The sequence below is a fragment of the Gossypium hirsutum genome, chromosome A13 (genome assembly GCF_007990345.1).
Source record: "Gossypium hirsutum isolate 1008001.06 chromosome A13, Gossypium_hirsutum_v2.1, whole genome shotgun sequence".
NCBI lineage: Eukaryota > Viridiplantae > Streptophyta > Magnoliopsida > Malvales > Malvaceae > Gossypium > Gossypium hirsutum.
In genome coordinates, this window is record NC_053436.1 from 97,332,031 (window position 1) to 97,404,119 (window position 72,089).

General features: G+C 32.9%; 3 protein-coding genes and 1 long non-coding RNA gene across 7 annotated transcripts; 3 read left to right on the forward strand and 1 right to left on the reverse strand.

Annotated features, from left to right (window-relative positions):
• Positions 1–12,327: 12,327 nt before the first annotated feature.
• Positions 12,328–13,111, forward strand: LOC107894753 (uncharacterized). The gene is made up of 2 exons (XR_001683247.1): positions 12,328–12,484; positions 12,757–13,111. It is a non-coding gene; the product is annotated as an uncharacterized lncRNA (long non-coding RNA).
• Positions 13,112–20,850: 7,739 nt separating this feature from the next.
• Positions 20,851–25,091, forward strand: LOC107895246 (probable E3 ubiquitin-protein ligase ZFP1). Of its 4 annotated transcripts, none has more exons than XM_016820529.2 (7): positions 20,851–21,199; positions 21,357–21,408; positions 22,645–23,482; positions 23,659–24,023; positions 24,182–24,280; positions 24,373–24,540; positions 24,694–25,091. In XM_016820529.2, exons 3-7 carry the CDS (start codon positions 22,675–22,677, stop codon positions 24,838–24,840), a joined length of 1,587 nt encoding a protein of 528 aa, XP_016676018.1. In that variant the 5' UTR covers positions 20,851–21,199; positions 21,357–21,408; positions 22,645–22,674; the 3' UTR covers positions 24,841–25,091. The 4 variants fall into 4 exon arrangements, with proteins under 4 accessions (XP_016676018.1, XP_040941302.1, XP_040941303.1 ...); XM_041085368.1 differs by having other exon boundaries at positions 21,025–21,199; positions 22,642–23,482; XM_041085369.1 differs by lacking the exon at positions 21,357–21,408 and having other exon boundaries at positions 21,025–21,199; positions 22,642–23,482.
• A 27,921-nt stretch (positions 25,092–53,012) lies between these two features.
• LOC107895245 (ras-related protein RABA1f) lies at positions 53,013–56,064 on the reverse strand. Its single transcript, XM_016820526.2, is given in 2 exon segments — positions 53,013–53,747; positions 55,706–56,064. Coding segments are annotated over 2 exon segments (654 nt in total). The 5' UTR covers positions 55,927–56,064; the 3' UTR covers positions 53,013–53,314.
• A 4,466-nt stretch (positions 56,065–60,530) lies between these two features.
• Positions 60,531–63,271, forward strand: LOC107895244 (basic leucine zipper 34). The gene is made up of 4 exons (XM_016820524.2): positions 60,531–61,558; positions 61,647–61,737; positions 61,843–61,969; positions 62,744–63,271. The coding sequence occupies exons 1-4, from the start codon at positions 61,011–61,013 to the stop codon at positions 62,935–62,937; spliced, it is 960 nt and encodes a 319-aa protein (XP_016676013.2). The 5' UTR covers positions 60,531–61,010; the 3' UTR covers positions 62,938–63,271.
• Positions 63,272–72,089: the final 8,818 nt, after the last annotated feature.

Sequence of the window (72,089 nt, forward strand, 5' to 3'; positions counted from 1 at the left end):
CAACCCATTTAAGAGAGCATTTAGTCCTCTTGGCCGAACATAGACAAGGCTATTTAGCTCTCCACTAAGTCACTTAATGTCCAGCTGAATAATCACCATCTAGAAGCTGCCCTTTTGTGTTTTCCATGCAAAGAAGCTTCTAGAAACGTTCAAGAAGCTTCAAGGAAATTTCCAGCCCTTTTTAAGCTATAATGTGCCGTCCATTCAGCTCCTTCAAAGACCATTCAGCTAGCCACTTGTTTTAGCTATAAATACTTTTTCAAATTGATTGTAAAAGAACTTTTGATAATTTTTTTAATGAAACTTTGTTTCTGTGAGGTTTACTTCCTCTGAACTTTCGTACGAGTCTCGAGTGACTTATCTAGCTTGTTAGTGGCGGCGTCAACCGAACTTGTTTTTAGAACTTATCACCATCACTTGGTGTGGCGTTCTACTATCCAACTATCTATCACCTTTTCACCTTAAAAGATATAGGAACCGGGATGACACTCATCATAGTGTTGAATCGCTCCTGAAGTTTAAGTTCATTTTTCCATTTCCATCTTCTTTCTTTGTTTATCCTATTATCTTAAAACCAAGCCATCCACATATAATCTATCTTTGTTTCTATCTAGCCGAACCTACCATCATATACCTAGCGCACTTTGAACCAATTTCATTAACATCCAGCCTCTTAAGCCGTTTCAAACAAATTGACAATTTTGTGAACGACCCTTCTCGTCGACTATCGAGCAACTTATGTGAACTCGACTCAATCACCCGAGCCGGATCACATCAAAACATAACATAACATTAGAAATTATTTTACAGTATGAAATACAACCAATCCACTATCATCACGATACAAAAGTGGAGATGAAGACTTTAGAGGAGAAATGCAAATACAACTAAAATCATTAAAAATAGATTATTCAAGGAAGTCAAGGTCTGAAATTGCTTCCTAGCTTTGGAAGAGTGTTGACACAATGATTGCCCTCATTAAAGACATGAATGAGAGTCTTACAACGTATAGATGATAGGAGCATCTTGCAACCATTAACCAAAATAGATAAAAAAAATAAAGGTTATAAGTGTTAGATAACAAACTGATCATAGTGGTTTCATCCAATTCCACTTCAAGTTTCTCAAATATATAAATAAAAAACTAAAAGAAGTTCATCACAAAGATCCCACAATTCCGCTTCAATACTAGTAGCACAAGGGATATTAGAACAAGATCTTGTGATCCAATTCCTATTGTGGTCTCTTATGAGGACCCTACTCCTATTATGTTGGTATTTCCCCTCGAAGAACCATTCAAATTCAACCTCATCCCTCTACCTTTATGCCTACCAAGTGACTGCTACAAATGATTGTAGAGGCTTTCTTATTATCAGAGGGAGTATTGCAAACACTTGCCCTCTTTCTCAATGGCTTTACTAATCACAGTATCTTTAGATTAGTGCTTGAAAAAATGGAGTTATGCTAAAGACATAATCCCAAAACATGTGTGTAAGACCATGCGTCATAAGAGTTTTGGGCTATTTATCCAAGCTTTCGACTTTAGGTTCCCGAACAACCAAAACTTCTAATCCCTTGCCAAAGTTAGAAATATTAGGAAATGTGCCCATATTGTAGTAAACATGTAATTGTTTTCTATTTATTTGAACGATGAATAAATAAATAAAGTTAATTTCACATTTCACTATTATTTCTTTTGTATTTCTGTCTTTCATATTTTGCATGCATAACAAAATTGTAACAAACAAATATTAACTCATTGATTGTCTAAGTTTAAACTGATGATATGTGGCATTATAAGAACGTTTACATTGTGAGAAAAATAACTTACTTAAGTAGATAATCTAAATGAGTCCGTAATCCCGTAAAATAATCAAAGTGAGCATTTGATTCAAATACTGAGAAGGATTATTATGTTGTCTAGAATTCTAATTAATGAAATGACTAGTCTTGGCTATTGGAGTAGTTGACTCCATGGGTAGAGACATATATGTATTCATTGGTAGAATGATACATTGGACTAGACCTAAAATGAATTAATTTTGAATCTGTTTGTAAATTAATTCACTTGTGACGTTCATGGTGTGATTTACCTAAATCCTGAGTTAGCCACTGACTATGCATATCTAACTCATGTACTTTGATATAAGTAAAGGCTTATGCTCTAAGGATGACCGAGCCGATAGCTGGTATGTTGGGTACATGATTTGTGTATGGCATGGCTTTACTAGCAACAGTGAAATTTATAGCTCAATTAAAGACTTAATGATATCCTCTCATTGGCATTGTGTGGAGTTGATAAATATTGAATGTGGCCATGGGTTGCTCGTTCTCGAACGAGCAATTTATTACAGTCATTTGTTGAAAGTGATCATATTAATCATTAAGAAGACACAAAGGTGACACTGAGATAAAATGGGATTGTATTGAGTGAATGGATTTAACTTAAAGGAATCAATGATATCATATAAGGGTAACACACGCATGACGAGGTTATTGGACAAAGCAGTTGGATGAATTGCTTTCGTAAATAGTATTCGATAATGAGTTTTCAATTATGGTACTTCTTGTGGACTGACTCAATGATTAAGTAATTATAATCTATCAAAATGATGCTTCTGGACATAATTGCAATTACTAGAGCCTAATTTGTATATGTCCGATTGGTTCCTCTGCTAACTCAACAAAAGCTCAATCGGATTGCATTTGATTTAAAAGAAATATCTACGACTTTGGAGATAATTTAATTGAGTCGATTTGTTCGATGTGGAATTAAATTAGGTAGTCATAAGAATTGTTCAACTACAGAATTTGATTAAAGGATTTTCTTGAAAAATTAATTTGGAAAATCTAAGTGATTTTTGGAAAAATTAATTTTGATCAAGTAAAACTAAATTGATCAAATTAATTAAATTTAATATGATATTTTTGAAAATTAATTTTTAAGTCAAACAATTGACCCAATGGGTAATTAAACTTGAAAATTGGACTTGAGATCGTAAATTGGGCCGAAGAGCCCAAAACCGAGACTAAGACCAAAAAACTGGTCAAACTGTGCCTGTTAGGTGAAATTGGACCAATAGTCCGACCGATGGCTAGATCGGATTTGTCAAGCAGTCACTGGCCCAAACCGAACCGGCATAAACTGAACCAACTAGGGGTCGGTGGGCAATGGTTGACGGCGATGGGTTTTCAGTGGTTGAGTAGTGAAAGAATTACATTCCTACTAGGACTCTACCAGAGAATTTGATTTCAGATTAACTACTCAAAAAATAATATTATTTTAATAGATTTAATATTAAATTAAATTTAATACTTAACTTAATAGTATTTTATTAATTTAATATTAAAGTGATTATTTTAATATTAAATTAAATTTAATGTTTATCTTGTAGACAAATATTCCATTAATTTAATAATATTTAATATTAAATTTAATCTAATTTTTATATTGATAAATATTATATTAATTTAATATTATAGTGATTAAAATTAATCATAGTTGAATTCTATAAACTCTCCCTATAAAGAGAGCATTGGGTCATTATTTAGACACACTTAAATTTAAGAGAAATTGTAGAGAGAAAATTATCTGAAGAAATTATTTTAGAAAACTTCTAGAGATATTTTTTATTTACAATCTGGCCAAAAAGTTTAGAGAAATTACAAAATTACCCCTTTGGAAATTTTTGTTAAAAATTTTCTGATTCAAATTGAGCTCACACTCGGTAGACGTGAGCTTGAGGATAGAGGAGAAGACTACTCGGTCGGAGCGTTTATCCTAAACTAATAAAAAATGTACAATTTTGATTAAGTGTTTATTATTTTAGATATCACAACCAAGTTCTAGTTTTGGAAAAAAAATTTAAAACTCTATTTTTTCTTAAATTTGTTTTCCGCTGTGTTTTCCAAACCAAATTTTCCAACAAGAGGGTTTGTTTACCAATAGTTGGTTCCGCTAATGCTTAGAGCTGTGAAAATTGTATAGAATGTGTTCAAAGTTTTCTTGGTTGTTTTTAAAAAATGAGCATTGGTTGTAGATGGACAAGCCCATTAAGGTGAGAAGACTACTGGTGGGAAAAGCATTGTGTGTGCATTTCTAGAGTAAGAATTTGATTTTTGGTAAGAATTTCAACTTCCAAATGGAATCCCACTATTCCTTATCAGCAGCTTCCGTATCTTCGCTAAATTTGACAGTAAGTTAAAACATAACAATCAAAGTAATGTAACACCCTACATTTGACCTGAAAGACGACCCGATAATGAATTCCACATCTATCATTGATGTGACTTAAAATGAACACATAACATTCTTAAACAATAAATTTTGAGTTTAAAACATATTAACAAATGCAATCAGAAGTTTACAAACCATTATGGGCTAAAAATGAACTTAAATAGGCCTACATATGATAATTTAAGGTCAAACATGATCAAATATATGGTCAAGTTCGATCTTGGGTTGGAATATCAAAATCTAGTGCTATGTCCCGAGACATCCTTCCCCTGTTTAAAAAATTTAGTTTTAAAACTTTATGCTTTGGACAACAGAACCATATCTCAAGACCCTAGCTTTGAAGTTTTATCTATCTAGACAATTCTACTATGTCAAGACATGTTTGTCCGGTTTCGAGTCATCAAAGCCATATTTGTCTCAAGACATACACCTGGGAATACCTAAACATGAAATTTTGTTCTTCCTATCTTGAGATATGTGTTTGATCTCGAGATATGAACCCAGAAAATGCAAAAAAACAACACTTTATGTCATGTAATCATGTAATCATGTTTTAAGTGTCCCTAAACATGTCCAATATGTAATCAAAGTTGTAGGCAAAACTAGCATACTAAAACAAGTTCAGATCATGAAATTTCATAATCAATAACTCATCCAATCAAAATATTATGAGGTAAGTAAAATAAAAAGCATGCAACATATTTTCATACCATAAGGACCATCAATATAAAGACAACATAAAATAGATCAAAGTTCTATATATGTCAACATGAATGACCAAAACAACTTCAAGTCTTCGACAAAACACTTAACAACTAAAACGCAAGCCTAAGTACATTCCAAACACTTCTAGAAACATAAAGGGACTTTACAAACAACAAATGAGCAATTGAAATCCTTCAAGTTGATGCTACCTAACTCTCGATCCAAACTTGGATCACTTGAAACCTACACACGAAAGAAAAAATTCCCACACTGAGCTTTCCCAAAAGCTTAATGATACTTTACAAGCTTATATTAATACCTCGTATATCCATTAAATCAAAAGCACACTAGGCAACAACATCACAAGTTAGAATTTAACAATAAATATAACAATAACATAACTGGCATACAACATTTCCATAAAAGAACATTATTGAGTCATTGATTAATCAAATGCACATATCCATAAATTTGTCATAGTGTCAATTACTTTATAATGTATACATGATTCCCAAATTTCATTATAATGTCTCAATCTATCACTAGACAACACAGTCAAGTTATTGACCATATTAATCAAGCAGTAGAATGGATACATGAATAACCCTAAACACACCAGTGTTGCACAAACATGTCATAAAGGTAATAATACTTAGTGCGTGTAATAACACGACTTCCAACCAAACACCCAAAAATTTTGCAAAGCACAATGTCACATCTATTGAATCTAATGCCCTAGGTGCTGTATTTTCGTCTATATACACTTGTATTTTTTGAACAAATTGGTTTAATAATATTTATTAATTACATGAATACATTTTTTTATATTATCTTCAATTTTTTTTGCACGCAAAGCAAAATAGAAACAAATATTGACTCATTGATTATCTAATGTTTAAATTAATACTAAGCGGTATCACGTGGTCAGGTTGTAATACAAAAAGACAACTTATATTAGTAGATGAACCTAAACATGCCCTTACTCTAATAAAAAAAATGAGTAAACTGATTGAAAGACTAATATGTGGTCTATAAAGTCCAATTGGGGAAATGCTTTGTCTTAAGCATTGTGCGAATGACTCCTAAAAGGTAAAGAAATAAATGTGGTTGAGTAGACTAACAGTACATTATACAAGACCTAAGAAGAATAAATCCTAAATCCGTTTGTGGATTTATTCACTTGTGACTTTCATATAGTGGCATACCTTAATCCTAAGTGGATGATGGACTATGTATGCATGACTTGTATACTTTGATATAAGTAAAAGCATGAGTTCAAATAGATAAGGAACTGAAAGCTGGTGTATTGGTTATACGACTTTTTCAATATGTAACATCATTCATAATAGTGAAATTCATAACCCAACTAATGGATAAATGATATCCTTTCATCGACATTACATGATAGATGAAAAGTAAATGTGGCCACGAATCGTTTGTCTTTGTGATAAACAACTTGATTACTATTTGATATTAATTGGCTTTTCATGAAGGAAGATATAATGATTACCATGATATAAAATAGGATAATATTGGGAGAGCAAATTTATTCCAAAGAGATTAAGGATATCCTATAAGAGTAATACACTTATAACAAGGTCATTGAATGTAACACACTTAACCTGGTCCGGTTGTCGAACTAGAGCTATGAAATGTTAACACATTTATTGAAATAGTCACACACAATTTATATCAATTAATTCAACTAAACATCAATTTATTTCAAAATCCTAAACACGATATTAATTATATACAAATTCGAGACACAATCGAAATTACAAAGACTTTTAAATTTTCCTGAGCATGAAAAAGGACGAAATCACAAACTTTTCAAAATATGAATATAAGTATCGATACCCAGGCTAGGTATCAATACCATTTTTAGCTTCGATATTTCAAAAATCAAGTTAAAATCATAATGTATCGATATTTTCATCAATATACCGATACTTCGACATAGGTACCAATACCATCAGTTGGTATCGATACCAAATTGATATTTTGTCATTTTTAAAATCCTATTCATTTGGTAATGTATTGATACTTCAACCCCTATTATCGATATATTTTTCTAGAAAACCAAAAATAGTGCATTTTAAGTACTTTTTCGTACTCAAGACAAAACCTAATACAATTGGTGCCTTAGGCACACCATCAAACTTGTATAAGGAACAACTCCATGTATTCAAACATTCATTAAATCATTACATTTTAACAACTCACTAGGCATCATTTGGTTGCTAGAATATAACAATTCTAACTACAAATTTATAACCATTTAAGCATAGCTTATCTTTCACACTCATCATTCAATCCGACCAAATCACATTCAAGATTGGCATTCATATATTTCCATCTTTACTTGACAAATTGTCAATATGCACTCATATGATCACAACATATACCATCAAAATGCAAGCATTACTTATAGCCCAAAGTCACCAACATTCAAATAATGATATATAGATATTAAAGCCTATGTAAATGCCACATAATCGAGTTCCAGATCGATTAAAAGAATACCGAAATGAACGCTGGATAGTGTAAGTTTTGCGATGAACCGATCTTCACGCTCCGCAAAAGACCACTACAAGACAGGAAAAACATAACAGAATAAGCATTATGAATGCTTAGTAAGTTCATAAGAAACTAACTTAACTTACCTTATCGTTATAACAAATTAAGTATTGGAAACGTAAAAACATGACATGACATATCCTTGGCATCCTTAAATATATTCGTATATAATACCACAAGAAAACCAGTAAGTTAGTATTTGACATAACAAGATCATAGTATTCAAATCCGTATATGTATAACCAATCTAATTAACATCATAACATTCAACTTTATTCGATGTGTAAATGTAACAACCCGATATTTAGCTAAATCAGAATAGTGGTTTTGGGACCACAAATCCGAGGTCAGAAAATTATTTTAATATTATTTTTGATGTTTACAGCATGTGATTATATATGTGTGAAAATTTCATGTGATAACTTTATCATTTAAGTAGTAATTTGAGAAAATGACCTAATCGCATAAAAAGTAAAAGTACCATGCTATAAGTTAAAAGTGCCAAATTGCTATGGTTTATTAAGTGTGAAGCCATTATGATGCTATTAAACCATTTGAATAATGGATGGACAAATATATCCATAGTTAGTGGAATTTTAATGTTTATTCATTAAGGGTAAATGTGTCATTTTGTAAATAAGCTAATATTAATAAAAACTAATTGAATTTATGTCCATCTTTAATCCATTTTGACTGAATTTGAAGAAAAAGAAGAAGCTTGAATGTGTTTATGGTTTCAACAAGTAATTGGATTGATTAATGTATGATTCAAGCTCAGTTTTTGATTATTTCTACATTTTTGTGATCGTTGCTTCGTGTTCTAGCTAGCCCATGCTTTAATTTTTGAAAGTGTTGATGATTTTGAAAGTTGCCATTGATGAATGTTTGAGTTATTGAAGTTTGATGATGGAAAATGAGTATTTTTTGATAGATTACCATGTTTTGTAAAATGATTTTTAGTGAAATTGTCATTTAAGGGCTAAATTGTGAAAAGTGTAAATTGAGGGGTTGAAATGTGAAAGTTTAGGGGCTAAAGTACAAAAATGCTCAAATTTATATTTTTGGATGAAATTGAATGAATATTTGATTAAATGAGTTAATTTTGAATACATATAGATCAAGAAAAGAGGAACTCGGACTTAGATCGAGGTAAGAACAAATTACTCAATTAATCGGCTAGTTTCATTGTTTCTACGACTGAGGTAAGTTTGTAGGTGTTAATTTCATTATAAATGGATGTTATATTCTTTGATAATGCATAAAATGTGTTTATGAGATTGCGGTTAATGTTTGCATTCTGAATACGACTATATGGAAGTGTTCGACGATGAAATCGACATGCGAAACTTCCCGGTTAAACCTTAGGTACAATTATGATGCTAATGTAATGTCATTAAGTTAATACATTGGCTTCTGGCCATGATATCGGCACTTCGGGTGCAAATAATACCTTGATTTGGCTACGGGCCATGGTATAAGTACTTATCGATTGTGATTTGTGAGTATCCGATTTCTATCCCTAATGGTTCAACGGATAAATAAATGTCGTGGTTGAAAAAGAGGTTAATACGAGGTGATACGGGTATGTATGGAACCTATTCAAGTACTTCATTGAGAAAGTTTAATGAAATGGTATTTAATCATGTTTGAGACATGAAAAAGGTTTGTGTTAATGTAATGTTGCTTTGGTAATGTGCAAATACTTGAATTATATTATTTGATGAATTGAATTGCTTGCTTAACAACGAACTTACTAAACTATGAAGCTTACTGTGTGCTATTTGTTTATGTTTTATAGATAGTCAAAGCTAGCTTGGACTCGAGGATCGTTAGGAGCATCGTCACGCTATCGATCATTTTGTTGGTACTTTGAAAGATTTGTATATATGGTATATGACATGTATGGGCTAGTGTCATTTTGGTATGTTTTGAACTATGATATTAGCCATGTGATTTGGTTTGTTAATGATGTAAATGTTGGCTTGTTTTGGTATGTTTGCCATAGTTGTGGATATAGTTAAATGGATGTTGATTTGGTTAGTTATCAATGTTTGAGGAATGGTAAATTTTGATGGTTTTGGTATATTTGTATATGGAAATTAGTAGTTGAATTGGTTGATGATATACAGCTTGATATGTGATTGATTTGGCATGTTTTTGGTTGCCTAAAAATGTATTGAAATGGTGCTATTTTGGTTGATTTGTATGATTATGGAAAGGGTGGCAATTTGGCTTTACAAATGGCCTATTTTTGTCCACACGAGAAGAGACACGGGCGTGTGTCTATTGGCATAAGGTCATGTTACACAACCGTGTGTCCCCTAGGGTAGCCCTACGAATTAAGTCAGTATACCCTATAGGTTTGACATGGCCTAGACACACGTGTATGTCTATTGGCCATGTGTGTCACACGGACTCACACACGGGCATGTGATTGACCGTGTAACATAAGTCAGTATACCTCCTACATGGCATATGGCCTAGCACACGGGCATGTGTGGCTATTTCGAAGGGTACACGGGCTAGACATGGGCTTGTGGTAGGCCGTGTGACCCAAGTCAGTAACCTTCCTAGTTTTCCCACGGCCATGACACACAGGTGTGTCTTCGACCGTGTGGTTCAAGTCAGTATGTATGCCCTGTTTTCACATGGCCTGCACCATGGGCGTGTCTGGTGGTCGTGTAAGGCACACGGCCTATTCACACGGGCGTGTGACCCTTAAATGTTGAAAAATTTTCTAAGATTCCCAAAGTTTACAAATGTTATCGGTTTAGTCCCGAACCACTTCTAAGCATGTTTAAAGTCTCGTAGAGCCTTATAAGGGACATTGTGCATGATTTGTATGGATTTTGATTATGAATGTATAAATGTACGTGAATAAGGTGTCGAAACCATTTTTTTAATCGGGTTTTGGAAAATGGGAATCGACTTTAAGAAAACAAAAACGGGAGTCGCCACCAATCTTTTTAGGTGTGATTGGATCACCTTATAAAATGTTTTGTTTTAAAACATTAATTTTGGTCTACGAAAGTCGAGAAAACGGATTCGAGAGTCAGTTACGTACGAGGAAGGGTTAGCACCCTTGTAACGCCCAAAAATTGGTACCTAATTGATTATCACGTGTCTTTAATGTCGGAAATTTAAAAGTTTTAAGATGCAAACCTCTTTTAATTAGAATATTTTAATTTTGAATATTAGGGTTCACTTGTATCAAATGAATCAAAATATTACGCCCAATAAGTTAGGAAGCAATATTTTCAAGACATTCGAAACTAAGCTAACCCTTTTTGAAAATCCTTATCTCAAAATGACAAAACGCCATATCCAGTAAGTTAGGTCACAACGTTTTGAAATTCCAAGACAGTTGCTCGTATTTTTAAAACCTTAAAACTTAGAAGGGTGCTTGACTATTTGAACTCAACGAGAAAAGTTGCAACCCACTAAGTTAGGGCACTACCTTTTTTGAAGTGCCCAAATACCAAGCATTGCCTTTTTATTTTTGAAGACTTTTGAATCTCGTTTTTAATTAATGCATAAGGAATCATATATATACATTATAACATATAGCATATTACAATAATAGGTAGCTAAAACATGCATTTAAATAATATGATAGCAATAATCTAAAGATCCTATGCTAGATACATACATACATATAGCAAATCTTAGTTACGTAACAACATACATATTAAGATATACATAGCATATATTGAAGAGAAATAAGCAAAATATACGAACACTCAAAGTAATAATTAATTTAAAAACAATGCATGATATATAATTAGACATATAAATATATACAAAACAAATGTGATAATATATATATAAAAAATAATGATAACATATATATCAAACAAACAACACTTAATAATATTATGTAGCTAGCTTTTAATATATAAATAATATAAAATATAACAATATATAAAATAATGTAATGAAAAATGAATTTTAAATATTTAATAGTATATAAAAAAATGTTTAATAGTAATTTATACAATTTTTAAAACTATACATGATGATATATATATTAAGAGATAAATGTACGATAAAATATAAAATAATGTAATATAATGTATAAAATTTTATAGGAAACATATAATAATATAATAACATAAAAAAAATTATTATTTATCTATTATCAAAAAAAAATATTTAATTAATAAAATATTAATAATACATCTACTATATAAAACAATATGATATCATATGACATAATAAAATTTAATTACATATAATTTAAAAATAAATGATAATAAATATAATATGATGGATAATATAAAAATAATATATATCATTTTATATAACTAATATTTATGAAAATAAACTAATATATAAAGTAGTTAAAATAAATTAAAAATATGTAAAAGGATTAAAATTTAAAAGAATGAAAAATTTGGGCTAATTAAAAGAATATAAAAAGAATTTGAGCCAATTAGGAAAATGCATAAAAACCGAGGGACTCACTGGGCAATTGGCCCTAATCCCAAAACGCCGTCGTTCCTCAGAGTATAGTTCAAAAGCCATTAGGACTAAATTGAAATAACTATAAAATATTAAGGCCGAATTATAAATAAAATAAAATGAAATTACGGAATTTAATAAATTGGAGGGATCAATTGAGAAATTTACCCACTTATCAAAAACACGCGGATCCTCTCCGGGTCATCGGATCAACGCGCGGATCCTAAGCCTTGAAACCACACCGTTTTATGTTTATTGAATTAAACCAAAACGGCACCGTTTCATCAAGGCTATATAAGCCAGATTTTAGCTTTAAAATCATTTTGCACTCTGTTTCAAAAAAAAAAAAGAAAAGAATCCTCTGAACGAGGACTTGGGGTGAGTTGTCGGAGGGCTATCGTGCTTCCGTCCGGAGTTTGCACGCACTCACGTGCCCCCGTCTTGGCCTCCACGTACGGTGGTTGGAAACTGAAAAGTTTCCTTTTTCCGACACGAATCGAAATGGTACGCTTCCCTTTTCCTTTTCATTATTCGGATATATATACATGTACATATATATAAAGCATTCACCTTTATGTATTTCGATCGACTGTTGGTTTCTTTAGTATAAGAACGATTTTGTTTTTATTGAATCTTTCTGTTCTTCCCAAAAAAACCCCTTTCAGATTAAAAGAAAGGGGTTTTTATAACCCTCAATTACATCTTAGGGAAAGAATCTGTTGATTTCTTTCCATGTTTATTTCCTTTACTGTTGTGGTTCTTCTTCTCTTTTGCAGGTACCATTGAGGATTTCATGGCGAGGAAACGTTGATCCATGCACCGATCATGGCGCGTCATGGAGCCTGGAATCACGGCACCGATGGTGGTGACGATTGGCGTGCCTGTGATACAAGCTCTGGAACCTTCCGTTTGCGGCGCCTAGGGTTCCAGAAACCCTAGGTTTTCCTTCTCCTGTTTACCAAATTGGGCCATTTGGGCCATACCTGGTTGGGTGTAAACAGGCTAGTATTTGGTTGGGCTAAAATGTAATTTTGGGCTTGTGTGTAACGGGTTTGAGGTTTTAAGTATTTGGGCCACTAACATTTGGGTTTTTGTAAACTGGACTGAAATAAATAAACTTTTATTTATTTATTTATTTTTATTTGTTTATCTCACGGGCCCGGGTAGATTTGGGCTACTACATAAGGTATATTGTTTGGTAATTCCTCGTAACCCTATTTCAGCAACGGATACGGGTTAGGGATGTTACAGTAAACATCTCAATGGAATCCACATTCACATCATGCTCATTTTTGTAACGTAATAATTAAATTCATGCTCAATCTTTCCAATCATTTCATTTTCGTGTAATTAATGTTTTCATCCGGAGAATTATAACAATTTAACTTAAGGAACACAAAACTACTTTGCTTCCACAAGCTGTAGAGCTGATTATTTAAACAAGCTTTATTTGATGCTACTCACTCAAGTTGTCGAAAATCTATAACTTATGTTGGATCTTAGTCATCGCTAAATAATGATTCAATGCTTTTCACTCAAGCTGTCGAGAATCTGCAACTTATGTTGGATCTCAACCACGATTAAATAATGATTCGATATTGTTCACTCAAGCTGTCAAGAATCTGCAAGATTACTCAATATTCTTTTCTCCCTAAAATTCTCACTCTACTACAAGAACCCACCAAATCTTTACAAACATCTAATTCTTAAAGATCCTATGACAATCAAAACTCATAATCACTTAGAATTTAACTAGAATGAATCAAGAAATCAATATAATTCCAACTTATTCTCTACCTAAAATCCAATAAAAATTGTGAAAAATGGAAAATCTAAGTTTTAAGGATTGAAATATCAAGAAAAGAGCTAGAAATCAACTTTACCTTGTTAAATCATTGAAATTTTATAAAAAAAAAAAATCAAAAGGAAATATTTGATAGAGTTGAGAGAATTTAATTGATATATTTTCAATTTTTTCATGAAAATGAATGAGAGATAATCTTTCTTTCCAACTAAAATTTGCTAATGTCTGGTCTATTTGCTCTCAAACCCTTAGGCCAATCATCTAATAAGGGCCTTACATTTTCTTAATTCTATTTTCTAATTTTTAGACATTACAATTTTGATTCTTTTACAAAATAGTCTATATTTTAAATTCATCTATCTAATTCTAAATGATTAATAAATAATTAATAATTATCACCCACTAATTATGGATTATAAAACTAAATCAATAGTCGTTTCCAAAAATCTCTTGGTTTAACTTCTCGAAAAATTTGAAATTACTGGTTCTAGCACAAAATCAAAATTTCCAACACTAGAAAAATTTAGGCCTTTACAAGTAAAGTTCTTATTTTCGAATGTGATACATGCATGGATGAGTGAAATTTATTAAATTCCATTCACCGAAGCTACCAATTTTCAAATTTGGAAAATCAATCAACTTGCGATGACTTTTTGGATGGGATCCAGACATATCTGGGTTGATATGTATGCATAACGTTCAAGGGTCTATCTCTTAGTTTCAAAATGCACTTTAAATCACTTAATTTCGAGTTCAAAAGCTCAAATTATGACAATTATAGTGAAAACTGAGCGAACAGAATTTCTAGACAGGATTATTATGGAAATTACGAGTTTTGGGCTTTTAATTCGAGTTTAAATTATATTAGTTCCGATTTTTAGGCTTAATTTTTGTTACATATGAGCCTAGTATTGTATTATTGAGTTTTATTATATTATTATTTATGTATTCCAAATTTTGGATTTTTTTAAGTATTTTAAGTTATTTAGGAGTTTTATGTTTCTCAGTCGATAAGAAAGTTTAGTTTAAAACTACTTCTTGTAGAGTTTCACTATACTTGAGAGTTCTATTTGAATATACTTGGCTAGCTTATATACATGTTTATTAATTGTTCATTACAGACACTATTATTTTCATTAATAAAGTTTTCTACTCTAGGAGTTAGTTTTTTTGTGGAAGATTTCTTTCTTGTGATTTTTAGAAATAGTTTTCTTCTTGATTTTTAGAAGTAATTTTCTTCTTGATTTTATTCAAGGAGTCGTGATAATTCATTATTCAGCCTTCAATTTGCCAAGGAATTATTTCTTGGAGGGTTGATTATGACCATTAATTTAGTTTGTTGGAGTTTATAATCAAAGGGTTCAATTAAACACTTATACATCTATTCATCATATCCATCGGTTTACTCGTTTTATCCTCCACTTTGTTTTTTTTAAATTTTTGTTTCTTTATTCTTTATTCTCAAATTTCTTTTTTTAGTGTTTTCGTTTTCTTTATTTCTTTTTTTTTCTTTATAGGTCAGATCTGAATTCTTTTTTTCTTGAGTCAAACAACTTGAATTCGACCCTCTTCCGCCTCCCTCTTTATCATTTGATATCAGATTTGTATGTTTTTGAGTTGTTTCCTTGTAATAAATATAATGTTTTCATCAATTTTGCTTAAATAGCCTTTAAAAATTATTTTTACCTTGAAATATTTTTGGAAAAATATTAATTTCAGTGGGTAAATGAATTCAAATCGATTTGAAATTTTGTATACTATTTATTGACACTTTATTACTTTGAAAAAACTATTTCCCAAAAAAATTGAAAAAAAAAAACAAAGAAAAGTCAAAAAAGATAAAAAAAATTGTGGGTTGAATTTTGTGTCCAAAATTTTATCTTTTATTTATCAAATAAAGAGCTCTATTTTTTTTTGATTTTAGCACATCAGAAACACCTTAAATGAAATTTTTTAGTTGTTTTCTATTGTTTCAGCTTTTCGATCGAATAGTTTATTTTCTTTGATTCTAGCATTAGTTTTTTTTAGTTTTTACTATTCCATTATGCATTTTAACACATTTTCACTTCCTGTGTTAATTGGTACGAAAAGAGTTGTCTCTCTTTTCTCCGCGCAACTTACTTTCTTTGGAGTTGAGTTTTTCTTTGGCTTTTTAAAGCCTTAGATCAGCTTTGTTAAAGAGGGGTCTCACATTTTTTTTTTGAAGATTATTGAGTTTGATGTAAGAAAACCGGGTTTGAAAATGCAACAGAAAATAAGTTAAGGGGAAACCCGAGTTTTAAATTTTTTTTCTAAAATTAGAACTTGGTTGTAGGGGTGTGCAAAATTCGGGTAAAATTGAAAAAATTCGATTAACCGACCGAATTCGATTAATCGGTCGGTTAACCGAATTAATTCGGTCGGGAGTTGGTTAATAATTATTTGAGTTTTTGGTTAACGGTTAATTCAGTTCGAACCAGTCGGTTAACTAAATTTTGTCGGTTTAACCGAAAAATTAATAAATAAAATTATAATATATAAATAACCTACTATTCACTCAAACCCAATTCAACATAAACCCAAATACCCAATCTAATATATATTAACCCAAGTACCCAACCCAACCCAATTACCCAACTCAATCATAAACATTACAAATAATTTAATAAATAAAAAAAATCTAAAACTAAAACTAAAAATAAAAAACTTATAATTTTATACAAATAATTCGGTTAATTTGGGTAATTCGGTTAAGTCGGTTAATTCAGTTAATTTTATACTTATTTTAACCAAAAATTAAAAAACATATAATTTTCGGTTAATTCAGTTAACTGACCGAATTAAATGGAAAAATTTCGGTTCGGTTAATTTTTTTGAAAAAAATTCGGTTTGGTTAAGGTTAAAATTTTTGAAGGGTCGGTTAATTCAGTTAATGTTAGTTCGGGTCGGTTAACCGATTGAATACCCCTACTTGGTTGTGATATCTAAAGTAGTAAACAATTAATTAAAACTGTACCTTTTTGATTTGTCTAGGATGAACGTTTCGACCGAGTTGCCTTCTCTGCTATCCTCAAGCTCACGTCTGTCGAGTTTGGGCTTCCATCGAATCATAAAATTTTCTACAAAATTACTAGTGGGATAATTTTGCAATTTCTCTAAACTTCTGGATCAAGTTTTAAATATGAAAAATATCTCTGGAAATTTTCTAAAATAAATTCTTCAGAGAATTTTCTCTCTACAACTTTCTCTTAAATTCAAGTGTGTGAAAAATAATTATCCAAAACTCTCTTTATATAGGGAGAGTTTAGAGAATTCAACTATGATTAAACTTAATCACTTTAATATAATACTTATCAAATAAATATTAGATCAATTTTAATATTAAACCTATTAAGTTAATAGAATATTTATCTATATGATAAATATTAAACTAAATTTCATACTAAGGGAATCATTTTAATATTAAATTAAGTATTAAATTAAATTTAATATTAAATCTATTAAAATAATATTATTTTTGAAATATTTAATTTGAAATCAAATTACTTGGTAGAGTCCCTATAGGAGTTTGATTCTTCTACTGCTCAATCGCCAAAGGACCACTCGCCAGCCACCGGAATGCCCCCGTCATCGCTGCCGACACCGTCGTGTCTGATGGTGCCATCGTAGGTGCGACACCCTCACGATACCTCGAGCTGGTTTAGATGTTGCTGGTTTGATCCGGGCTAATAATGGCCCGATCGGTTCGGTCCAGCCATTGTTGGACAGTCGGCCCAGTTTCACATATCCGGCCCAGTTTGACCAATTTTTTAGTTTTGGTCTCGATTTTGGGTTCTCAGGCCCAATTTTCGATATCAGGCCCAGTTTTCAAGTTCAATTACCCATTGAGCCAATTGTCTAACTTGAAAATTAGTTTCCAAAAATATCATATTTATTTTAATTAATTTGATTAATTTAATTTTACTTGATCAAAATTAATTTTTCCGAAAATTATCGAGATTTTCTAAAATTAATTTTTCAAGAAAATTATTTAATCAAATTCTCTAGTTGAACGATTCTCACGACCACCTAATTTAAATTAACATCTAATAAATCGGCTCAATTAAATTATTTCTAAATTCATAAAATTTCCATCTGATTCAAATGCAGTTTGATCGAGCTTTTGTTAAGCTAGCAGAGGAACCAATCAGACACATACAATTAGGCTCGAGTAATTGCAATTATGGCTAGAAGCATCATTCTGATATTTCGCAATTTACTTAATCATAGAGTCAGTCCACAGAAAGTACCATGATTGAAAATTCCTTATTGCATACACTTTACGAAAGCATTTCATCCAACTGCTTTGTCCAATGACCTCACCATATGTGTGTTACTCTCATATGATATCTTTAATTCCTTTAAGTTAAATCCACTCACTCAATACAATTTTATTTTATCTCATTGTCACCATTGTGTCTTTTTAATGATTAATATGACCACTGTCAACAAATGACTGTGATAAATTGTTTGTTTTAGAACAAACAACTTGTAACCACATTCCATATTTATCAATCCACACAATGCCAATAAGAGGATATCGTTAACTCTTTAATTGAGCTATGAATTTCATTGTTGCTAGTAAAGTCATGCCATACACAAGTCATGTACCCAACATACCAACTATGGGTTCAATCATCTTTAGAGCAAAAGCCTCTACTTATATCAAAGCACATGAGTTACATACGCATGGTCAAGTAAATCACACCATGAACATCATAAGTGAATTAATTCACAAATGGATTTAGAATTAATTTATCTTGGGTCCAATCCCATGTACCACTCTTCCAATGAATACATCTATGTCTCTACCCGTAGAGTCTACTGCTTCGATAGCCAAGACTAATCATCTCCCCAATTAGAATTGTAGATGACATAATAATCCTTCTAAGTATTTGAATCAAATGCTCACTTTGATTCTTTTATGAGATTACGGACTCGTTTAGATTATCTAATGAAGTATGTTGTCTTTCTCGCAATGCAATCGTTCTTACAGTGCCACTTATCATCAATTTGAAATTAGACAATCAATAAGCTATATTTGCTTGTCACAATTTCACTATGCATGCAAAACATGAAAGACGAAAATAGAAAAGACATAATAGTAAAATGTAAAATTAACTTTATTTATTCATTCATTGTTTAAATACATAGAAAACAATTACATGTTCACTACAATATAAGAACAATTCCCAACATTTGATTACTCTTTAAAAGTTACAAGCGAGAAAATCTTAACTTCTTTTCTTTGCCTCTTAGAGTTGTTTATTTTTATTGTGAGTGCAAAACGGTGAGGTTTAATGTTCTCTGATCAACTTTTCTTGTTTGAATTTTTTTATTTGGGCTAGATCTGTAGTTAGGCAGGGTCAAAACCGCATTCAAAGGTTTTCATGCATTTTGCAAAACAATCTACAACTTGTTGGCCTCTCGATTGATATACGACAACTTTACCTTCCATTCTTGACCATAAATGTCACAATGTTTCGGATCAAAGCCAAGGAGCTATTCCCGACCATTCTATCATTCAAGAGTTGGACAACTAAGATGTTGTCACACTCCACAAGGACTTTCTTGAAGTCTATATTCCAAACAATCGAGATCCCATAGAAAATTTCGCACAAATTTGCCTCGAGAATCCCCACTTTTCACCTCTATTGGATCCGCTGGTTTCTACTTTTATCATAGATTAATCCCCCTGCTATTGCTTGAGAATTGCCCAACGCTATTGCCCCCATCGAAATATCGCAACTCAAGCAACTATTAACAGTGCTGTTCACATTACAATGCTCCCCTTGGAAGATCATAACATTATGTTTCTCCTTAGCCACTAACATGTAATTGCAAAAAGTGTTTTCCAAGTGACATCGTTAAACTAAAGAATAAATGTATCACTAGTAAATACATTGCATCATCCATATATTTAAATTTGCTGCGAAGAAATTGTCATGCAAATCTATAAGTAATAATCCAATCCACACCGCACAAGCAAGTGTGCAAAATATGACATTTTCAATGTAGCAGCCATAAGCAAAATATGATGCATCCCTTGCAATACCATGTTTACATCTTTAAAAATTTGTAAAGATTCTCTCTCCACTCCTACCATAAGAGTTGCTTTATTCTTTGCAGTAATGGCAATTTCCATAATTTAGTCCAATGATCTTTTTTCGATCCCAATTACCAACCATTGTTGCGTATAAGCATTGAGATTGTAAACTTACCAACGCTAGACCACCTCCATACGCATTAATCAAATCCTAAATTATCTTTTAGAAGGGGTACCTCCATATGCATTAATCAAGCCCTAAACTATCTTTTGGAAGGGGGATCGAAGCAATCTACAAAAGGATCGACTATTCTAAAAGATAAGCAAAGGAATCCTATTTCCAATTGTCATATTTATCTACCATATTCAAGACCCAAACATTCTCTAAACTGCTAGCTTCCATAGTGCTTTTGCTAATAAAAGGTCTTACATTAGGCAGCTAAAGATCTAGCCAAAGCCTCACAATTCTTCCATTGTCTAGTGACCAACTTATATTACTTCGAAGCATCTCTTGTAATTTCATGAATGAACCTCAAACATAAGAATAATTAGCTTTATTGATAGTAATAGAACAGCAACCTTTAAATTTATATTTATTCTTCCTAGTTAACAATTCTAAACCCGAATTTGAAGAGAAAAGATTTATTTTGATCTCACACACATACTAGTTTTTAACATCAAATATAATCAATTAAGATATAATATGTGATATATAAACGATTAAATGTAATATTCTTATTTATAAAAAGTAATGTGGAATAAATGTAATGGGAGATATGATTTACTCTTAATAATATTGTTGAAATCACATTTTACTATGGACTACTCAAAACTCAAATAAATACTAAAATGATAATGAGATATTAAACCATAAAATGTTGATTGGAAAGGCAAATGGGAGCACATGGGATAAGAAACAGAGGACCCACAAGCAAATATGTCCTTAAATTTGAAAGCTTTTTCATGGGAACTTAAAGAATATGGGTTGCTATTTTATCACATCTTCATCATGAAAATGTAATTTTATAAATAGATTTGGACCCTTTTTATAGTTAACATAAATAATATGTAATTCATTCTATTAAATATCCAATCATTAATGAAAACGTTACTTTTCTTATATTTATTTCTCATTTTTAATATAAATATATCTTATAATTTATCTAAAATTAAAATTAGAAAAGTGAAGTCTGTTTATAAAAGTGGAAATGTCTTGTCTCTATCTCGCTCTTTCTCTCAATTTTCTCTATCTTTTCATGTTTTCTCTTTCATTTCTCTTCTAATTATTATTATTTTCTTCAGATCTCTCAAATCTCTCATTCTATTCTTTCCTTAATTTCGCTTCTAATCGGTTAGTCTTTCTTTTCTTTTCATTTTTTCTTTTTAGCCTTTTTTCAAATTGTACGCTTAATTTTTGAATAGCTAGGGTTCTACATTGTCTGAATTTTGATTAATGCAGAAAAATTTAACAATTTTTAATTTTTTTTCACTTTTGACTTTTTCCTTAGGATTACCATTAACATTAGCTCTTCTTCTGGGCTGTGTTCTTATGATTATAAGGTACGGCGAAGAAAGAAGACTATCTTGTTTTCTCTTAAATTTGAATTTGCATGCTGCTAACAAATTTAGATTTTCAATTCTTTTGATAGATAATGGGCTTTTTACAATTTGACTAATTTGTTTGAAACTAAGATTTTGTATATTCCAGAAACTTCCGTTTTTGGGCGTTTATTCAATGTTCTAATCAAAGGAGGAGTTGGTGGGAGAACTTTTTGGATGCTCTTTAGGATTGGAAAGATTATGATAAAAAAAACCTGAAATATTTTTGCCTTTGCCTTATTGTGTGTGTGTGTGTGTGTGTGTTTTTTTTTGGAAGATCAATAAATAATTGTATTTTCTTAAATACAGTAAATTTCTCCATTCTAGAGTTCGGCATGGGTCATTTTTTTGATTGGATGTTTTTGATGATGGGTTTTTATTTATGATTGGATGTTTTTATTTATGCCTGTTTTCTTATAGTAAAGATTTACTTTTTGGGGGGTGGGGATATGAATTTAGGGTTAGATCATGGTGATGATTTTTATGTTGTTTGGTTGATGATGTGAAGGAAGAAATGTATGATAGCATGTATGGAAGTATTGCATTTTGAATTTCTAAGAATTGGAATATATGTTTAAAGAAACTTTTGTTTTATAGGACATCTGAGTATTGGAGAATAAGTTCTTTCGTCTTTTTGGCATTCTTAGTCTGAGGTTAAATTAGCGGACAATGCAAAGAGACTACAATGATTAGTATATTCTCAAGGATCCGTGCCTTTGTCCTGAATGCTATGTTAACCGTTTCTTGGTTTACAAGTGCTGCAATTTGAAAAAGTGGATTTGTTAATATTCTTTGCATGTTTGCTTCTCTTCCATTTGTAGAAGGAAATGCTTTGTATTTCTACTGAAATAAGTGCATATTATAAATTCCAAATAAATAGATGAGAAGGTTTGATTAGCAAGTAATACTTTGCATGTCTTGTATTTCTGCTCTTAACTTGGATGAAGGGGATACTGAAATTGAGGTGGAGTATGTGCTAAAGTTTCATTTCGTTGTGTGTCTTTTCTGATAATTCAAACTTTATAGATTTGCTGTTATTTTCAAGTTATATTTGTATGTTTTATTTTTTGTTCTTATAAATGGATAGATGCATGGTGGCCAGTTAGCTTTTTCTTCTCTATGCTATATTAAATGTGGATTATGGTATGGCTTGTACTAAGATAAGTTTTTTTTCTTTTTCTTTTTACTTTGAAGCAGTGACAAACTGTAACAAGTTATTGGAACACCATGGGCCAAAGAAATATGCTATGCCCTAATCAGATGATAGATTTAGAAATGGACCAGCAAGGCCAAGGATATCTACATCCTGAGCCCTGCATCTTTATGGGTGGCAGGCCTAATTACCCTCCACCTGATATCCAGATGGGAGTCACGGCTCCAGGGAATGCTACTAGTCTTGATACTCATCCCCTACCAGAGCATTATGACAGTGGTATGTTCTATGGGTTACCCCAGTACCCAGGTGTTCAGCATCATAATCATTCCCCAAATCTTGATCTTGGTATTGGAAGTGCGTCCAACTATTACATCCCCTATGTGGCTAACCCTTCGTCGAGTGCTCCTGTAAATCATGGACCAGCCGACCAGATGCCATCTTCAAGCAACTTCAACCTCCTAGGAGTTTCTGCAAATGAATATGCAAGGAATTGCCACTTCATGGATAATGTTAGTGGCTCGTATAAGAGAAAGAATTCTGAAGGAGTCCCAGGAAATTTTCCGCATTTTAATGCCCCATCAAGCTCTAGTTCCTCAGTTACACCATTAAGTTCTAGACATCCTGACGGAGTTGGGACAATGGATGGTGCATCCTTCAACATTCCTCAGTATAGGGGAAATGGCCCTCCAACAATTAGAGAAGCAGGACCTCAAAGAAGTGTGAGGAACAGATTAGGCGCAACTCCAGTGGAACCTGTTTTGATGCATAGTGCTAACCATGTTTTTCAAGGAAACTACATACGTCAGCCCTTTCAGCCAACAATAACAGATGGAGGTGCCTCAGCCTGGACTCAGGTTCCTGGGGTTCCATATATGCATGGTAGTTCCTCCATTCCTCTATTCTTTCCTCCCAAGCTTGTTTTAGGAATTTCAATTTTCCATAAGTTATATTTCTCTTTTTTGAAAGCAGCTTCCATGTAAATGAGGTGATGTAGTACAATGTTTTCTCCTTGAAACTGATTTCTGTGGACTCTTCACTGTCTTATGTTTGAGCAGGTAGCAATGTTGGTGCACCTATGGAGACTAGTCTTAGAAGTTCCACAAACTTTTCACATGCTTCTCCCCTTGAACTTCGGAACCATAATTTTCATCACCCTGCACCACCTATTGAAGGAGTAAGAGGTCACAGCATTAATATTCATCCACAAGTAGCAGCAGTTCCTCCTCGCTTTCCAGCAAGTTATGCCTCACAAAGCTCCATGAATCTTTCGCATGATGGTTGGGAGATGGGGCGTAGGCATCTGGGACCAGTTCCTCCTAGTGGCTTTAGGTTATATCATTCCCGCCGAGAGAGTGGTATCGTACCTGAGACAACTGTGAGACACCGCAATCTTCCTCACCTAAGAGTACTTCCGCCTGATGTTAGTACCTGTTCTTCATTTCTGCAATCTTATCTATGTTTATTACTTCATTTTCTTTTCTGAAACTAGGAAAAAGGTATTCATATATAACTGATCTTTTCTTTTTGGGGGTAATTTTCAGTTTAATATGGTGATATCTTTTAATTTATTTGGTGCAGGGAGTTGCTGTACTGGAGCTCCCAGAATTTTATGAAGTAGGGAACTTTATTGATCATCACAGAGATATGCGCTTGGATATAGAGGACATGTCTTACGAGGTTAGTTGAAGATCATATACATTGTTTTGTCTTGCATGGTTCAACTTTACTTTAGGTGACCATTCATTGTAAAATTCTCTAAATGACCACAGGAACTGCTTGCTCTGGGTGAGCGTATTGGAAACGTGAACACTGGATTGTCTGAGGAAACCATTACAAGTAAATTGAAAACAAGAAGTTATTCAACATTTGCTACAACTATTAATCTGGAAGAGGCAGCACCTATTGACCAGGAACCTGATTCTTGCATTGTTTGCCAGGTAACGGACACTGAACAATGCTTAGAACTAGTATTATTCTTTATCAATGAGCTTGAACTGCACATCTCCTTGTTCAAGTTTGAAGCACACACCATCCTACAACATGTCCATTCCTGACGGATGTTATTTGCTATTTCTCTTGGAATTTTACAGGAGGATTATAAGAACCAAGAGAAAATCGGAACTCTTGATTGTGGACACGAGTATCATGCAGGTTGCTTGAAGAAGTGGCTGGTTGTTAAGAATGTATGCCCCATCTGCAAATCCGAGGCGATAGCCACAGAGTCCAAGAATGTATAAAATATGGAGGTGAGAAAAGAGTAATAAATTACATAAAATGGTTGATGTTGGTAGAATCAATCTGGGAAAACTCACCTAGATGTTTCTAGATTGATATTTTGTCAAAGTATTTTGTACATAAACTTGCGGATATCTAACGGACAGTCCATCCATTATTTGTTGGCTTTGTAATTATCAAACAATTGTACAGACTCTCACTATGCAGTTTCAAGCTGTAATGTTAACTTCAGCTATAATGTGCTTTTTCACAACTTCTTTTCTTATTTTCTTTTCCAATAATATGTTTGCATCTCTCTGATTTTTATATTCTTGTTGAAGAACATTTTAAGGAAGGATTGGCATGACTAGGCTAGCCATTTCAGTGTTGTCTACCATTAATCTGGTGCCCAAATGTATAATGATCAACCAAGAGAGGAAGCCATACAATTTGCTTATCACTGAGCAAAGACTCCCACATAACCCCATGATTCACATTAGATGGGCGTCTCAGTAACGTCTCGTGGAACATAACCACCAACTAACCCAAAGGCAAAGCCCCCTTACTCCTGGTGCATCCATCCCATGATGTTAAAACCACCAAAAATGGTAAAACTGGGGAGAGCATAAGCTGGTTTTAGTTAAATTGGTTAAGGTTTCATATAGATGTGGTTAAGATGTGGTTTAAATATGTTTATAATATATATTATCTATACATATCTTGGAGAAGACATTGTTGGGAGGGACAGTCACGAACCTCCAACATAGATCATAAAATAGACATGAAGAAAAAAAAATTGTTAAGTTCGTTTGATTAGATCAACCATGAAAGTCGATTGGTTTGGTTATCGTAAAAGAATGGTTAGTTATGTATTAGAAAGCATCGAAGCGATTGACCTAAGAATTTGTTTAGGTAAAACCAAAACTCAAACCCTAGAAATAAATTTTGAACTTAGAGTGTGTTCAGCATTATTTTTCAAAATCGATAGGTTCTATTATAGTAGGAGGATAATTGGTTAAGTGTAAAAAATCGACTAAATTAACTGACTCAACTCTTTTGTCATGGGCTGCGGATTAAAGCTTATGATTAATGTACAAAGAGCGTCCCACAGAGGTCAATCAATTATATAGGGCTAATTGAACCTACTTGAACTGACTCGATTCATAGAACATGTGGAGAAACCCATCTACTTGAAGCCTTGGTGGTCCAGTGAAGCACTTAAAGAAAATTAGGGTTGCCATGGTAAATATGGAAACTAATATTAGAAGATTGATAATTTTATAATATTTGATTTTGTAGTCTTAGAGAATTGTACAAATTCCTTAACAATCTTAATTGTAGAAATACTTAATCTCGACTGTCAATGTAAAACAAACTGTACCATTGGATCTGGGGGAGCTCAACTATAAATAGAGATCTTCTCATTTGTACTCATCCTATAGAAACTCACTTGTAATATTTTATAGTAATGAAATCCTATTGAGAGCATTTACTCAAATACTTGGCGTGCTTTTGCTTTTTGTGACTTTTTTGTTCTTTTGTCTTTAAGTTGCTTCGATTTTATTTTTGGTGTTTTAAATAATTTCTATTGAGAATTCTCACTTTGTTAGAGTTAGGCTAACTTAAGCGGATTTGAACTCAAGAAACCACTTAAGGTTGCAAGGATTACAAGCCTAAAGTTCTAGCCCAGTGACCTTTGGTATCCGAACTACGGTTTGAAGGCGTCGATCAATATGTTAAAAGAAGTAGATGGAGACCCATGGGACTGCAAGGAAAGCTAAGTAGATGGAGACCCATGGGACTGTAAGGAAAGCTAGCCGAGCGAGAGATATGTTGTCGATTTTGGAAAGTTGAGTGGTCAATCTCGAGGAATCCATAGGGGATATGAGGGAGACACTGGAGATAGTTGAGGGACGTACTGATGAGTTGGACTCGATGAAAGAGCAGTTCAGGGAATATTTGTCGGAGTCTCTCAATTCCAATGTGGAAGTGATGTGATGGGTGCTCAATTCCACTACAGATAAGCTGACAGTAAGGGACAATACTCTCGAGGCCACAGTGATGGCTTTAAAGGAGGAAACTAAGGCCACAATAGGGTTTTAAGCATAAGAATTGAAGAGCTCGAGGGATAGCTTATTGTGTGCCGAGCAGTTGTGGGTAAAGGGGTGTTGGGTGCAACACTAAACTGCGAGATAGATGTCCCCAAACTGGAGAAGTTTAACTAGGCAAGGTTGCAAGGAAAGTGGAAATCTTCTTGTGGGAGATGGAGCAATACTTTCATGTCGTGAGCACCGAGGATAATGATGCGAAGGAAAATATTGTTGTTAGATATTTTACTGATTTTGCTCTTCGATGGTGGAGGCGAAAGTCTACTGATGAAAAGCGTGGTTAGGTTGTAATTGAGACTTGGGAGGAGTTCTAAAAAGATGACTTCAAGGAGCAGTTTTACACACAATATGCCGAAGAGAAGGCTTGAGCTAAGTTGCGCCGATTCTTGCGAGAAGGCACAACTTGGGAGTATGTGAAGGAGTTTAGAGAATTAATGCTCCAAATCACATATTTGAGTAAGAAAGAGACATTCTTTTATTCCATAGATGTGTTGAAGCTGTGGGTTAAATAAGAATTGGAACGCTGAGGGGTCCAAGAACTGTCAAAATCCATGATCATGATAGAGTCCTTAATCGAGCTTATTTCGAGGAAAGACAAGTTCGAGTCCCTTAAATCCAAGGAAAGGGACAATGGTGGGCGAGATTAAGGACATGTTGAGTATAGCAACAGTAATGGTGGTAATGGGAACCCACGGATGGTGTAACCCCCTAAACCTGACTTAGACGTTATGGTCAAATCTCGAATATCACATTGGCCATATTGATGGCCCAAAAAATCATTTAGTTATTTCTATTAAAAATCACTGTTGCTAAAAACGTCCTTGTAACTTGTTTGAGAAAACCAAATTTTGTTTGAAATTATTTATCTTTAGAAAACTCAAGTTTTGATATTTTCAAAAAACGTCGAACTTCAATTAAAACATCGCTGTAGATAATTTGCATATTTAAAACTCGTCATTTTTAAAATGTAGATTTAATATATATATCGTAAAATATCAATTTTGTGAGCAGATAGTGTTAACTTTCAAAAACAAAGTATTAAATTTTGAAAACACCCTTGTTGGGTCTTGTTTGACTTAGTTATGATCCATCGTCAATTGTCAATTTCACAATCTTTTAAATGATAATTTTAAAACCTAAATCATGCAGAAAAATCCAAAACCAAAATAATCCTAAGTCCAAAAGAAAATCTCAAGCAAAAGTCCACAGTAATAAAAACACATCCACAAAATATCGAGTACCAAAATAATATATTTTTGTAAAAATGATCGAGAGCACCTTCGTAAGCTGAGCCCGTCCTAACCTCGATTATTATCTAAAAAATCAAAATTAAAAAAAGGGTGAGCTTTAAAATCCCAGTGTGAGTTACAAATCATAATATCATAAATTAACACATAAAGCATCAGATTAAACATATCATATAAATATAGATATTCAGTCACAATTTCACATTTATCAAAATGCATAATGACGATGTCAATACAACACTTTTTCATAAATCAATGCAGATCTTTTAGAAAACAGATTATACCCATCTTCGCTACACACCATAATGAGTTCCCCAGAACTCGTCCATCCAATAACACACCAATATTGTGGACAAGCCACCAGATAGTGCAATCGAGCTGTTCGAAATAGAATATTGTGGTTGAACCATTAGATAATGCAAATATATTGTTAGATACAGAATATTGCGGGCATATTGCCAATTAAGTCATCCCGAGTTGCCCGGCAACGATGACCCACCACCCAGGTTGCCCAGCAACGATGGCTTACTCATATCAATATATAGTTAAATTGCCAGATACTTCATCCATACACATTATCCCAACCCCATGCATATGATATGACATACAGAACAAATTTTATATTTTCGATTTAACACAGTGGCATGCTTAACATGCGAATTAGAATCACAAATAATGGCATGCTTAACATGCGAGTCAAAATTAGATTAATAGCATGCTTAACATGCGAATCAAAATATCAGAATATTAACATGTTTAACATGCGAACCAGAACATCAATAATTCAATATCATGTTTATTGTACATGCATATCCAAATCGTCATATATCACATATCATGAGTGTAAGGAAATCGCACATCAACATTTTAACAGAAATCACACAATCGCATATTTCATCACAGATTTGAAGTTTTAGAATCCTTACTTGAAATCCTTCTTTAATGGATTTTACCAATCCATATGAACACTTAAAGTATTCACCCAATATCACTTTTCAGATAATTATTTAAACAGTAATTAATTATTTCTCATAATAATATTATCTTGACCAAATATGATATCAACGATTATTATCAAAACAAATTCCCACACATTTGCAAATCCGTTCGAAATGATCCCGATTCCAACTTCTAACGAAAGAGTTCGATTCTCGAGCCTAAAATCCTTCAACTTAATCGCACACTTGTACAATTGGGGTTACAAAACCAAGATTTTTTTATTAGCATTTCAATGAAACCCATAAATTAAAATGGTTAGCATTGTCTTAGTCGAGTATGTATGTATAAAATATACAAGAGTGAATCAAGGACAAAAGATTGACTATACTTACGTAGTAACAAAGGAAATAGGTCTAAATGATTTCCCACGATATGTTGATTAGAGATGAGGATTCCACACTAGCAAAAAATAATATGATGTAAAACAAAAGTTAGAAGATAAGATGGGAAGTAACCTTTTAATGAACAAAAATCATAATTGAAGGATTATATAGACGAATTTCAAAAAGAGGAGAAAATAAAAAAATAAAAAAATTTCGAGTGGTGGTTGACGGCTACAATGCGGCGGTGGTAGTGGAGAGGTGGTGGTGAGGTAGAGGTGCAACGGCCTTTTGTGGTGGTGGAGTGAGGGATAAATGAGAAGAAATGGTGACTTAGATGGTGAAATGGAAGAAAAAAGAGAGAAAAGGGGGAGGAACAAGGTGGTGGACGGTAAAGAGAGGGGAGGAGAAAAAAATGAAAAAAGAATAAAAATTGAATTGGACATGTCTAAGTACATGGCCGACCAAGGTAAGTTAAGGGAGGAAATTTGGTAGGTTGATGGGTGTAACACCCCTAACCCGTCTTCGTCGCCAGATTAGGGTTACGGAGTATTACAAAACAATAAAAAACATTTGAACATTTTATCAATCAATAATATAATCACATCACAAACCATTCATATTCATGCACAATGTCCTTAAGTCGAGCCTTCAAGGCCCTAAAAATAACCTAGAATCAATTTAGAACAAATTTGAAACGGTTTAGAAAGTTTAGTAAAAATATGCAAAATTTGTAAAATAGGGTCACAAGGCTAAGACACACGTTCGTGTCTTAGGCTGTGTAACAATCAAACTAGGGACACACGACTGTGTCCCAGCTCATGTCCTCACCCGTGTAACTCTCTAAGTAGGGTCACATGATCGTGTCACAAGCCTGTGACCAGGCCGTGTAACTTTTTTAGCCGCCCCACACGCCAGTATGCTAGGCCGTGTAACTCACTGACTTGCACCCTAAAGAACTCATCTGATGACATACGATCGTGTCGCCAAGCCGTATGTCTCACACGGCTGAGTCACACGCCCGTGTCTCAGGCCATGTTGACCTAAAATGAACCTTAAACAACAAGTTTACCAATTCAAGCTTACTTAGACCTTAAGTAATCCATTTACCAGCCAAAAGACTTATTCAAAATAACATTAAACAAGCTCAAAACATGCTAAATCAACCATCCTAAGTGCTTAACCAATGTACCCTTATTCGTACCACAAGTATACACAATTATGTACAAAATGAACTATCATTTAAAGCATTTTAAATCACTCCATCAAACATTCAACCAATGTGTCAAACATAAGCATTTCAATCACAACATTCCAAATATACTTACTATGAGTTTGCACTAAAATATCATACCTCGTTCACATATAAACCATATAAATTGACTATTTGCATTTAAGATCATATATTAACACTTTACATATCAAAACAAAAGTAATGACATACAAGACTATTACATGCCATATAATCCAAAATGAACATTCCAAAAACTATCGAAAATGAGTGGATAGTGTGACTTGAGTGTCGATCTGACCGTCCAACCTTCAGAGTATTTACAAGAACAACAAAGTAACACAAGTAAGCTCATTAAAGCTTAGTAAGTTTGACATACTAAAACAATAAATCTTACTGAAATAAGTACAAAAAATCATTCTATAATAATATAACCATATGTGTATTCCCTGTCACAATCTCAACCAACTGAATTTCATAATTTGATTCAAAGTCCAAATACATGACATAATCACCAAAACCAACAAGTTACATTACAGAAATTTACAATCTGATGGACGACTTATGAATATAAGTATATCGATATTCCAATCGAAACACACCAGATGCTCATAAGAGCTAGTCCAACTGAAACACAACAGATGCTCATAAGAGCCAGTCCACCCAATAACACACCAATGGCTCTAAAGAGCTAGTCCAACCGAAATCACACCAAAATAGGGAGTATAACACAAGAGTTTGCAACAAATGCTGAACCTCGGTCTACTCGGGAAACATATATATATATCACTCCACAATAATCTCCACTCCAATTCCCCATAACACACCATATCTCGATTGTACTCTATCCCACGTTCAATCCGATCCAAGTTTTGAATTTCAATAACTTTTCTCAAATAAATTTACATCATTTATAATCAAATATATTCATTACATCACATTTTATCATCAAACATTTCATATAGATATTAAATTATAAACTGTACGAACTTACTTGGACTAAATTGTAGTAATTGTAGAAGTTTAAGGACTATTCTATAATTTTTTCTTTTCCACGAGTATCAACTGAGTCTTGATTTAAAATGTAAAATTCATCTATTATTAGCTTACATTTCACATTCCAATTCACTTTACAATTTATACCTTTTTCCTTTTTTTTAAATCACACAATACCCCTAACTTTTACAACTTTTGTAATTTAGTCCCTTAACCCGAAAATCATCAAATTAACCATTTTTCTCAATTCAAAATTTCAGCCAAATATACTAGTCCATTAAACAGTCTCTAATAAACATCAAATTCACTATCAAACCTTGTAATTTTAACATTTTCACAATTTAATCCCTAAATCAAAATCTAACAAAAATCACCAAATACCATAATCAAAGCTTTAAATACATAGTTATAAAAAAAAATTCAAGATTAATCAATGGAAACTTCTAAAATTTTTAACAGATTCAAAAATAAAGGTACGAGTTAGTTGGACCTAGTTGTAACGATCTCAAAAACGTAAAAATTACAAGAAACATGTATAAAAATCATTTACATGCAAATATTTTATTATTGGTCGATTCTCAAGCTACAATTACATGGTGATTTCAGCTATGGGGGAAATAAAAATGAAGAAGAAAGGTTTATTCTTACCATTTGTTTATTTAATTTCAATTTAATTATCATTTTGCCATTAAATGCTTAATATTTTTTATCATTTTAATACTATTGCCATCCAATGTCAATTACTAAGGACTAATTGCTACATTGGTCCCTCCTCATTTAGTTGTTAAGCTATTTAATCATCTAAATGTAATAATTACTAAATTTTGTACCCTTTTCAATTTAGTCCTTTTTCTTTAATTAACTATCTAAACGATAAAATTTCCTATTCAAATTTTAATATGACTCTCATAACTCTATAAATATTCTATAATTTATATTTATGAGTCTACACAATGGAAATTTGTAGTCTCAAAACCATTGTTCTATCACCCCTGAAAATCGAGTTATTACAAGGGGACAAAGGCATGGAAAGGGGATAATAGGAGTGAAAAAGGGAGAAAAAGGGGAAGGTTGACCTTGTAATCAAGGAAATAATCTTTCCTAGTATGGAAACAAGGATTGGACGGCAAGAGTGCTTACACTTAGCTAAAGTTGTGAAAATTTTAATTAATTAAACATGTGAGCTTGTGGGAGCTTGAACTTGGGACCACTAGGCTATTTTACTCCTTATGTCATAAAATAACATGAAAAATAAATAATTTATAGGGCGTGATAGATGAAAAGCTGAAAGCTAATAACAACCTAAAGAAAAAAAAGAATAAGATACAATGTTTCTTATGTTGTGGTCCGCATAGGGTGCGAAACTTCCCACATCGATCCAAGTTCACAGTGATCAAAAAAGAAAAGAAATCGGAGCTTGATGAGGATAGGCTATTGAAACTTGGATCAATGATACTTAATTCTGCTAAAATAAAGGATCGTAAGCGGAAAGGGTTGATGCTTGTAGACATCAACATCGTAGGTCAAAGAAGTGCCCTTGTTGATACTAGCGCTTTTGATCTATCCATATCGGAGAAAGCCCTAGGTAAACTTGGTCTCTCAATTGCCAAATCGACCAAAAGGATCAAGATAGTGAATTCCAAAGTGATCTTAACTGTGGGAGTAACACAAGGAGTTGAGTTGTAAATCAGCAAGTGGAAAGGTAAAAAAGATTTTGAGGTAATTCATTTAGATGATTACGACTTCGTACTTGTATTAAATTTCTTTTAGTGGATTAATTCTATATTGGTTCCTTTTCCCGATTGCATATGTATCTTGAATATTGGTCAACAACAATGCATGGTGTTAGTGAGTCATAATAAGAAAGGTGGAACCAATGTATTGTCGGCAATCTAGCTAACTGGTGATGTTTATTGTGGTAAGAACATCAACTTTGTAGATCTAAGTGCTAAGAAAATCCTTTTAGAAATGCTAAAGGTATGACAAATCGATATGAAACCTGTTGAGTTATCAGTGAGGCTACCACCTAAAAGAGGTGGGTTGTGCATTAAAATTTAGAGGAAAAGTGGTGATGCAAACTGGGCAGGCGGCTCGAATAAATGCTACATTTGAGGTACATCTCAAAAACTTTCCTAGTATTCTTTATTTTTACTTACCATCGGATTGACAATGACATAGGGGCCTTTTTAGAGTTTTGAAGCAAGTAAGCTGAGGGATTTACAAACTAGACTTGGCAAGAATATTTAAGGTTAACCTAGTGTTTAATATGGGCACGCTGAAGCCTAATTGTGTGGATCAAGGGGATTTTGATCGAGGCAAGTCATAATATAGGCAAGTATGAGTAGTGGACTCTTGCAAATGAGATGTACCAAGTAAAGAAACGGTTTGAGTTAGGCAATGACCTAAATCAAGGCAAATGTTTTGAAGGGAAAAACTACCTAACAGAGAGACTAGTTGAGAATCAACCAAGGTAAGTTAAACGAGTGTCATCTGGAGGACACAACGAGGGCGTTGTGAGAATGGGTAGGCGATAATGTCACGGCCGACGGACCAAAGCCCATGACTAAAGTACAAAGAGCGTCCCATAAAGGTCAATAAATTAAATGGGGCTCATTAGACCAACTTTGTAACACCCTAGACCCAGTCTAGACGTTTAGACCAAGTTTGGAGAACTATGATTCCTTTACTAAAACCCATACTATCATGACACAGTTAAACGAAAACATTCCTATGAATCATTCAAGATAACAATAATTTAAAGTTTATGATCTTCATAAATTCCATAAAGTGTAAATCCTTAGTAGCAATACTTAAAATGAAAGATAAAAGGTTGACCGAGCTCTTGCGACACTGACCCGATCAAGCTTGGGAATCACCTAAAAACCAAACACAGAATGAGTTATGAACTCAGTGCATAACTGTACTCAGATTATTTAGTTCATATTCATCTGTAAAGTAATTATATTCAGGGATTCGGTTCGGTACAGAACTGTTCACCATTCAAATTTAGAATAGATCAATTGTACACAGATAGATATTTGTATATATATGCAATTCCATATATACATCACAGATCAGATTCAGATGCAGATATTCCTAAACCTTATCCGCTACACACCATCTTCAACCATCCCTACATAACGCGAAGTGTCTATTTGACACGTTTATAGTAACACAGCTTAGTTGTTGGATCATATTGCGTCAAAGAGCCAAAGTTAGAATTGATCACATAGTGGGTTAACCACTGGTTCAGAGTAGATTACTTCCTTCTTCACAACATCCCAACCCATGCATATGCAAGGTACAGATATTCATAATGCATTTACAGTTATAACATTCATGTGTCAGTTACAAAGTATTAGAAAGTTCCTAATCAATCAAATTTAGATCATTCATATAACAAGGAAAAATTATTATCAATCATAAACCACATTTACGACTTCAAAAATGGGTTTATGGCCTATATATTGCCACACGGCTTAGACACACAACTGTGTCCTCACTTATATGGACCATACGGCCTGACATACGCTCATGACTTAGAAACACGCCCGTGTCCTTACCCATATCACTTAGACGGCCTGGGCACACGCCCGTGTACTTGCTCGTGTGGTCTTAAGTCATAAATAGTAAGTTACACGCCCGTGTCTTATACATGTATGAATCCTGCACTAATTTAGCCACACACGGCCTGGACACACGACCGTGTGGCTCACATGGCCTAGACACACGCCCATGTCCCTGGCCGTGTGCCGTCGAAAGCCACTATTACAGGCGATCCAAAACTTACAGAATTAGAGTTTTCGATATGCACTTGATTTCCTTTTGACGGGGAAACAATATGGAGACTACTTGGAACCTAATTAATCATTCCACAATCAATTACATAATCAATTCCAACATTTAGCAAAAACAACCTACTCTCTTCCAATTCGCACACTCATCTCGTACGAAACAGAAGAAATAAGCTAATATGATGGATTAACATCCTCTGCAATATCTTTGCCTAACAAAGTAACCAAACGAAGGTTTAACAGAATTCGAATAAATAAGCAAAGACCAGTTTAGGCAGAGAATGTTAACAGAACTGAAATCACATATGAAAGGAAGCCGCAGTAAAAATTACGCAAAATCGACCTCTTAGGCAACCAGACTTTAGAATTCACATGACAATCGAATGCCGAAAGAAGAGAAAAATAAAGGAAAGAAGAAGGAGAAATAAGAACTAAGGTTTTAGAAAAGAAAATGAAAAGAACGATTGTAATACCCTGAAAATTTTTACAGTAAGATATTATCCTTGATATAGTAAAATAAGGAAATAAAGTGACAAAAAGGGAAATTTTGAGTTATGTCAATATTGAGAAGTATGTTATGATATATTAATTCAAGAAAGGACTAAATTGTAAAAGTGAGAAAAGTTTTGTTGCACAAGAGTAAATATTCATAATTTGAGGGGTTAAAGTGTAAATATGAAAAAGTTAAAGGACCAATAGTGTAAATAATTTAAGAGTGGAATGATCTAGAAACTAAGGAAAATGGATGAATTAGGACCAAATTGAATAGATGAAGAACTATGAGAGACTAAATTGTAATTTTACCAATTAAATGATGACTCAATGATGGAATTTTAAAAGATAATGAAGGGCAAAATGGTCAATTGGAAGAGAGAGAAATCTAGAAAGTAATAATGATGCTAGAGATATTTTGATATTTTATAATTATTTAATTAGATAAATATTATTTTATTAATACTTTAATAAGATATTTTATTATTTTATTAGTATATAAAGAAAGAAAGATGAGAAATTCTCATCCATATTTTCCCATGCACCAACGTGAGAGAAAGAGAGGAAGAAAGAAAGTTTTTCTTTCTTTACAATTTGGTCCTTTTACCAAAAATTCACCATTTTCACCCAAAAATCAAATGAATTTCCATTGCTACCAATAGACAAAAATGTTAAGGAGAGCATGGGGAGTTAGAATATCAAGTTGGATTCAAGAAATAGAAGCTGGAGGAGAGAGAAAATCAAGTTAAAGATTAGTATCAATAGAACAAGGTAAGTATATCAAGATTTCAATATGTTTTTAAGTTTGTTATTATTGACAAAGCATGGAAATAATGTTATAGTAGAGTTTTCTTACATAAGGTCCTATGTTTTTGATATGTTAGTGAAGAGAAAATAAGAGAAAGTGATGAGAAATGGTGTAGAAAAAGAAAATAAGGGTGTTATAACATGGTAATTAATAGCTTGCACAAAAACGTTTTGGACAGCAGCAGTAGACTAAATCATAAATTGTAGAAATCGAATTAGAAGATGAAAAAAATATGGAATTAAAGCTTATTTAGTATAGTTTCTCATAGAAGAAATACTGTAAGCAATGGATTTGTAAATTTTGAGATATAATGAATTTTGTGAGACAAGTTCAGAATGAATTCCGATTCCCCTATTCTGACTTTGAAAAATCATAAAAAATTGAATAAAAATAATTAGGGGCTTAAATTTATATTTCTAAAATCCTGAATGAGTATATTTTTAAGAGAAACAAACAAGAACATCATTTGAATCCTGTATGAGGAGATAATTAATTTTTGGTGAAGAGGGGTCAGAACTGTCAGATAGCAGAATAGGGGAAACTTTAAAGGATAAACTGTACTTATTGGCTAAACCAAAAATTCTGAAATTTTTATGGTAAGAATATATATGAACCCAGATTCAGGGAAAATTATCGGATATTAATTTGGAGTTCTATAGATCCAGATATAAATAATTTAGTGACTATGATGCAGATAGACAGCTTGAATATTCATAAAAGTAAATAATAAAAACTATGGATAATGTTACTTACAAGTGTGATATCTACATTAAGGATGTGGAATGGAGAGGAGGAGGAGGAAAAATATGTATGAATATTCATCTAGCATGGCTAATTTGCATATTTTAGGCTCAGGGACTAAATTGAATCAAAGTAAAAATTTATGGGCAATTTTGTAAACATGTCAGTAATGACCAAATTGCATGAAATGGATTATTTTATTATTTAAAATACAAAATTGAATGAAATTATTAATTTAGTTCAAGATTGGGGGAAACATGTTTTAGGGATTAAATTGAAAAGTGTTGAAATTATGAAAAGTTCTGATATTTTATAGAATTCATGGATTGTTATCAATATATATGAGAATAATAGCTGGAAATAAGGATTAAATTGCAAGAATTTTATTTTCCTGACCCTAAGGATGAAATCATCATTAATTAAAAGTTTAGGGGCAAAATGGTAATTTTGCCTAGAGCATTAATTAAATGCATTAGAATATGAAATGAATGAAAATGATGATCAAATTTATTTATAAAGATCCGGACGACTCAAATATGAGACTTGATCGTGAAAAAGAAAAGATATCAGATTAATGAAATTATAAACACAAACAAGCAATGAGGTAAGTTCGTGTAACTTGAATTATATTCTTAAATGCTTGAGATTGTATGTTATTTATGTGAATATGATTTGAATGTTCATTGTATGAAAATTTATGAAACATTGATAAATTTGATAAAAGGAGAAGAAATCCCGGTTGAATGAAAGACAAATTCGATGGATCTCTGAAAAGGAATTGACGGTAAAAAGGATCTAGCCCGGACGGGTGATCCTATCCTGATATAGCCCTCCTGAAGAATATGTGTAAAACGGATTTAGCCCGGACGGGTAATCCGAATTAAGGTCTGAATTTAGCCTGGACTGGTAATTCAGATCCAAGCTCATTAGAGTAATTGTCGTTGCAGGGGATTTAGCCTGGACTGGTAATCCCGACAATACTCTATGAGTTTATATTACAGGGGATTTAGCCTGGACTGGTAATCCCACTGTAAGGATGAGGTTCGCGGGAGTGTGTTCTCTGATATGAAATGTGTAAGACCATGGTTGAAAGATACCATGGCAATCTAATATGAAATGTGTAAGACCATGGTTGAAAGATACCATGGCAACCTGTGTGTAAGGCCATGGTTGAAGATGCCATGGCAACCTGATATGAAATGTATAAGACCATGGTTGAAAGATACCATGGCAACCTGATATGAGATGTGTAAGATCATAGTTGAAAGATACCATGACAACGTGACATGAAAAGAATAAGACCATGGTTGAAAGATACCATGGCAACATGACAGAAAATGAGTAAGACCATAGTTGAAAGACACTATGGCATCACGTCAAAGATAAATAAGACCGTGGATGGGAGACGCTATAACATCTGTTGAACAATTGATATTCACGTAAAATGTATCAGATGACGAATGGTTATATGAAATGGTTGTGTGAAATGTTTACAAGAACTAGTCATATGGAAATATATGTACAAAAGCGTTGTATGAAATAATTATGAAAATGGATAAACGAAATAAGTATAAGTACATGGAATATAATTTATGTTAAGTTTGATATAAGCTATTACCAGAATAAATATACATAAAATATATGGAAATGATAAAGCATAAAATATTGATATAATGAAATGAATGATATATGCTTGTGAAGAACGATAAGAGCATGATATGTTTCATGACATGTACATATATGATTATCTTTGATATGTTGATACAAGGAAATTATGCAATTAAGACTATCATTAAACTCAAGTGCGACATGTCGAGAAAATAGATATATCAATGTTGAATTTATATGAGATATGTGCAAGTATACTAACAATGTTGCTGTTTGATGCTTATACAAGTGCCAAACTGTTGATTGAATGGTAATATATTTATTTTATATGATGCATTGAATCGGTAAGTATTTTAATTTTTTTAAGTGATCTGCAAATGGTAGTAATGCTCTGAAACCCTGTTCTGGTAGCGGATACGGGTTAGGGGTGTTACAACGATAGCATTTTTTTTAAAGTTAACCACCACCCTTTCCGGCATTTGCAAAAAATATTCGCTAATGCGTATGATGGGATTCGAACCCGGAACTAGATAGAATACGGACAGATGCTTAACTAGTGAACCAACAAGCTCATTCTTGTCACCGATTTACCCAAAATTGCACTTAACCACCTAACACATGGATAGGGGTTGTTTTAAACAAACAAAACTTTAGCAATGCAGTTTAAACTTCAGACCTTAAACACAAAATCAGAGCACAGAACAAAAGATACAAAATTTAATTACTGCAGATTTCCACAATTAGACTCTTAAACTTTTAGAGCGTTACACACTTGAACTGGCTCGATTTATAGAACATGTGGAGAAGTTTATCTACTTGAAGCATTGGGTAACCTTATAAGATTTGATTTTTTTTAATCTTAGAGGATTGTGTAAATCCCTTAAGAATCTCAATTGTAGATAGTGATAAAAGAGCAAGCGGAATTAGATTGCATTCAAGTTATTCGATTTAAGAAAGAAACATTCTGATCTAACCTGGAAAAAAAACAAACAGATTTAGAAAAACAAAGAAAATAACTAAAATAATAAATTTAAGAATAACGAATAAATATTCAAAATAATAACTAAATAAAGAAATAATAGAATAAAAAGTGGAAGATGGATCGAATAAACCGATGGATAGATGGATAAATGTCCAATTGAACCGTTTGAGGTATAAACCCTAACAAGATCAATTAATGATTCTAATCAACCCTCCAAGAAATAATCCTTGGTAAATTTAAGGATGATGAATGAATTCCTTGTGACTCATTGAAGCAAATCGAGAAGAAAATTATTTTTAAAAATCACAAGAAAACAATCTTGCACAAAAGAAACAAACTCTCAATGTTGAGAACTTTATTAATGGAAAAAAATTGTGCATCTAATGAAAAATGAAGAGGCCTTTATATAGGCTTTCTAATTACATCTAAATAAAACTCTCAAATATAATGGAACTCTAATTAATCTAAACAAGAAGTAGTTTTAAACTAAACTTTTTGTTTGACTAAGAAACATAAAACTCCTAAATAACTTAAAATACTTAAAATATATCCAAAATTTGAAATAAATAAACAATAAAACCTAATAAATATAATATTGGTCTCATATATAATAAAAATTAAGCCTAAAAGTCGAACCCAATATGATTTAAACTCAAATTAAAAGTTTGAAACTAGTAATTTTCATAATAATCTCGTCCAGAAATTTTGCTCACACAGTCTTCACTATAACGGTCATAAATTGAGCTCCCGAATTCAAAGTCAAGTGATTCAAAGTGCATTGTGAATCTAAGAGGTGGCTCTTCGAATTCTATGAAGAAATATCAACCCAAAAATGCTTGAACCCATCCAAAAAGCTGTCATAAGTTATTTGATTTTTCAAACTTGAAAATTGACAGCTTCGATGAATGGAATTGAATAAATTTTACCACATCCGTGTATGTATCAGATATGCTTTAACCTTGACTGTCGTATAAAGAAAACTGTATCGTTCGATCTAGAAGAGTTCAACTATAAATAGAGACCTTCCCTTTCATTTGTAGTCATTCCATTGAAACTCAGTTATAATCTTTCATAGTAATTGAATACTATTGAGAGTATTTACTCAGACACTTGACGTGCTTTTGCTTTCTTGTGGCTTTTTTGTTCTTTTATTTCTCTTTTGTCTTTAAGTTGCTTCTGATTTATTTTCGGTGCTTTAGAGAATTTCTATCAAGAATTCTCACATTGTGAGAGTTAGGCTGACTTATGTGGATTTAAACCCGAGAAATCACCTAAGACCGCACAAATTACGAGACTAAAGTTCTAGCTCCATGACACTTTGCTCAAGTAAAAGTAGATAACTCAATTCCAAGATGATAAGAACAGTAAGAGCATAGTGGATAGAATTGGATTTAAGTTTCTTTGGATAAGAGGAAACTAAATCAAACAAGAACGAACCCAAATTTAGTGAAAAAAACAACTTGAAACACACAAGAACACCAAGTAATAACAATGCCAAATTGGTAGCGGCTGTGTAAAGTAAAAGATAGAACAATAATAGATTAACCAAGATCGCAATGAATTTAAATGTGAAACAACCCAAAATTGAATCTTTTTGGCGATTTTCTTGAACTGAAAGAAAACAAACAAGTAAATAAAAAGAATAAATCAAACCAAACAGAATAGAAAACTTTAAATGGTTTGAGAGACATCGATTTCTTGAAATTTAAAACACATTTCTTGAAAAGAAATACTTGAATCTTAAAACCTAAAATCAAACAAGAAGATGAAACATTAGAAAAAGTTTCTAATGGACATAATCAAGATAGAAAAAGATTGAAGGGAAGAAGACGAAAAGGAGATGCCTTATGAAATCTTTTGAAGAATAATCTTCAACAAACTTCACAAATGGTTCTAATTTACCCTCTAAGACCAAACCCTAGCAAATGGAAATGTGAAGAGCCTCCCGCAACTTCAAAAAGAAACGAAGAAGAAAATAACTTCTAAAATAAACAAGAGAGATATCTTGCAAAAGAGAAAACACAAAGAGTTGTATTGACAAAAAGTTTTATTAAATCAAAATAATGAATAGTACCCCTAATGAATAATGAAGATGTATTTATATAGGCTAGCTAATTACATCAAAATATAACTCCTTAGTATAATGAAACTCTAATTAATCTAAACAAATAGTAATTCTAGTGGAATTAAACTTTCTTATTGACTAAGAAAACAATTAAAAATACTGAAAATATCCTAAAATTCTAAATAAATAATTAACAAAAAATAATACTTCATAAATACAATATTAGACTCAAATATAATCAAAATTAAGCCTTAAAATCGAACCCAATATGATTTAAACTCGAAATAAAATTTGAAATTTGAAATTTCCCATAATAATCTTATGTAGAAGTTACGCTCACACAATATTTACTAAAACAACCATAACTTGAGCTCCCGAGCACGAATTTGGGTGATTCAAAGCGCATTTCAAATATAAGAGATAGTTCTGTCATCGGTTGAGCTCTCATGCTCGAAATTGGGTGATTCAAAGTGCATTTTGAAACTAAGAGATAGCCCTATCATCAGTCAAATGACATCTCAACCTATAAATGCCTATATCCCATCCAAAAATGCATTGTAAGTTAACTGACTTTTCAGATTTGGAAATTGGTAAATTTAGTGAACTTAATTTAATAAATTTCATCCATTCATGCATATATCACAAATAGTAACTCATAAACTTTTGTTGTGTTTAACATTGTTTTTCAAAATCACTTTTAAAGTTAAACCAATAAGTCACAAGCAATACTAAACAAAAGGCTTTTCAAACAAAATCAACTTTCCAAATTAAAGCAGAAAAGTTGAAAATTTTAGCATTTGGCTTTGAGTAAAAAAGCTAAAAATTTTAGCTTTTGAGTTCTTAAAAGACAGTTTGTGTGCGAAATTATTAAATTTCCTCGTATTTATATTTAACTATAAATTATAAATATGATTTATATATTTAAGTTAAATTTCACATACAATTTATATTAATTTCTTAAAAAATATTTAATTTATATTCCATATATATTTATATTAAGAATGAGTTACCATATGTTTTAAAGTTATCATATTAGAAGTCCTATGGAGTCTGTAGAGCAAGAGGGAATCGGCGATAGACGGAGCGGTATGCGACAAACATAAGAAGGAGCGATCAACGTTCAAGATCAAGATACATATGTTGTGATGGAAACTAATTCGACAGCAAACAACCTAGGTCATGGAAAGATCGACTCATGGGTACAGACCCGCAAATCAAAGATAAAACAGGAACAATAATTAGAGATGAAGATGATGACGACTTAGAACTGCTAGAAGAAGATATTATGAGTTCCTCAGTAAATGGCATACCGGAAATAGATTTCTCCAATCGAGTTAATCAGTTACTCATAAAAGATATGAAGCTTGCGATAGTAATTAAGCTATTGGGAAAAAACATTGGTTACGCAACACTACAAAATAAGATACACTCCTTGTGGAAACTGATTCTACCATTCCGATTAATGGACATCGAAAACGGTTATTATTTGACTACATTTCAGAACGTCGAAGACTTTGAAAGAGTTTTAAGTCAAGGGCCTTGGATAGTTTATAGGGAATATCTAACCGTTTATCTCTGGAGTATCGAATTTAATCTCTCACAGCCATACCTAAATATGGTCATGGCCTGGATACGATTACCAGGACTGCCTGGGCATATGTACAAAAAGAAAATACTCTAGGAGTTAGGGGGAATGGTGGGAAGGGTCGCAATTTCAACACTGATAATGGAGTTCGGGGAAGATTCGCAAGAATGGCGGTCTACGTTAATATTGGAAAAGGCCCTTTCGTCGCAAGTTTTTAATCAATGGAGTTCCACAAAGAATTGAGTATGAGGGTCTTCCCACGGTCTGTTTTTCCTGCGGTCACTATGGACATACACAAGATTTGTGTCCAAAATCAGTGACTACTCAAAAACCATCAAAAGAAAATTTCTTGGATAAAGAACCAGTTTCGGAAAATAGATCTGAGTTAAGTGAAAACAATTCTACAAACAGCTCTGGTGATTACGACCCTTGGATGCTTGTAAAAAAACATAACCAGCCATGGTCAAAAGAACATCAGAACAAAAATGGTGTAGCCAAAGAGAAGAAATAAGAAAGTATTTGGTTTCAACCCTTAGAAACCCTAAATGAAGAAATGGGCTTAGAAGAGAATAGGCCGATATAGATAACAGTTAAACCCAAACAGAGGCTGGGAATGTGGCATGCCCAATAGAGGCAAAAAATGGACCCTCACCCACGGGCCAACTCCAACAAAGACTTGATAAGCAGTCTCCAGCTAGTCCAAGATCCAATAAGCAAACTCAGCCCAAAATGTTTGGGCCTAATGCTTCTCTTAAAAGAGACCGAAGTGATTCTAATTCAAGAAAGAACGATCTACCAGGCGCAATGCAGACCAAATCAGGATAAAAAAAATAGAAACAGAATAAAAAAATATTAATTTGAAAGAAACACAGTTAGAGACACAACAATCAAAGGGAGAATTGGAAATAGAAGCTGCAGGAGATAAAGGAAATACTGCAAAGAATGAAAATCAGATCTTGAGAGAAATTCAATATTCACAGCTACCAACAAAACTAGGATTTCAACCTAACCTTCACTTCAACATCGAAAGCATAAAAGAAGTCGCGATAACTCCTACAGTTGGAATCCTAGATTCAACCAAACAATCAATAGTGGCGTTCAAAGATCCAAATCATCATATGGGAAATCAGCAAGAATGACTACCATCCAAAAATAATATGGGGCAAAAAAAGAATTCACCCGTAGTAAGCACTAGTGGGGGGAAAACAAATGGCAACACAAAAGGGCAAAAACTCAATAAAATAATTCAGGATAAATGAAGCCCTTTTAAAGTCTCGTCCCCCAAAATTCTCCTGGCAGAGTCAATGGCTAATACGGTGGATTTGTTACAAGAGCAAGTCAAGCAAAGCATCTTCATCAAAACAAATGAAGAAGGACATGGGAACGCAGAAAGTAGAAATGATGCACGATGTCAACACTAGATTGGGTAAATTCCTTCTAAACCTTTATGATGAATAACAAAATTAGTTTATCAATTTTTGTCTGGAATTGTCAAGGATCCGCAAGTCCCAAATTCCTACGCATCTTTAGAGAATATAATATGGAATTTAGACCTGATATTGTAGGGCTTTTAGAGCCAAAGGTAAATGGTAGCAAATAAGATAAAATAATTGTTAAACTTAGATTTCATCACTGGCACCGCGTAGAAGCAATAGGGTTTTTAGGGGGAATTTGGATAGGGTGGAATGAGACAATTCACCAAGAAATAATTCAAAATCATCCCCAATTTATTCTTGTTAAAATTCATAATGTGGGAACAACACAACCTATCCTACTGGCTATCGTATATGGAATCCCCAATTCCACTAAAAGAAAGAATTTATGGGAAGCTTTAAAAATAACTATACCATCGGATCACTCCCCTTGGATGGCAATAGGTGATTTTGATACAATTCTTTCTGTTGAAGATAAAAAATGTGGTAATATCATAGGGAAGAGGTGCCCATTCTTTGGAGACTTCATGGAATCTAAAAATCTTCAAGACTTAGGATTTCAAGGACCCTCATTCACTTGGAAACGAGGAGGTGTCTTTGAAAGACTAGATTGAGCAATAGGAAATGCAACTTGGTGCCAATCATTTCCTCAATGCTTAATAACACACCTAACTCGAATAAAGTCCAATCATAGGCCATTGTTAGTAAACATTAATCTGGATCTTAAACTCCCTAGGGGATAACCTTTCAAGTTTCTCACGGGATGGGCACAGCATCAGGACTTTTCCAACATCGTTAAGAGTTCATGGAAATATGAGGGGGATAACTCTCTAAATCAACTCACTGAAAAGCTTAAAGTCTGGAATAAAAACGTTTACGGGCACATTGGATTCCACAAACAAAAATTGATAAAATCCTTAAGCTCAATACAAGCAAAACTTGAAAGATCTTACTCATATTCATTGGCCCAGAAAGAAATAAATATTAGAGATGAGCTAGAGAATGTTCTTAGCCATTAGGAATTATTGTGGAAGCAGAAATCTAGATGCGACTGGCTCAAACTGGGGATAACAATACAAAATTCTTCCATAGTTGTGCATTACACAGAAGAAAGATTAATCGTATTAGTGCACTCTGCAACATAAACGGTGATTGGCTATATGACCTAGAAGATATCCAAGAAGAGGCGGTTAATTACTTTCAAAAATTATATGGTGAAAAACCAAATAGACTAGGAAAATTACCCCTAAGTCAATTTCCACCGTTAGAAGCTAGTGACATCGACTTCTTACAAAAGGAAGTTACGAATGAAAAAATTAAAAAAAAAAAACACTTTTTGATATGGCCTTCCTAAAGGCACCTGGAAGTGATGGTTACCACGCTTATTTCTTTTAGAACCAGTGGGAAAATATAGGAAAAGCAGTCTGCACTTGGGTCAAAGATGTTTTTAAAGGATGTCCCATTGATCGAGATATTAACAACATATTAATCATTCTAATCCCAAAGGTTGTCCAACCAGAAGAAATATCTCAATTTAGACCTATAAGCCTTTGCAACTAGAGGTGATCATGGGCCGGACCGGGCCGAGCCGGGCCGAGCCAGGTTTGGGCCGGGCCCAAACAAAATTTTAGGCCGTCTACTAGGCCCTGTCCTGGCCCGGCCCGAAATATAGGCCTAAAAATTTATCCAAGCCCAGCCCAAAATAAAATTGCTAAGCTTGAGCCCAGCCCGGCTCGGCCCATATTAAATTTTTTTTGCTTATTTCATTAAATAAAAAATTTAAAAATATAATAAATCAAATATATTTAAAAACATAAAAAATATTAAAACGAATAAAAATAATACGAAAACAATTCTTAAAACAATACACAAATTGATAATATAATAAAAAATGGTTACATTAAAAATTTAAAATGATTAAAAATAAAATAAAAAATATATTAATATATAATTTGGGCCAGACCCGGGCCAAAAAACTCTTACCTGAGGCCCAGCCCATTTTCTAAACGGGCCTCATTTTTTTGTCCAAGCCTATTTTTCGGGCCTATATTTTTACCCAAACCCTTTCATTTTTCGGGTGGGCCGGGTCGGGTTGCCCAGCCCATGATCAGCTCTATTTGCAACGTCCTTTATAAACTAGTCATGAAAATAATTGCCAACAGATTTAAAATAGTATTTCCTAAAATTATTTCTCAAGAACAAGTAGGTTTCATCGTTGGAAGAAACATTACAAATGATATTATAATAGCTCAAGAGGTCATACACTCGATACGTGGAAAAAATAAGAAGCGGACAGTAACCAAGATTGATTTGGGAAAAGCTTACGACAAAGTCCGTTGGGATTTCATTGACGAATCAATTCAAGCAGCTGGAATACCAGATTACCTACGCAGAGTTATAATGTCAGCCATTACAACAGCTTACCTACGCAGAGTTATAATGTCAGCCATTACAATAGCTACTATGCAAGTTCTATAGAATGGAGTACCTACGGAAAAATTCAAACCTGAAAGAGGAGTCCGACAAGGGTGCCCGCTATCACCGTACTTATTTGTACTATGTATGGAATGGCTAGGGCATAGCTTTCAATCCTCTATTACTTCGGAAAACTTGAACTCTATTAAATTATCTAGATCTGGACCCAATTTGACACCTTTTCTTTGCAAACGACTTGGTGATTTTCTCAAAAGTAGATATCAAACATGGCATACTACTAAAGAATATTCTAGATCAATTCTGCAATTTTTCAGGACATTGTGTCAACACAAGAAAAACTAACATATTTTTTTCAAAAGGAGTGGTCGAATATCTAAGTGATAGACTTAGCAGAATATTAGGGTACCAAAAGGTACAAGAATTGGGAAAATATCTAGGTATCCATTTATTCCATAAAAGAATCACTAAGTCCGCAGTTCAATTTGTGATCGAAAAGGTCCAGTCTAAATTGTACAATTGGAATGCAAAATAGCTTTCCATGGCTTGCCGCTTTACTCTTGTTCAATCGGTACTCTTAACCATCCCCAATTATTTCATGCAATCCATGAAAATCCCAAAAGGGGTTTGGGATGAAATTGAGCGGTTAGCAAGATAGTTCATCTAGGGATCTAATACAGGAGGAAGGAAATTAGCACTTGTGGATTGGCAAACAATATGCCAGCCTCGTACATCCGGAGGTCTAGGATTGAGACGTTTACATGAACAAAATAAATCATTCTTGCTAAAAATAGGACTTAATCTCATCTCCAATCAAAATGTACTATAGACGCGTGTGCTACTGTCGAAATACGGAATGAAAGAGGCATTCCCCGAAAATTTAAGGAAGGGGAATAGTTCTGCACTATAGAGAGTAATTGAGCAAATTTGGCCTTTACTAAAAGACAACCTCTGCTGGTCAGTTAATAATGAAGCAAGAATACAATGCTAGAAAGACAACTAGGTCCCTTCAGTTGGACCGCTGGTTAAACAAGTTCAGAATCCAATTCATCCAATAAGTGAGTGCTTACTTAAAGACATGGTAGTAGCAGAAGGGGTTTGGAATTTAGAAGCTTTTAGAGAATATTTAGCAGAAGAAATAGAAAAAAATTATTGAAATACCTCCCCCACATCAGCTAGTAGGACTAGATAAAGTTAGATGGATGCCCACCTCCAATGAAATTTTCTCTATCAAAACTGCCTACCAAACGATAATAGAAAATACATGGAATAATCGGGACAAGAGGTAGAAGAAAATCTGGAAATACCCAGGTCCTTATCACATTCTATTCCTCCTTTGGTTAGCCTGCAAACAACGACTACTCACAAACCTAGAAAGATCACGAAGAGGACTTAGTTATAACATCTCTTGCCCGGTTTGCCAGCAAAGCATGGAAGAAGTTATTTATGCCTTCAGAAACTGCCCGATAGCCAGAGAAGTCTGGATGAACATTGCCCTTGCAAATTGTCAAACAAATTTTTTTTTCTAGTAATATATTTGAATGGGAGGAGGAAAATTGAAGACATAATGAATGGTTGATATGGGCCAAAACTTCCTGGCCAACACTCTTTAGACTTGTTGCATGGCGTATATGGAATAATAGAAACCTACTTGTTTTTCAAGGCATAACATGGAGCTTAGAAGAGACACTCAAGATCTCTGTATGTTGGGCAAGACAGCATACAAGTTAATATATAAGAGGTCCATCTTAAGAATTCAATGAAGAAATCGAGCAAGACTCAAGAATAGCTGTAGAATAGAGATAGCATTTTAATTTTTTCTTTTCAATTAGTTTACTTTTTCCACCAAAAAAAAGAAGAATGAATTACCATAATTTGTTTTTATATTTGTACTATAATCTAACTTGAATACTTGCTAATACCAAAAAAATACTAACATGGCATTGTAATAATAATAATAATAATAATAATAATAATAATAATAATAATAATAATAAAGGGAGAGATCCACTCCACTTACAGAGTGTAAAAACTAAAGTAGTTTTACACACTTCCGTAACTATTTATATGATTAATATTTTTAATATTCCAATCGTTGAATTTATTAATATAACTGTACTTGTCATGCATGTAACTTTTCAAACCGATCTGATATCTCTATCAAATCAATCTAAAATACTCTATATATTAATATATATATATTCAACGATTGAATTTTTTTTACATAAAACAAATTGTTAGAAATTTTAAATTTAAATAAAATTTGACATGCATAATCTACATGAATAGACCATGAAATATAACAGTTGTATCATTAAAATATGTCATATAAATTATTTTAGTTTTTATACTGTGTAAGTAGATCACTCCTCTTATTTTAATATCTAACATATATTCAAATTAAATTTTATAAATAAATTATCAATTATTTTTTCCTTATTAATGAATTATAATATAATTTGAATTAACTTACATAACAAACACTTTTAACTTTTCACCACATTTAACCGTAATACTGAAAACATAAAATTTTAAATCATACCTCTTCCAAAACACTTTTTCGGTGCTATTTTCAAAGCAACGCTAAAGTCGTGCTTTTGCAATTTAATCTGGCCTCCAAATGTCCAAATGCATATAATATTAGGATCGACTCAATTAAACAACGAACAAGAAAAATAGCGGAATAAATTGAGAAATTGAACACACAAATTTAACGTGGGAAAACCCTCCAAAGAGGATAAAAAAAACCACGGGCAAAGATAATTTTACTATAATGACAAAATAACGAAGAGTACAAAAGATGGGAGATAAAGACTAAACCCCGAAAACTCGAAAACAAAGAACCCTCAAAACGTAAATACAAAATTCTCTAAATGTATTATGAGTTCTAATCTCTAATGGGTATATTTTTCTAAGGTTGTAAAAGAGCCTATTTATAGGCTAAATTCATAGGTCAAATAATAAAATAATCTAAACTAATCAGTGTTTGATTGAAACAAGTAAACAGAGTTTAACTGAAAGATTATTTTACAAATTTGACTGAAAATAGGAGTCATATTTAACAAATTTCCACCTTGACTCATATTTCCACAACGCCATCTTTGCCAAAGCCCGCCACAAGCCTATCTTGAACTATGCAGGAAATTAACTAAGTCGAATTTGTGCTTAGAAACTGGAAGACTTCTAGTCTTTGACTTGTACACTGTCAAATCAAAACTAACCCGAGCCTGATTTTCAGGAACACAGTGCCCTAACTTTTCAAAACCTGCATCCAAAAGAGAACCTCTCTTCAACAAAACGATCGTACATTTTTCCCTCCTATGACCAAGTTACCTCCGCTCCAAACGAGTTGACTTCAACTCCGTAACAGACGAGGGACGTTCGATTTCACTGGTCACTGTAGAACCTTCCAGAATATAAAGAATGCCGGTTCATTTACCTTTTAACAAAACGAGAGCTCCACGAGATACTTTAATGTCGCTCGACTCGATGTTGATTCTGCATCCTTTCAAGTCTAAAATACTCAAGGAAATGAGATTCTTTCGTAAATCAGGTACATGCCTGACATCTGAGAGTGTCCTAATCGTCCCATCGTGTATCCTAATTTTAACAGTACCAATACCAATTACCTTACTAGATGAATCGTTTCTCATGCGCACAACTCCACCTTCCACCGAATTGTATGTGGAGAACCATTCTCTATTGGGACACATGTGGAAAGAACATCCTGAATCTAGGATCCACTTGGACGTGAGCTAGGAGTTATCGTTTGTTGACACTAACAAGAAATCATCACCATTTTTATCGGCCAAATTAGTACCAGCTACATCTTCCTCGTTACTCTCAGCAGCTCTTTTATTTCGCAGTTTATAACAATCTGTTTTGATGTGACCTAACTTTTTACAATAACGACACATTTTGTCTCGTTTCTTTGATGCTACCAAAATGGAAGCTTGCCTATCTGTCTTGTTATCCAAATGAAGCTCATTGTCGAGTTTGTCTCTACTCAACAAATGACCCTTCACATCTTCAAACGAAAGTTTGTCTCTACCATAAATCAGGGTCTTCCTGAAAGACTTGTATGAAGGAGGTAAAGAGCAAAATAATAGCATAGCTTGATCTTCATCATCAATATGAACCTCAACGTTCTTTAAATCATTTAAAAGAGTAATGAATTGACTGATGTGATCTCTAAGAAACTCATCTTCGTTCATGCAAAACGTAAATAGACGTTTCAACACTAAACGATTAGCCAGAGACTTAGTCGCATAAAGAGTTTCTAACCTTTTCCATAAGGTAGATAAGGTCTTCTCCATCAATACCTCCTACAATATTGTATTCGTGAGGCACAACTAGATTGCAGACAAAACCTTTTCATCAAGCTCTTCCTATTCTGTTTTATTTAGATTCTCAGACTTTTTCCCGGTAACAACCTTTTTCAAACCGGATTGAACTAGAATTGCCATCATCCAAACTTGCCACAGATTGAAATTTGCCTCACCATCAAACTTCTCAATTTCAAACCTTATTTTTGCCATCTCTGAATGAGCTGATCTATGAAAATTGAACTACCTTTGATACCACTTGTTAGGATCGACGCGATTAGACAACGAACAAGAAAAATAGCGGAATAAATTGAGAAATTGAACACACAAATTTAACGTGGAAAAACCCTCCAAAGAAGATAAAAAACCACGGGTAAATATAATTTTACTATAATGACAAAAGAACGAAAAGTACAAATAAAGACTAAACCCCGAAAACCCGAAAACAAAGAACCCTCAAAACGTAAACACAAAATTCTCTAAATGTGTTATGAGTTCTAATCTCCAATGGGTGTATTTTTCTAAGGTTGTAAAAGAGCTTATTTATAGGCTAAATTCATAGGTCAAATAATAAAATAATCTAAACTAATCAGTGTTCAATTGAAATAAGTAAACAAAGTTTAACTGAAAGATTATTTTTCAAATTTGACTAAAAATAGAAGTCATATTTAACACATAACCTGGCTCAAAAATCAAAATTGCTCAGCCAAGCTGTTTGGTGTTTTGTTTCATGGAAGCAAGGTCCTAGTAGAATAGAACTTCCAAATTCTAAAGAAAACAGTCTTCTTCTTCAGCCATGTCCTTAGACCTGTTAAATACCATTTCTCAAGGATAATAACATGAACCAACTGATTACACTTCGGGCTTGGATTTGCTTATGCTTCCGTAGATACTATGAACAACAGCTAGATTCTTGTCAAAACAGTAATGCAGACAGTTTTGTTAGAACTTGCAACAGTATGGTGTACGCTTGAAACCCAATCCATTTTGCAATTCCAATTTTGTATACAATTTCTGGCATTCACCTATGAAGGAATTTAAGATGTATTGTCATAAATAATTCAAAATTTATCATCCACCACTAATGAAAATTATTTAGAAACCCAAACTAGATCTGTCTGCTATGTATTCTAGAGCAATCAAATACAACAAAAACTATCAAAACTATGAAATGGGACATTACACGAGGGAGAACAATACCATAAAAGAACCACGAGTAAGGAACCGAAGTCAAATGAAGGAAATTTGGAAGCTGCTACATTCTCCTTTGACTTCAATCTCAAATCTTGTGCTTAAAGATACGAAAAATGGAGGATATATCATCTAACATTTAAGCAGAACAGCAGCCAGCGTTCTTGACGGCTGAAACATCATCCTTGCTTCCTACATTTATGGTTCGTCCCTTTGGTAATGCTGCAGGATCATCTCCTACTTCAAGTGCTTTTCGACTGACAACATGATGTATTTGAGTTAGTACTTCAGTGAATGCAGTCTCAACATTCATAGACTCAAGGGCAGATGTCTCCATAAAGAAGGTATTTTCTCTCTCGGCAAAGGCCTTAGCATCATCGGTGGAAACAGCACGCAAGTGTCACAGGTCCGCCTTGTTACCAACAAGCATAATCACGATATTCGAATCCGTGTGACCTCGTAATTCCTTCAACCATCTTTCAACATTCTCAAATGTGACATGTCGAGTGACATCATAGACAAGCAATGCACCAACAGCTCCACGGTAGTACGCACTTGTAATCGCTCGGTATCTTTGAAAAAGAAGAAAACAAGAAATCAGCTCTCAAAAGCTTACACCTTAAAAAGTTATAGGAGAAAGTGTGATTCGGGTGTTCATAGCTAAAATGATGGCAGAAAAGCATTTATATTTCATTTTTAAACAAATAATACTTCAAGCGCAACCTTGTTTTTAAGCCTTCCAAGCCAAGGCATAAGTTTCTTATGCTAGGAAAATCTTAACGTCATGATCTTCTATTCAGTTCTCATCATCAGAAAGAAGTATCAGCAAGAGCTGAAATATTATGATTTCCCATTAACAAAATCATGGTGATAATTTTCTGCTGCTAGTGACTGATGAAACAAGTAACAATAAAAACTTGCACAGCCTATTAAAAGTTCATGCACCCAAGACATTTCATTTCACGGAGAAACAGCACAGAATTTTCAGTTTATGATCTACAGGTACAGTTTATACTTAATTTGAAAAAAAAAATCAAGTCTGTCAATATAGAACATGAAGTATATCTAAAGCTTTTACAGTTAAGTCTTCCGATTAATGAAATGTATGATAATATTATGGAACATCACTCTGGTATCTTTTCCCAGAGAAACACCAACGCCAGTGAGAATATTATCTATGCAGAATATCCGAGTATGCAACACAAGATTTCTCCCAGCCTCCTGCATCATAGACAGTTAAAACGGAGTAGAAGACATGCCCTCTGAAGGTATGTAAAGATGCTTTTCGAGTTTTGGATTATAAGTCATTCATCAGAACTGAAACAGACAATATAGAGATGCCCTCACTTTCAGAATAACATGACAAACTTTAAGACTAGAACAAGGTTAACTACTATAATTAGTAACAGACAATCCCTTGAACCAGGGCTTAGCCTGGTTGATTCATGCAGTCACCCACCTTTAAGAGGTGGCATTCAACAAGCATACGGTTCAGTTTCCTTGATTCTTAGGCTGCAACCTTCTTTATGCCCAAAATGAAACACATCATTCTAAAATGAATGATGAATAATACAACGATCCATAGATTGGATGTACAAATGATATCTTATTCAATAAACCTATATTCTAAAGATGCTTACAGATGCACTTGATGATTCAAGTAGGAGTTTTAAGAAAAAGTAGGTTTATTCAAGTAGGAGTTTTAAGAAAAAGTAGGTTTACTTTACCTTTTCATTAATGGATAAAGCTGTAACATTTATCAACTAAACCCAGATGCAAAATTCATTGGGGCTCATCCATTAGTAAGCAAACAGTGGGATTTTTATATATAACCTATCACATGCAAATTTCTAAACTAAATCGAAGTGCATTGTGCTATTCAAGAAAAATGTCTTTCAAATATGCTCAAATCAAATATATCAATAAAATAAAATAAAAAACAACTTTTCACAAAATAAACCAAGTCCACAGGCTTATAACGTTAAAAAGAGAAGGAAAATTTTGAATGCACCTTATCCCACATTTTCTCAACACACAAACAGCTCAGACTAAGGAAAAAAAAGGTCCTAAGCTAAAAACCATTTCATCAAACCAATACACTAATACAAAAAAAAAAAAAAACACCTTCACTTCCTCTAATCTCTCAAAAGTTTTGAGACTAACCCGAAAATAAAAAAACGCTTCATTTTCCTCAAATTTCCTAAATAGCGATTCTACCAATCCAATACAAGCACCAACTCAAAAACGTTTAATTTTCCTCAAAATCTCTCAAAATAACAAAACACCTTCACTTCCTCTAATCTCTCAAAAGTTTTGAGACTAACCCGAAAATAAAAAAACGCTTCATTTTCCTCAAATTTCCTAAATAGCGATTCTACCAATTCAATACAGCACCAACTCAAAAACGTTTAATTTTCCTCAAAATCTCTCAAAATAACAAAACGCCTTAAAAGTAATTAAAAAAAAACGAAATGAGAAATAAGAGTAATGATTAAAAAGAAGTAGAAAATAAGTTTTTAAAGAAATGTACCTTTCTTGTCCGGCGGTGTCCCAAATCTGTGCCTTAACGACCTTATCATCGACCCGAATACTTCGGGTGGCGAATTCAACTCCGATTGTGGATTTGGATTCAAGGCTAAACTCGTTCCTCGTAAATCTCGACAACAAATTCGATTTCCCAACACCTGAATCTCCGATCAACACCACCTTGAATAAGTAATCGTAGTCATCATCTGCTCTATACGCCGCCATTCCGGGTCACCGGGTCGGGTTCTTTTATGGATTTTTATATTAAAATTTTTGAATTTATTTTTTGGGAGGAAATTTTAATAAATGGCGGAACTTGGTGACATTGGTGTGACGATTTTTGAATTTGGAAAAAAATATATAACAGTAATAGAGAAATCGGAAATGGGGTTAGATTGTAGGACAGGACCAAACCTATGGGCGATGGTCGGGTCGGGTCAAATTTTTGGATTTGGTGAAGGCCCAATATTGAGTTAGTGGGCCCTTAGCTGAATTTGTTTTCAATTTTTTGGAGCGGTCATTTTGAATTTTTAATAGAACTAATAATAAGGCTAAAATCACAAATAAGCCCTCTGAAAACAATTTAAAAAATCAATTAAGTCCCTTGTCAAAAAATTACTAATTGAGCTCTTTGAATAATGATTTGTACCCAATTGAGCCTCTTGATTTCATTTTTCTGTCGAAGCCGCTGGCATGTCGTTAAATATTGACATGACAAGTGATATGAAAAATGATGACGACAGTCGACATGGCAAGTTAACATGGAGAGTTTAATTGATTTTTCTATTATTTTACAGGGCTTAACTGATTTTTTATTATAAAAAAGTAAAAAAAAACTATAAATAAGTTAAAGAAAATTGTTAAAATTACAAAAATTATTAAAAATTAACAAAATTTTATAAAATAAAAATTTCTTTAAAATATTAAAATTTTATTAAAAAGCAAAAAAAAAAATTGTTATTTTGCTAGTTTGGAGTCTTTAGCTTCAATAATAAGGAAATGGGGAGATTGAATTATGGTGATGATTAGATTTATGTGGGATACTGAGTGAGGGGTTTGACTGACGATGGCGAGTGATATAGTGCATGAGAGAACAAAAATGTATAGAAATTTTTAAGTTTTATAGGTTTTGTTTAATTTTATAATTTTCTATAATATTTGAATAGTTTTAATAAATTTTAAATATTTAAAAAAATTATAACATTTAAATTTTTTCTATAACTTTTTAATATTTGGTTATAATAATTTATAGATTTCTAATAATTTTTATGATTTAGACTTTTAGAAATTCAGAATTTTTATAAGTTTTTTTTTTAACTTAAATGACTAATTGTGTCCTGTAAAATTAAAAATTAATTAACTCCTCATAAAATAATATAAAAATCAATTAAGTCCTTCTTAACATTATTTTTCCACATTAACTTGCTATGTCAACTGTTGGTCATCATTTTTCCATGCTAGTCACGACGTTAGCCAGCATGGTAGACAATGGCGAGTTTCCATTCCTCAATTCTCCGTGAAGCCAACATGGTAGCAGATTCCATGGCAAAACTCACGACAATCAATTTAACTGCTCTTTGCGCCGACCTGGATACAGGCCTTAGTACTTAATTTCTTTTAGTTTATGTTTTTCATTTTTTTATAAAACAAACAATTTAAATGTGAACGTATAAAATAGGTTCTTCATTTTTTTTCTAAAAAAAAAATGGTAAACCCATATTGTACTATTAAAGAAAAAATGAGAAATAAATTCATGATTTTATTTTTTAAAATTTATATAATTACTCTTACAAGATGATATTTTAAATTGACTTAATGATAAATTTAACCACTAATGATATTTTTTAGTTTTTTTTTTGTCATCAACCTTTGTTCTTCTCTCCATCTGTTTTTTTAACAAATTTAATGAATAAATTCAAGGTTTCAATATTTGTTTTCTTTCAAAATTTTCAATTTTTCGTATATTTGTTTATTGATAATTTTTTCTATTGAGTTAATTTTTTCTTTAAATTAAGAGTTTTTTTAATTTAATGTATTATTTATTTTATTATTTTTCACATGTAATTGTCTTATTGAGTTATCTAAGTAATAAATTATATCTCACTAAAAATATTTCACATATAAAATTCCACATAATCTCGGTTAGCTTTTTTAATGGTATTTTCATTAAATTTGTTAGAAAAAGTAGATTGAAAACAAGAACAAAGGTTGATAGCCAAAAAAGATTAAAAAATACAATTAGGACCATTTTGACAAAATATGTAAACATTAGTGGCTAAATTTATCATTAAGTCTTTTAAATTTTAGTATTTATTATTATAATAATGCTAAAAGGTTTGCATTTAACTTATATATTAATGCGACGGTGTGTTGTAGAGGATCTGATTTAAGCCAGCTGGGTCCTAAATTTTTCAGTTATTTTAATTATTAATAAATAAGATTAAATTGTGATTATATAATTAAGGGATGAAAGTGGGTGAGGTTGATGAATTTTACCAGTACATCATAAAAGAATAATGGTATAGTACCAAGTTTTACGAGACAGAAGGGTAATGAACATGCCTTGCTAGCTAAAACTTTTCGACTAATCATGATTAATGTTTCTTAAGTACTTGTTTTTCTTTCTCTTAAATGAGAGATACTTAAGGGAAAATAAAAAATAAAATAAAGGTCACATTACCCTCCATGTGACTGTGTTTTAGGGACAAAGCAAAGAAATTGGTGGGCTCTACAAACACTTCACATGGGACATGATTCTTACAACTTCCCTTTCCTTCACAGCTCATAGCCCTACCCCCAAATATCCTCACTATTATAATAATAAATCCTTTTAGTTAGTATTAATAAAACTTCTTTTCATTTCATGTTTTACATCTACATATTGTTATATGTAAGTTTTTGGATAAAAAAAATATTAGTGTATTGTTGAATTAAGAGTCAAAACTGTATCTTAGTTTAAAGAGTAAAGTAGTTTTTTATTAAAAATTTCACTCATTTGTTCCTTAAAAATTGGTATAATTGATGAAATAATCAGATAGTGATATGTGGCTTACCATGTGTATCTCATGTTAATGCACAATGATAAGTTTTTAATTGTAGAAATAAATGAAATTTTTAATAGAATGACCAGTTTACTCTTTATCCTAATATACAGTGACAAAAATTAAGTCTATATACTTTTTAAATTTGAAAATTAAGTCTAACTGTTGATATTGTTAAATTTGAAAATTAAGTCTAACTGTTGATATTGTTAAATTTTTTTTTGTCAATTTTGTTAATGTCACATTTTTAAATAAAAAAGACTCACTTTGTAGTCATGTAACTAAAAAATAACGTTGTAATGAACTTGAATTCAACAAAATGTTTTTAATATATACAAAAACAATGTAAAATATAAATTTATAGATATAAAATAAACTTAATTAAATAATGAAAAGATAAGAATACCTCAATTGTATGTTTGTTTAATTGGAAACAACTTTTATGAAATATTTTTAAGAATTTTGTCAATAGAAAACATTTTGCACAGATTCATCCAAACACTAGAAAATATTAATTTTTTTGAAGAAAGTAAATCGTTTTTCATAAATAATATTTTGAAAGCCATTTTCAGTAAAAATAAAATACCCTAATTTATTTATTTATTTAATAGAGAGACAAAATGCAATTCTATTCTTAATATAAAAATTTTAAAAATCAAAATCCGAAAAGAAAAAATGAATGCAAAAAGGTTGATATTGGAGTTGAAATCTGTTATTAGTAACCTGTCTGTTTAGTGAAAGCTACAATTTGTACTTCGTGATATGAAGCAGCTAAGCATGAGGACAAATTTTAATATTAGGAAGAAAAACACCTACAGTCGGCGAAAATGATTTCTCAAATAAAAACTACTTTTGCATAGCCCTAACTATTGTAAGCTTTTGTTTGTTTTACCAAAAAAAAAAATTGTTAGCTACTTTTAATACCCCTAGATTTACCAACAAATTGGTCCTACAAAAGATATAAATTTCATTTTTTTTAATTTAAATTACAATTATACTTATAATCAATCGTTAGGTTTTTTTAATTACAAAATATAATTGAATTTACAATAATGTTCAATTATTATATTTATAAATTATAAAATAAATCTATAATATCAATAATATATATAAAAGTATAAGTTTAAAAAAAATAATTTTTAATCAAATATGTTTATTAATTTAGTTTAAATATTTTTTATATTTATCATGAACTATTATTATAATTATTGTATGTTATTTTACCCTTTTTAAATAAAAGTAACATTATAATTAACTTTATTTATGTATTATTTAAAAATTAAGAGAAATCATATTACCAATGATATGTAACAGTTACACAAATGTTATTTAAAAATTAAATGCGTAAAATTAAATGCAACACGTGACATTAAAAACTAATAATATATATAAATACGAGGTTCGAGAAACTTTTAAATCTATTATATTACTAAATTTATTTTATTATTGGTAAATTATTTTTATCAAACTCTTTTATTTATAAAAAATAAACATGCATATTTATGTGAAAGGCACAAAGTAGCCAACTAAAATGCATCTAAAAGATTTGATGTTTATAATGAAAAGATAATATAGTTTTGAAATAATAAAAAGAAGAAGAATGCATTGTGGTTAAATGTTTTAACGTAAAATTGATAATAAAATATTAAAAAAGAAGAAGGTAGGGGCATATTTTAAGAAGTCAGAAGTCCATCTAAGGGGCTTGGAATTTAGATAGAGAGGTCACATCGGCACGTGCTATTGCTGATTCCTCCGCTTATTAAACTCCCACTACTACTTTCGCACTGCAAGGCAAAGGCAAGGAAACCCCCCCATTCAGTCCCCCAGCCCCAGCTGTTGCTAGCTGTCCCTAATCCCCTCCCATGTGACTGCCCCCTTTCCATGACCTTTTTCTTTATCTTTTATTTTTTATTTTTTACTGATTTAAACAACATGTACTCAACATATATGACTATCATTTTAGTACATTAATTATAAAACAAAAAAATCGAAAAAGGCAAAGGGATTGCCTTAAAGACTGTGTTATGCATGATGTGTGTAATGAATGGGTCCTTTTTGTGTTTTAGTGTCATCCTTTCATGTTTCTTATTAAGGATAAATATTGAGATTTTGAACCATTGTTGTGTTGGTTTTTTTTATATATATATGGTTGGTTGGTTAGTTTTGATTGATTAAGATTAGGTCTGGTTTTGGAGTATTGACGCCTATAATCTTCTTTTCTTTATATAAATCGAGTGTGGGTTTTTGATTTGGAGTTTAAGAAATAGAATGGCTGAACTACCTCCTAAAATACCCAATATCTCCCAAAATTGGCCTTCTTTTCCTCATGACAAAATGCCTTCCATGGCAAACTTCTTTCCCTCCACCATCACCAACCACCCTTCATGGGTGGACGAGTTCCTCGACTTCTCCTCCGCCCGTCGCGGCGCTCACCGTCGTTCCATGAGCGACTCCATAGCCTTCCTTGAACAACCATTGGTGGAGGAAGAATGCAGGGACTCCAATGCCATGCCCATGATGACTACCACGACGGTATCAAATTTAAATACGTTCGATCGTCTTGACGATGACCAGCTCATGTCGTTATTCTCCGACGATATTGCCGTCACCATGGCAGCATCTGCTCCAACGGTATCTTCGTCCAATCCATCGACGCCGACGTCTAGCAACAATGAGGAGAAAACAGCACCCTCAACGGATCTGCAGCAACCCAAAAATGAGCCAGGGGAGGTTGAGAGCACACGCAAGCTATCCGCCTCAGAAGCTCCACCATCCTCCAACGGCGATTCTATCATCGATCCAAAAAGGGTTAAAAGGTAAAAGAATAATACACATAAACATATATATTAAACAATTTAAAACCCATAGGCTTAATCCGCTTCAAACTTAATTTTGATGTATCAGAATTCTGGCAAACCGGCAATCAGCTCAAAGATCAAGAGTGAGAAAGCTTCAATATATTTCACAACTTGAAAGAAGCGTTACAACATTACAGGTACACATACATACATGTATATATCTATAGAGAGAGAGAGAGATACATAATTTAGTTTTTATTTTAGAATTCGTTTTGATTTGGTTTGGTTGATGGAAATTGAAGACTGAAGTATCAGCATTATCACCGAGGGTTGCATTCTTGGATCATCAAAGGTTGATTCTAAATGTTGACAATAGTGCTTTGAAACAAAGGATTGCTGCTTTGGCTCAAGATAAAATTTTCAAAGATGGTACGATTTGTTGATTACTTGGTTTCTTTTCTTTTCTTCATTTTCTTTTTCATTTTCTTTTTTTTTTAATATCATCGCTTGTTAATTAACTAAATATTAAACTATCTGTTCTTTCCAATTTTACGTCTCAAGATCTCCCAAATGCATATTTTAGATATATATATACATAAAATAAAATAAACTCATATTTTCCCATGTAAAACATCTTTTTGTTAACTTAATCATATGTCTATGTAAAAAAGATGAATAAACATGTTCTGCAAATAATATTTTAAAATAACATATAATATTGATTCAATATATTATATTCGTAACCATATGCACTTTGCTTTCAATGGTTTATTTTCCAGCTTGGTAAAATATTTTAGGGTTAATCATCAAATGTCTCTAAATAATTGCCCAAATTTTAAATTAGTTTTTAAATTCAATTTAAAATTTGTATATTAATTTAAAGAAAGATGAGATTTTCACTAATACAATAATAGTTATTAATAAAATATAGGGTTTTTCTTTTTTCATTAGAAAACTGAAAAGATGTTTTATTTTTCATATATAATGGCAAATTTCCTTGTGAATGTAATAAGAAGGACATTTCAATTCTATATCGAAAGGTGGCATTAAGCCTTCTATCCAGAAAATGAAAACAAAGTGGCATCAAGGCTTAATCTCTTTGTTTATATTTAATATTTAATGCGTTTTTTTATTTTTTGGTACATTATTAATTATCTACCATTTACCGACTTCTATTGAAATGTTATTAAAACCTTTCAACAGCTCATCAAGAAGCATTGAAGAAGGAAATTGAGAGACTACGACAAGTCTATCAACAACAACAAAATCTCAAGAACATGAACACCACCACCACCAACCGCCATGCACTACCATCACAACAACAACAACCGCCTCCGTCATCTCCGCCACCGCCACAAAATGAAGAACAACTTGATCAAAGAAAAAGAGAGAGCTAGTGATCCAAGGAAAGGCTACCAGAAGCTATGGTGTAAAATGAAAAAAATTGATTGATTAACATTTTTGTGTGTTAATTTTTTGGGGGGAGGAAGGGAATTGGTTTCGTTATTATTATTGTTTTCAAATTAATGATGATGAAAATAGTTTTAACTTTTTTTTTTTGGGGGGGGGTTTAAAATTTGTAATTAAATGGGAGACAAAACATGGTGAGGATTTTAAGGTGTGGGGTTGTTGTTTTGGGATGGATGGGAAGAGTTCGTATTGTCAGGATGGATGGGTTGATGTCTGATTGTTTGTCTAAAAGAAGAAAAAATAATTGATTGTTGCTTTCAATTTTTCTTTCTAAATTTTCTATATTAATTTGTTTAGAAATTCTATCAAAAATTGTTTAGAAATATAGAAATGATAACACCCAAATGATCATCGCAACAAGTCTTTTTAGGGTGTAAAAATTAGAGATTGTGAAGGCAGGTGGAATGCTGGTTTTTACATGAAAATTGGGATGTGTAGTGCATTACAAGCAGATGGTGTAAGGGGCTAAGGCGTGTTATCATTGAAATGGATAATGCTACAGCAGTGGCTATTATTAATACTGCTGATGCAGGTAGCAGCCAATTATCCTTAGTTGGCAAAATTCACAGGCTAAGGGAGAAATTCTGGAGTGTAAGGTGCCGGTATGTCCCAAGTGAAGCAAACAGGGTGGCTGACTTGCTATCAAAGAAACGACTCCAGGTCCAGGCCACAACTGTACATTATTGATGAGGTTCGGGAGCAATTGGAGAGAGACAAGATAGGTCCTCCCTATATTTGATAATATATATACGTCGGTACTCGTCAATTGCCTCTTATTAATTAAAAAATATATTTTTTTTAACAAGTATCGGCTATAATGATAAGGTAAATTGTATTTTAAAAAAGGAGACAATTTTAATTTTTAGAGACGACATCTTTTATAAGGGCAGTCACAAATTTCAAACATGGACAATAATACAAGCAATACAAAAAGAAAACGTATTGACAAATTTTACTCTTAATGTTTACTTATTTTTATTCATTTGGACATTTTTCTTTTTTTTTAAAGTTAAATTTAGCTCTAAATCTTAAAAAAAAAAAAGTGAAATATGATCATCAACCAATCACAGAGTCAAATTGTTATTTTTCTAACAGAAATACCTGCTAAAACATTAAATTTTAAAACATGGTATCCTACATGATAATCTACGTGTATCCTACATGATAATCTACGTATACTTCATGTTAATTTTTTTAGTGTTTTCATGAACTTTTTTCTAATTTTGAGAATTTTTATATATTTGAATTATTTGTTGACTTGGTATATAAGATAAATAATATCATGTCAGCATGAAATGTATATGGTACTGTCACACAGGTTGCCACGCTAACATTATTAAAAAATTAATGTTTAGATAGAATTTCTGTTAAATAAGCAATTGAAAAATTAATTCTCAAATTTAACTAAAAAAATAAAAGTAAAATTAATAAAAGAAATATAAAAAATAAAATTTAAATTTAATATCATGCCAAAAAAAATGAAAATGCTGAGTTTGATAGTGATATTTTTTTCACTACTTCCAATTTTTTTTGTATATTAAGTGAAATAACAAATAGGGAAGAGCAAATCCTTTTTTCTTTATTTATTTTTCTTTGGTAAATAAAGAAGGCTCAAAACAACCTATACATCAATAACATGTATAGTAGTTCAACTGCACTAACATTGTGCCACTGTTTATAAAAGTATGTTGATAAGAACAGAAACTTCACAATCAAATTGGTGATTGAGATGGTAAGTACTTCTTCAGATATTAAATAAAAAATAGAAAGCACATAAGGCACAAGTAAATGATTGCGCAATTCGGTTTTTCTACGTTTGCGGAGCTTATCTTAGTGAGAAATATGCACTCTCTTCAACAATTATAAAGTGAACCTACTCAATCACACACATCTTAATTGTTTTTCTTGTACCTTAAAAATACAATACTCTCATCATTATGATCACTCTCTGTGCTTACATCAAGTAAAAATCACAACAGAAGGTTTTACTAACATAAAGCACTATTACAAATTGTGCTCACATGAATAGATTAAATGACTATCTCTTAGTACATTATCCCAGACAAGTCTCTCAAATATATGACATAGATTTTGAGATTTACTTACAATAGAATATCTAATACAATCCTAGCAAAATAGTAATATCATAAAAATACAATATAATAATATATGGAGTAAATATGGACTTTATAGCAAATCATCAACAGGATCATTATCCAATCCAAAGTCCATAATCTAAGGATTTCTTTGAGGAATTTTCATCCAAAGCAATTGCCAATATTTGTATTCCTAAGTAGAATGATATTTCATAATGGGCTAGATTTCACCATGTAATCAGCATAGTCCAAAAATAAGGTTCAATAAATTGCCAACACCTACATGTGAAAATGATCTCCATACAAATTTGGTGGATAAGGAAGTGAGTACTCCCTCTAGCACAAATGTAACACCCCTTACCCATTCCTGAGACAGAGACCAGGCACGAGGCATTACCAGACACGTACTCGGATATTTTCGAGAAATACGGGCTATAAAATTTCGTTCCAAATTAAAACCAATCAAACAACATCTTAATGTTCTTATTATGGGCCTATGAGGCCCAAAACATACATTGAATATGGTCCGGGACTAACCCGAGGACTTAAGAAAATTTTAAGAAAATTTCTGGGTAAATGTTTCACACGCCCGTGTGGAGACAATACACATGCCCGTGCAGAGACAATACACACGCCCGTGTGCTCTACCCCGTGTGTTTACTACCATGCATTCTGACTTAAAATTTTTAGGTGTAGGGGACACATGGCCATATCACACGCCTATAGGGCGGTCCGTGTGTCACACACGGCCTAGACACACGCCCCTGTATCTATCCGTGTGGACCTTGCTGGCCATTTTCCAAGCTTATGGTCACCCTCTAATATTTATATCCACTTATAGTTTTCAATAACACTTAACCTGGTCTAATTATACTATTAAATGACCTTAATACACCTCATTGCATGTAAACCTCATCTCATCGGTTTTCATACATGCTTGATTATCCCTTTTTTATTAAGGATTTCTATGACTTGAAAAATCAATTGAGCTTGGCTCGTTATCTTAACTCATTGCCAAATCGTGGCTTAACCACCCCATGTGATTTGGTCATATTATATATGACTAATTGTAACACACCATAATTAATCATCACAAGAACATTGAAACATAACATGCACAATTTGGTAAGTCATAACCTACACCAAAATGAACCAATTCTCATGGCCATATACAAGTGAATATGTATACTTTTATAAGCCTTCATATTGGCTAATCAAATGACACATATAACAAAATAACAAAAGCCCTATACATGCCATTGAACAAAATAAGAGTATCTATATACCAAAGCTAGACATGATGATAGTGTGTTGATTCTCCAACCGTTTTCCAATCTTTATGAGTCCCCGAGCTCTGTAAGATAGGAAAAAGAGAGGGGTAAGCATTTACATGCTTAGTAAGCCCGAATAACTAGAAGTAAACTTATCGATTAGTTAGCATACATCCATATTAGGCAACAAAATCAACAAGCATGAAATAGTTTCCCTATCACATGCACTCAATCAATAAGTTAGCTTCATAACAATACACCATGTAATTTGTCTTAGATGAGCTCATCATTTAACATTTTCATGTTTCTATCTCATGTTAATCCCGTTGAGTTTCTCAAAAACCTCGATGAATTTTCTATTTACCGTCAAGTCATAAGAGCGATCATCTCAAGTACGCGCTCCCGCGAACCTCACATCATACGACGGGATTACCAGTCCAGGCTAAATCCCTTGTAATGTGAACTTATAGGGTGATGTCAGGATTACCAGTCCAGGCTAAATTCAGACCCTAATCGGATTACCCGTCCAGGCTAAATCCACAATGCACTTATATTCTTCGGGAGGCACGATCACTCAATGAACACTCGTCTGGACTAGATCCTTTCTATATTTAAGATCAACGAATTAGCTAAATCCTTTTTTGCAACACATGCAGGATCTCAAGTCATGTAAGCTATAGTTTATCCATCGAATTTCCCTTTTTAACTTCAATCGGGACATTTATTATCATATCATTATTATTAACACATTTCATGAATTTTCATGTCATCACTATAACCAATTATCATGCATTCATAAAATATGCAATTAGACATATTAGTAGTTTACTTAAAGTTATTCGAACTTACCTGGTATTCGTTTCGGTTTTGCGTTTCGGTTATTTCGAAACCTTTCATTTTCCTCGATCGACCTCCGGAATTTGTTCCTCAGGGTCTATAACAATAAAAATAAATCATCAATATCTCACATTGTTCTTTTCGGGCCTAAATTTCACCCTCAGACAAAATGATCATTTTGCCCCTAACCTTTCACATTATTTACGACTTAGTCCCTAGGCTCGTATGATGAAATGCATGAATTTTCTACATTACCCAAGCCTAGCTGAATGTTCTTTCCTTTTATGGCAGCCCACATTTTTCCATTATTTCACATTTCTACCACATATTTTACACCTTTTACAAAAAGGTCATTTTAGGGTTTTTTTTATGAAAATCACTTAGAAAAAAGATGTTTAACACACATCCAACTTTCATATTCCTCCATAAAACATCAAAGAATAAACATGTCACACATGGGTCACTTTGCAAACATGAACCCTAACTCAAAATATGGGTAGAAATGGAGAGAGTAAGCTATCGGGATTTTAAAAATACGAAGAACATTAAAAACGGGGCTTGAGAGCACTTACTATTGAGCTTGAAAATGTTGAAAACCCTAGCTATGGAGGGCTTGAGAAATTTGACTGGATGTGGGAGAAGAATGGCTGATTTTTTCCTTTATTTTCCCATTTTATTTCATTAATTAGCCAAATAACCAAAATGCCCTTAAGCCATTTCTTTCAAATTTTATCCATGCATGCCAATTTTTGTCTAAAAACTTAAAAATTAGGCAAATTGCTCCTTAAGGACTTTTAATTAATAATATAAAGCAATTTCATACAAATTTCTTCTAGAATCAAAGTTTTGCACTTTATTCAATTTGGTCCTTATTTTCCAATTGGACACCTTGCTCATAGAATTTCTTCATGAAACTTTAACACATGCATATTTTCATATTCTAGACCTCATAATAATCATAAAATAAATATTTAAACGTCGGATTTATGGTCCTAAAACCACTATTCTGACTAGGCCCTATTTTGAGATGTTACACTTCTCCCCCTTAGGGACTTTCGTCCTTGAAAGTCTTACTAGTAAATAGGTTCAGATATTGGCTTCTCATGGTTTCTTCTGGCTCCCATGTCACCTCTTCCACACCATGTCGATGCCATAAGACTTTTACCAAGGCCACATCTTTATTTCTCAACTGTTTAACCTCACGGGCCAGAATTTTTACCAGTTCTTCACCATAGGTCATGTCCAGTCTAATTTCAATCTCCATCGATGAAATCACATGAGAGGGGTCTGATCGATATCTTCTTAACATAAATACATGGAACACATCATAAATCTTTTCAAGTTCTAGTGGTAATGCCAAGCGATAGGCTAATGGTCCAACTCTTTCAGTGATCTCGTATGGCCCGATAAATCGCAGACTTAGTTTGCCTTTCCGGCCAAATCTCAATACCTTTTTTCATGGAGATACTTTCAAGAATATTCTATCTCCCACTTGAAATTTGATTTCTTTTCTTTTCAAATTAGCATATGGCTTTTGTCTATCCGATGCCGCTTTTAAGCAGTCATGTATCACTTTAACCTTTTCTTCAGTTTCCTTGATCAAATCAACTTCGTGAATCTGACTCTCCTTGAGTCCTGACCAATACAATGGAGTTCGACAGTTTCTTCCGTACAAGGCCTCATAAGACGCCATCTTCAAACTCGTTTGAAAGCTGTTATTATAGATGAACTCTACCAATGACAGGTATTTTTCCCAGCTGCCCTGAAATTCAAGGATGTAACATCGCAACATATCTTCAAGAATTTGAATTATCCGCTCAGCCTGACTATCGGTCTACGGGTGAAAAGATGTACTAATGCTCAACCTAGTACCCAAGGCTTCTTGTAACTTCTTCCAGATACTTGAAGTGAATCTTAGGTCTCTGTCTGAAATAATCGATAGCGGTACCTAGTGTAATCTCAGAATCTCAGATATATACAAGTCGGCCAACTTATCAAATGAATAATCTGTCCTCACTAGGATAAAATGAGCCGACCTCGTCAACTTATCCACCATAACCCATATAGCATCTTTCTTTTTCGGGGTCAATGGTAATTCAGTCACGAAGTCCATAGTAATTTTGCCCCACTTTCATTCTGGAACCATCACAGGTTGTAGTAAACCTGAAGGTACTTGACGTTCCGCCTTGACTTGCTGGCATATTAGACATTTCGATACAAATTCGGAGATGTCCCTTTTCATGTCGTTCCACCAATACATTTTCTTTAAATCATTGTATATTTTGGTACTTCTAGGATGAATAGGCAAATGGCTATCATGTGCCTTTTGCAATATTTTCCAAATAATTTCATCATTCTTCGGTATACAAACTCTGTCTCTGAACATCAAACATCTGTCAGAATCGATCTAAGAATTTGATTCATCACATTGAGTTCTTTTGGCTTGCAGGTCACTATCATTAGTCTGAACATCATAAATTTCCTGAAGAAATGTCGGCCTAGCCCTTAGCTCTGCCAAGACTGAACCATCATCAAACAACGCCCATCGAGCGTTCATGGCCCTCAATGCAAACAAAGATTTTTTGCTTAACGCGTCGACGACTACATTTGCCTTTCCTGGATGATAGTCGATGATCAGCTCGTAATCTTTAATTAGTTCTAATCATCTTCGCTGTCTCAGATTCAATTCTTTTTTAGTCATCAAATACTTCAAGCTCTTGTGGTCTGTGAATATATGACAAGTCTCACCATATAATTAATGCCTCTAAATTTTCAAGGCAAAAACAATGGCGACAAGCTCTAAGTCGTGTATAAGATAATTCTTCTCATGTGGCTTCAACTACCGGGAAGCATAGGCTATCACTTTGCCATATTGCAAAAGAACACAACCTAGTCCATTTAAGGACACATCACTGTAGACCACAAACTCTTATCCCGACTCAGGTAATACTAAAACTGGAGCTTCAGTCAGCAATGTCTTCAACATTTCGAAACTCTACTAACACTTCTCTATCCATTCAAACTTAACGTCTTTCTATAGCAACCTCATCATTGGAGTCGCTATCATGGAGAATCCTTTCACAAATCTTCGGTAGTAACCGGCTAAGCCTAAAAAACTTTTAACCTTGGTTACATTTTTAGGTGGTTTCCATTCAACGATGGTAGAGATCTTACTTGGATCAACTCGGATGCCATCACCCGAAACAATATGACCCAAAAACCCTACCTCTTTGAGCCAAAATTTACTATTGCTAAACTTGGCATACAATTGCTTTTCTCGTAAGGTCTGCAACACAGTTCTCAGATGCTTCGCACGCTCTATCTCATCCTTAAAATAAATCAAAATGTAGTCAATGAACACAACGACGAACTTGTCTAAGTATGGCCGAAATATCCTATTCATTAGGTCCATATATACAGTCGGTGCATTCGTTAACCCAAACGACATGACAAGAAATTAATAGTAGCCATACCTAATTCTGAAAGCTGTTTTTGGCACGTCTGATACGTGATATTCGTGACAGGTTTTAAATATTTATAATGAATCGTTCTTGAAACTAACTATTATCACGATGAAGGCAAGTGTACCTATCGAACAGTAGTATAGCTTTAGCAAGACCGAATTATCGAACCCAAAGGAACTAAAAGTACTAGTATTAACTTTCTTTTTATTATCTAGCCTAAGAAAATAAAAGGGTTTTAGTTATCTAACTAATTAACTAAACTAAGAAATCACAGAAAAGAAATTTGGGGAAAATACTTTTTGTAAAACTCGATTGATTAAGACAATACCTAAGGAAAAATCCACCTAGACTTCACTTTTTATTTGACTAAGAATCGGACGATTTATTCATTCAACTTGTTCCGTAGAAATCCCTAAGTTATATTATTATCTCTCTCGAGACCAACAACGTCTAACCCTAGTTTGAATAATTGAAATCTCTTTTTAATTAACGCCCTAAGGTTGCATTAACTCGATCTATGGATCCCCTCATTAGGTTTCACCCTAATCCGACAAAATCTTGTCACCCTATCTCTAGGCGCGCAACCAACTTCGCTTAATTATGACAAATTTACTCTTAGATAGGGTCTATTCCTCCTCTGAATAAGAGCTTAACTTGAATCAATATCCTGGAATATCAAAACAAGAATTAAGAACACATAATTAAGAACAAGTTAAATATTTATCATACAATTCAGATAATAATAACAAGATCCGTCTTAGGTTTCATCCCCCTTAGGTATTTAGGGGTTTTAGTTCATAACTAAAAAGGTAAACATCTCAGAAGAATAATGAATATAAAACATAAAGAAAAACCCAAAATTCCTGAAGGGAAATTGATGGGAGATCTTCAGTCTTGATGATGAATCCGACTTTTGAAATGGATCAATCGGCTTTCCTTGAGCAGTTCTATGCTTCCTCCTCTGTGGGCCTCCTTTTTCTCCTCCTCTAGGGTTTATTTGTAGGCTTTAGAATGCCTAAGAACCCTCAAAGTTGGCCTTTTTCCAAATTGGACTCAATTTGGGCTCGACAGGGACACGTCCGTGTGCAATTACTTCAAGCCATGGTCAAGCCTGTTAAATAAGCACGGGCGTGCGATCTACCCGTGTAAATCATGATTTGACCTTGCGAAAGAGACACAGCCGTGTGGTCTGCCCGTGTGAGGAAGTCCAGGCCGTGTTGATTTCGTACGTTGGCCCATTTTCTCCGTTTTTGGCCCGTTTCTCGTTCTTTTCACTCTCCTATGCTCACCTAAGTATAAAACATGAAATTAAGGCATTAGGAGCATCGAATTCACCAATTTTAAGGAAAAATCATCCATAAAATGTGCTAAGCATGGGATAGAAATATGTATAAATTACGGTTTATCAAAT

Coding starts and splice junctions, on each gene's coding strand:
- LOC107895244 (XM_016820524.2), top strand. CDS start 61,011: ATGGCTGAACTACCTCCTAAAATACCCAATATCTCCCAAAATTGGCCT. Junction 61,738..61,842: donor GAAGCGTTACAACATTACAG/GTACACATACAT, acceptor TGGAAATTGAAG/ACTGAAGTATCAGCATTATC. Junction 61,970..62,743: donor AGATAAAATTTTCAAAGATG/GTACGATTTGTT, acceptor ACCTTTCAACAG/CTCATCAAGAAGCATTGAAG.
- LOC107895246 (XM_016820529.2), top strand. CDS start 22,675: ATGGGCCAAAGAAATATGCTATGCCCTAATCAGATGATAGATTTAGAA. Junction 23,483..23,658: donor TGGGGTTCCATATATGCATG/GTAGTTCCTCCA, acceptor ATGTTTGAGCAG/GTAGCAATGTTGGTGCACCT. Junction 24,024..24,181: donor TAAGAGTACTTCCGCCTGAT/GTTAGTACCTGT, acceptor TATTTGGTGCAG/GGAGTTGCTGTACTGGAGCT.